The sequence below is a fragment of the Armigeres subalbatus genome, chromosome 2 (genome assembly GCF_024139115.2).
Source record: "Armigeres subalbatus isolate Guangzhou_Male chromosome 2, GZ_Asu_2, whole genome shotgun sequence".
Classification (NCBI taxonomy): domain Eukaryota; kingdom Metazoa; phylum Arthropoda; class Insecta; order Diptera; family Culicidae; genus Armigeres; species Armigeres subalbatus.
This window is the reverse complement of record NC_085140.1, coordinates 18749140-18821228: the sequence shown is the minus strand read 5'-3', so window position 1 is coordinate 18821228 and position 72089 is coordinate 18749140. Positions and strand designations below refer to the sequence as shown.

The 72089-nt window shown below is 39.0% G+C and overlaps 1 protein-coding gene across 3 annotated transcripts; it reads right to left on the bottom strand.

Annotated features, from left to right (window-relative positions):
* Positions 1-11859: 11859 nt before the first annotated feature.
* LOC134214092 (calcyphosin-like protein) lies at positions 11860-71862 on the bottom strand. Of its 3 annotated transcripts, none has more exons than XM_062693533.1 (4): positions 71712-71862; positions 13006-13283; positions 12791-12943; positions 11860-12473 (listed from the first exon to the last, which is right to left on the bottom strand). In XM_062693533.1, the coding sequence occupies exons 2-4, from the start codon at positions 13281-13283 to the stop codon at positions 12257-12259; spliced, it is 648 nt and encodes a 215-aa protein (XP_062549517.1). In that variant the 5' UTR covers positions 71712-71862; the 3' UTR covers positions 11860-12256. The 3 variants fall into 3 exon arrangements, with proteins under 3 accessions (XP_062549517.1, XP_062549516.1, XP_062549515.1); XM_062693532.1 differs by lacking the exon at positions 71712-71862 and adding an exon at positions 48679-48996; XM_062693531.1 differs by lacking the exon at positions 71712-71862 and adding an exon at positions 25075-25391.
* Between the last annotated feature and the right edge of the window lie 227 nt (positions 71863-72089).

Below are 72089 nucleotides of genomic sequence, written 5' to 3'. Positions count from 1 at the left end.
CCACTACCTCGTCGAGTATGTCTGCGCTCAAAACTCTCGACGGTGATCAACACGCGTCGAAGTCGTCCGCCGCGGCTTAACATTGGGCGGCTACAAGACGGTAGACTAGCCCAAGACTACGCGCAGCAGCTGGAAGTGGCACTCCCAACGGAAGAGCAGCTAGGCGCAGCATCTCTTGAAGATGGCTGGAGAGATATTCGATCCGCCATTGAAGTACCGCAACCGCTGCACTAGGCACGGTGGCTCCGGATCAGAGAAACGACTGGTATGACGGCGAATGTGAGCAGTTAGTTGAGGAGAAGAATGCAGCATGGGCGAGATTGCTGCAACACCGCACGAGGGCGAACGAGGCACGATACAAACGGGCGTGGAACAGACAAAACTCGATTTTCCGGAGGAAAAAGCGCCAGCAGGAAGATCGAGACCGTGAAGAGACGGAGGAACTGTACCGCGCTAATAACGCACGAAAGTTCTATGAGAAGTTGAACCGTTCACGTAAGGGCCACGTGCCACAGCCCGATATGTGTAAGGACATAAACGGGAACCTTCTTACGAACGAGCGTGAGGTGATCCAAAGGTGGCGGCAGCACTACGAAGAGCACCTGAATGGCGATATGGCAGACAACGGTGGCGGTATGGTAATGAACCTAGGAGCACGCGCGCAGGACATGCGACTTCCGGCTCCGAATCTCCAGGAAATCCAAAGCCCCTGGAGTTGACCAACTACCAGGAGAGCTGTTTAAACACGGTGGTGAAGCACTGGCTAGGTACTCTCCCAAATTTTATGCCGTCGACTAACACCAATTGCAAGAGAGTTCGTGGGGCAGTACCAGGCGGGATTTATGGGTGAACGCTCTACCACAGACCAGGTGTTCGCCATACGTCAGGTATTGCAGAAATGCCGCGAATACAACGTGCCCACACATCATCTATTTATCGACTTCAAAGCCGCATATGATACAATCGATCGGGAACAGCTATGGCAGCTAATGCACGAAAACGGATTTCCGGATAAACTGATACGGTTGATCAAGGCGACGATGGATCGGGTGATGTGCGTAGTTCGAGTTTCAGGGCATTCTCGAGTCCCTTCGAAACCCGTAGAGGGTTACGGCAAGGTGATGGTCTTTCGTGTCTGCTATTCAACATCGCTTTGGAGGAGGAAATACGAAGGGCAGGGATAGACACGAGTGGTACGATTTTCACGAAGTCCGTCCAGTTATTTGGTTTCGCCGACGACATTGATATCATGGCACGTAACTTTGAGAGGATGGAGGAAGCCTACATCAGACTGAAAAGCGAAGCTAAACGGATTGGACTAGTCATCAACACGTCGAAGACGAAGTACATGATAGGAAGAGGCTCAAGAGAGGTCAATGTGAGCCACCCACCACGAGTTTATATCGGTGGTGACGAAATCGAGGTGGTTGAAGAATTCGTGTACTTGGGCTCACTGGTGACCGCCGATAACGATACCAGCAGAGAAATTCGGAGACGCATAGTGGCTGGAAATCGTACGTACTTTGGACTTCGCAAGACGCTCCGATCGAATAGAGTTCGCCGCCGTACCAAACTGACTATCTACAAAACGCTTATAAGACCGGTAGTTCTCTACGGACACGAGGAGGACCAACGCGCACTGGGAGTTTTCGAAAGGAAAGTGTTGCGTACCATCTATGGTGGGTTGCAGATGGCGGACGGTACGTGGAGGAGGCGAATGAACCACGAGTTGCATCAGCTGTTGGGAGAACCATCCATCGTTCACATCGCGAAAATCGGAAGACTGCGGTGGGCCGGGCACGTAGCCAGAATGTCGGACAGTAATCCGGTGAAAATGGTTCTCGACAACGATCCGACGGGAACAAGAAGGCGAGGTGCACAGCGGGCAAGGTGGATCGATCAGGTGGAGGACGACTTGCGGACCCTCCGCAGACTGCGTGGTTGGCGAAGTGCAGCCATGAACCGAGCTGAATGGAGAAGTCTTTTATGTGCAGCACAGGCTACTCCGGCCTTAGTCTGATGATAAAATAAAAAATTTCGAGTTGAATTGAACTTTTAGTTTTTCAATCAACACACACCAAAAGAGCTGGCACGCACGACCCAACAAATAGCGATAAGCTACAAATAAGCATCTAAGTTGAATTATTGCTTATTTGTAATCTTCATAGGGGAAGTGTACCGGTTTTGGCCACCTTAGTGCCTAATTTGGCCAACCCTGAAAAATGCACATTTTCAAAAAACTGTCGATCATTTTCCACAGCGAAGAAGCGTAAGGGATGTATCTCCTGTTACAGCTAATAAAACCCTCAGAAATTGCTTAATATTTGGATAAATGCGAAAAATTGGCCAAATTAGGAACATGGCCAAAACTGGTACAGTTACCCTAGCTGAATAAAATAGATGCTGAATAATTCGCTAGACAGATTTTATCTCAGCATTTGATCCAACTAATATTCGGCTTGGCCTACTTATTTGTTTACCACCGAACTAACGTTTTAGTTTTATCACATTTCAGCACATTGGGGAAGTTTATCAATGTGCTGAACTAATGATTCTCAAAATTCTCTGTTCGACTATGATGTGATGCTCTAAAAGGGTGGTCGAATTGTGTTTGAATAGTAGATAAATAAGCAAGCATGAGGCATCCTTCTTAACATTTGTCCTTCTATACCATTGGATTTAACTTTTACCGGATCTATCGCACTGTGGAAAAAAACATCATAATAACAAATAGTAGTTTATGCTTTTCCGTTTGAAAGAAAATCGCGATGGCTGATATTTAGATAGGAAAATAATAATTTATTTTCAAGACATTGTTGGATTCATTGTCAAGAACATTCAGGCTTTTTTATATTCGTGGGGCAATACATATTTTTTTCGTGATACATAATTAATTCGTGATCTATAAAGCTGTTGGAGATTATGTATAACGAACAAAATTGCTGGAGCAATGAAGAAAATTCATGCAGTTGTTGTAAAGTTGTGCGGAAACGAACACAAACAAATTCATAAAAAATCGGTCATTTTGCATGTCTGTTATAGATTTCCTATGTACTAAATGTTTTTCTATTTGTAAATAAATGTCGATATGTGTAATTATTGACTCGCTGCATTTATGGTATTGATGGCACAATCATATCGCAACCAGTTATTCAGAGATTCCGAGCAAGGTCGAACATGAATTCATTAAATTTTCATAAACCCCATCATTGGAGACGAATTTTATTTTATCGTTTTGACATTATTTTCTTAAATTTTTTTCCCAGTGTTCAATGGTTATGACTGGCTGAACAATGGCTGTACAGTTATTAACAAACTGTAGTTTGACAGATTGACTTGTTGATTAAGAGTCCAATTATGATTCATATTCAGCTATACGATTATTTATGTTTTGCAGAAGACATGTTTTCAATTTGAAGTCATTTGAATCTCTGTGAAGACATTTATTTCGTGAAGACATTTTGAAGACTTTTCAAAATATTTGAAGACTTATCTACTTATTTGAAGATACCTGAAGACAATCAATAAGCCAGCGAGTGGAAAATACAATTTTATTTTTACTTATAAATTCTGCGACCTATATGTAAATTATACAAAAACAATTACAAAAGTTATAAAAGTCTTTGTCTCGGGCCTTGAATCCCAAACATAAAAATACCTTCACACTAGCGGGCTGATAACTGCAACGCATTTCAGACTTCATACGCAATTAACTTTGAGTTTTGCGATGGCAGAATTTGTTTAAATTTTCCTTGGCGGCGGCGTTTTTGACGTGTATGTAAAAAGGTATTTCGATTATTACATCGGAACGCAAAAGTTGATTGAATTCTTCTATGACTTGATTTAATCTATTCAACCGTTGAGCTAGAACCTGAATTATATCTTAATTCCCTTTGAATTCATTTGATCTTTTCGGCATTTCCATGTGACTTCCCTCTAAATATCCGTCAGGGAACTCTTTTAATTTTCCGTGAATTTTTAAAAGAATTTTCTGTGAAAATTTCAAAGAATTTTTCGTGTAAGGAATAAGGAATTTCTTGTCTAAACTCAAGAGAATTGAAATTGGGAATTCAGTTCAAAATTTATATCTAATAATTTGCTTAAAAAAATATAAAGGAAATCCTCCAAAATTTAAATTGAAAATTCTCCTTAATGGGGGAGGTTCCCTCATCAGTGCTGCCACCTGGAAAAGTTTAGAGAAAAAGTAGAACCATGGAAATTTGACATGGCATGATATAGAAAATGAGAATTAAAATGTCTCTAGAAAGTTATAGAATGTTTTTTGCCGAACAGTTTTTAGTTTGTGGGGTTAGAAATTCAACAATCTTAAGCATTAACTGCTTATTCAAAAAAAATAAAATCGAGATATCATGTCTATTTTGTTCTACTACCAAGATTTTTCCGAGAATGTCCTTAATTTTGTTTTATAACAAAAATATACTTCATTTCCTATACCACATCGTGTGAAATTCCAATGATTCTACTTTTTCTCTCGATGACAGCTGGTGGTCTTCTCCTCCCCTATTTCCACAAGTTCAATGGTAAATTTCTACGTGAAAATCTTCATAAAAAATTTCAGAGAAATTCCATAAAAAATTAAGGGATTTTCAATTAAATACTAAGTAGCAAAATCAGAGGAAACTTGTTACACACTTTCGTTAAATTCTTCCTTGAATTCCTTTGGTAATTCTTCTAGAAATATCTAGTATTTTCTCTGAGAATTCCTCTAAGAATTTCTTGAAACATACGTTCTGGCATTCTTTCCGAAATTCATCCAGGAAATTATCCGGAAGTTTCAGGGATTTTTTTGAAAAATCCTCCAGGAATTTGGAAGATCCTCCAAAAGTTCCTCCAGAACTCCTTCGGTAGTTCCTTTATGAATTCCTCCAATAGTTCTTCTAGGAATTCCTCTAAAAGTTTTCCCCGGGATTTCTGCGGAAGCTATTCCAGGGATCCTTCCGGATGTTCCTCCTCTGGAAGATCCTTCAAGGTTGGCGAATTACTCTCCAAGAATGCCTCCAAAAGTATACTTCTATTTTCTCCAGGATGTCTTTCGGAATTTTCTGCAGCAATACCTCAAGAAGCTTCTCCTACTACCTCCAAGAATTTCTCCAGAAGTTTCTTTTGGAATTCCACCAGAAATTGCTTCAATAATTCCTCAGGAATATCCTTCAGAAATTCATCAGGAAAATCCTTCAGGTATTCCTCCAGAAAATCCCTCCGGAATTCATCTTGAAAATTCTACAGGAATTCCTTCTTAAGTTCTTCCAAGTTCTTCCTTCAGAACTTTCTCCAGAAGCTCCTTTAGTAAATCATTTGGATGTTCCAACAGGAATTCCTCAGGAATTTTTTTCAGGAGAGTTTCAGAAATAATAGAAGCTCCATCCAGAAGAAAGTTATAAGAAGCTCCATCGGAAATTTATCCGGAAGTTGATCTAGATATTTATCCGGACGTTCCTTTAGAAAGTTCTCTGGATGTTTTTCAAGTATTTCACAGTAAATTTTGAATCCCAACAGGGTATTCTTTAAAAAGAAATTTGGAAGAGTTCCACGTGAAAATTCAGTTTAAAAATCCGACTCAGTAATCCAAGGTGATTATTGAATTTACACACCTATTGAGGTCTCCAGTAGCCTTGCGAGCAAAGGCGTAGGATTGCCAATCCGGAGATGGTGAGTTCGATTCTCGGTCCAGTGTAGGATGTTTTCGGGTTGGAAACATTCTCGGCCTGGGCATAGTGTATCCATTGTACTTGCCACACAAGATACATACTCATGCAATGGCAAGCATATAGAAAAACTTTCAATTAATAACAGAGGAAATGCTAATTTAATACTAAATTGAAAAGCAGGCCAAGTTCCAATTGGAATATAGAGCCATTGAAGAAGAAGAAGACCTATAGGATTTTGTAATTTTTCGCTGATAATCATATAATCTTAATATTGAAGACATTTTTGAACGACTGTGAAGACATTGGAAAATATCATTTGGCATCCCATCATTTTTTTTTAAGAATTTGCTTTTTATTCAACCAAAATAATGGCTACCCAACAAACATTTACTGCGCTGTGTTGAATTATGTAACAACTTCTGTTCAAGCTTTGTTCACACAATTTTGACGAAGTTATACAGCTAGAGCATCTCATTTGAAAAACAACTTTATTAACTGATTCGTTAAACCTTTAATAAGGATTTTACTAAGCCTTAATTCAGCTTCATGTAAATTCTTCGAAAATAATAACGCATTGAAAAGAACATCATCAAGATTTCTAATGAACTGGTGAAGAAATTGTAATTTTCATATAACCATTTTAAAAAATTTCCAAATCGGGTCTCGAATTGCTGACATTTGCTCATCCACCGGTAACGATGTCATCCGCGCCATCCTTGATTTGTTAGATATGGAATATATTCAATCAATCGAAAAGACTGAAACTATGAACCTCTAAATATGATTCACGCCAAAAATTAAAGAAGTTTTGTTGAAAATCGGCATCCCCAACAAACATTCACTAGTTTAACTAACATCAGTGTGATGATTCAGTTCAGCACTGTGTTGAATTATGTACTATTTCTTATCGCAACTTATGTTCAGGCTTTGTTCACACAATTTTGGAGAAGTTATACAGCTATAACATCTCATTTTGAAAAACAACTTTATTACCTGATTCGTTAAACCTTTAATAAGCATTTTATTCAACTACATGTAAATTTTTCGAAAATAATAACGCATGGAGAGTAACATTCAAGATCTCCATTGAACACGTATTGCAATTGCTATTTTCATATAATCATTTTAAAATTTTCCTAAATCGGGTCTCGAACTGTTGACATTTGATCATCCGCCGGTAATGTTGCCATCCGCGCCATCCTTGATTTGTAAGTTATGGCTTACTCAATAGCGGCCTCATTTGCCCTCTCTTTAAGAAAGGGCACATACTGGAGTGCGTCAATTACCGAGGAATAACCCTCCTTAATTCGGCGTACAAAATTATGTCCCGTATTCTGTTCAACAGATTTAGACCGCTTGAAGAGTCCTTCGTCGGCGAGGCGAATACCAAGCAGGTTTTCGTGAGGGCCGAACAAAGACGGATCAAATGTTTACCCTGAGACAAATCCTTGATACATTTCGGGAGTACAACTTGCAGACACATCATCTGTTTATTGATTTCAAGGCGGCGTACGATTTAGTGAAACGGAATGAATTATGGCAAATTATGCTAGAACATGTTTTTTCGGCGAAACTGATACGGCTGATTCGTATAACGTTGGACGTATCGAAATCAAGTGTAAGGGTTGCGGATGAAATATCATCATCATTTGTTACCTTAGATAGATTGAAGCAGGGTTATGCACTCTCGAATCTACTGTTCAATATAGTGCTCGAGGGAGCGATTAGGAGAGCTGGTGTGCAAAGAAGCGATACCATTATCACAAGATCGCATATGCTCCTGGGATTTGCGGACGATATCGATATTATCTGGATTGATCGCCGTGCCGTGGAAGAGGCTTTTGCGCCTTTTAAGAGGGAGACAGCGAGGATTGGACTAACGATCAATACCAGCAAAACGAGTCGCTAGCAATCAACGTGGGTTCATTCCCAAGTAACCAAAAGTTCCTTTAAGAGTACGTTTTTCGCTTATTCAGCTCCACTGAGCTACTTAAGCGAAAAACGTACTCTTAAAGGAACTTTTGATTGCTTGGGTAGTGGTGGTGGTAGCGAAATGGTGCTGGATGGTGAAAAAATTGAAGTGGTAGTAGAATTTGTGTATCTTGGAACATTAGTGACGTGCGATAATGATGTTACCCGCGAGATGAAAAGGCGTATTACGGTTGCAAATAGGGCTTATTACGGACTTCGTAACCAGCTTAAGTCCCGTAGTCTGCAAACGAAGACGAAATTCGCGCTGCATACTACTTTGATTCTTCCGGTGGCTTTATTCGGCCATGAAACATGGAAAGCTTTCAGAGTGTTTGAACATAAGGTGCTGCGGACAATACTCGACGGTAAACAGGAGAACGGTATCTGGCGGCGTCGCATGAATCACGAGTTGTACCAGGTGTATAAAGGGCTGAATATTATTAAGCTTATATAACACGGCAGACTACGGTGAGCTGGACAAGTTTTTCATGCGCCGGAAGATCGTCAAGCAAAAATTATATTTAATAGAGGATCCGGAAGGGGCCGCAGACTTCGTGGAAGGCCGCGTACACGATGGCTTTTTGCAGTTGAAGAGGACCTGAGGGCGCTCAATGTTCAGGGCGACTTGAAGCGATTGGCCCATGATAGTCCTGTGGAGAAGGATACTCCACTTCGCGTAGGTTCATCGAAGAGCTGTGGCCCATCAAGTATCAAGAAGGTTTGTTACGGCCATCACAAACACGGTATACATAAGGGCCAGCCAGTTAGTACCGGATGCTGGAACCAAGATCAACATTAGAGCTCGGACCAAAAATACTGAGGCTGCTTTTGCGAGTTTAGAGTCAACGCACCAAATTCCGAAAATTCAACTCTCACGTGAAATCTGTGTTGTTATACGTCAGTGAAACCTGGTTTGTATTAGCAGAGATCACGCAGAAACTGCAAGTATTCATCAACCGATGTCTACATTTTATAACTCGGGCCTGGTGGCCTCACAACTGGATCTTAAATGCTGAGCTCCATCAACGATATCATAAAAAATCGAAATCAACAGAAGTTCGAGAGCACAAATGGGAGTAGAACATTACGAACGAGCTGAGACGAAATCTGCAAGCAAGCGCTAGACTGAAATCCGGCAGGATATCGCAGCAGAAGCAGACCCAGGGGCGACGTAGCCTCAACAAAGAAATAAAAGAAGTCGACAGGAATCTGATCCGGACCCGGGTCAAGGTTAAAGCGAGCAGCCACCAATTATGGATAGCTTTTACGTTGTGCCCTTATGGGTGCTCAGGATACATGAGTTCTAACTTTAGGAAATGTCTACATTATCCAGTATTTTGCGTGGCTACCAAGTGAGTGCCATTCAAGAGATAGAAAATAATTACTTCCTATTTTAATTTAATTTCGGTCTCGATTCTAGGCACTCATAATAATAACTTAGACAATAAATCAACAATTTTGTTACTCAAATGTCATTCGTTGATTTAATAGTTTCTTATATTCGTTACATTTTACCAGTAGAAGCATAAGTACTAGAACGCTAGTGGGGCTGCAGTCATTTTAATTGCTTTGCTAAATTATGCTTCAACAAGCTTAGGCCATAAATTATACATCATGTTGTAGTGCATGTTTAGTTTCATCACCAACATCGATTTGGCACATGGCTGCCAGGTCGAAGTAACCTAGATGTTGATTACGCGAACAGGAACGACATTAGCAATCTTATACTTTTGAATCAACTATTTTACCCTTTCTTTCAAATTTACGCTTAGGCTTTCTGGTGTCCCGACACTTCGTCCATCTAATCCTTCTGAGTATGCGCCAAGTGTAGTAGTGTTTGAATATTTATTGCAACCATCGTTCAACAAATCAGACCTTTTGTTTTTATTTCTAGATTTCTTGATCATCAGGTATAACAGATCTTGCGTAGCAGAATTTACATGTGATTTTGTTTGCTTTTGGTTTTCATATTTTTTAGCTGGAAAACAAAGATAAATAGGCATAAGACAAGATTGTAGCGAATAAAAAAAACAAATTCACAAGAAATATTTTTTGACTTTCGATAAACAAAACTGTTGGTTCAACGAATAGAAGCATAAGTGCTAGAACGCTAGTAGCGCTTTAGTCAATAAAAGCATTTTGCCAAAATATGCTTCCACAAGGCTCATGCTGCAGTACATGTTTTATTTCATCATCAACATTGGCTTGACACTTGTAGTACCGGTACTTTGGCTGCCAGATCAAAGTGACCTAGATGCTAGTCACGTGAACAGGAACGACATTAGCGATCTAATACTTATGCATCTACTGTTTAACGCAGAGCTGATAAGTGCCAATACTCTTCATGAATTCAAAGCCTACATTGATTAAAATGTGTAAATATTTTTTATATCATGCATATTAGGGTGGTTCAAAAAATCGATTTTGCTCCACAGTGCTTATCTGATTCTTTATCATGTTCTGAGTGTCCCCTGAAAATTTGAGCACATTTGGATTAAAACTGATTTAGCACAAGCCGTTTCAAGTTTGCATGCAAATTAGCATTGGGAAATTTATTTTTTCATTATACTGTTAATGACGCTTCCCCATTGAGCGCAGGTTAAAAGAAAACCTACATAGCTAAAAGGAATACTCAACAGCTTTCACCCAACGGAAACCGCATGTTAATTAATTGCCCCAATAATTAGTAATCGATTTTAAGACAGGATGCGAATCTTTAGTCATGATCGTTAAACTGCTTTGAGGGCATCACTGAAATGTGCAGTGCAACATAGTAGCCTGAATTTGTGTGTGCTATCTTTCGCGCCACGAGCAGCAATGTTGCCTGTTGAGGAGTTATGCAATTATCTCCAGAAAACCACGGTATAAATTAAATTCGATTACTAATTATTGGAAAGATTAATTAAGACGCGGTTTTCACTGGGTGAAAGCTGTTGAGTATTCCTTTCAGCTATGTAGGTTTTCTTTTAACCTGCCCCTAATGGGGAAGCGTCATTAACAGTACAATGAAAAAATAAATTTCCCCATACTAATTTGCATGCAAACTTGAAACGGCTTGTGCTAAATCAGTTTAAATCCAAATGAGCTCAAATTTTCAGAGGACACTCAGAACATGATAAAGAATCAGATAAGCACTGTGGAGCAAAATCGATTTTTTGAACCACCCTAATGCATATCAAAAAGAAACTCTCTTGGATGCCATTCCCAAGCAAAATACTGGACAGGAGATCCGGATCGTGGCCAATATGATCGGAATGATCCGGAGTAGCCATGAAGCTTCATTGAGCAGAATTTGATCCGCCACATGACTTGTTTAGACCTCTTTTGGGATATATTAACGCCTGTTTAAAAACTGGATGTGCCTATGTACAGTAGGTATGTGGAGAGTTGATTCAAAAAATGTATTGCTCTTTTCACAATTGTTTAGCTTACTGTGATAATACTTCTCAGCCCGTTTTGGAATACGCACTGTCAAACGATTTGAGGCGATGATGAAAACAAACTATTTTTATTGTTGACTATCGAATTTGCTGACTGTCAGATGCAAGGTCAATCAAAATAAAGTATTTCAAAGTAAATATTGTATGGAAAAATTAGATAACCATACTGTGCAGTAACCTTGACGCACTGCGAAATCGTGTTCGAGATTCGACTGTGATAATCATTTATTCGAGGGGCCCTCCTTAGCCGTGCGGTAAGACGAGCGGCTACAAAGCAAGACCATGCTGAGGGTGGCTGGGTTCGATTCCCGGTGCCGGTCTAGGCAATTTTCGGGTTGGAAATTGTCTCGGCTTCCCTGGGCATAAAAGTATCATCGTGTTAGCCTCATGATATACAAATGCAAAAATGGTAACTTGGCTTAGAAACCTCGCAGTTAATAACTGTGGAAGTGCTCTATGAACACTAAGCTGCGAGGCGGCTCTGTCCCAGTGTGGGGATGTAATGCCAATAAGAAGAAGAAGAATCATTTATTCAGGGTAAGTCTAAATAGGAGTAAATGTCGCAATATTGAAGGTAGCTACTTTCCGTCGATGGGATTCGAACTGAGGTTGAGGTTTGTGGATTCAAACCCCGTCGAAGAAAATACATTCCCCTTTTTAGTTTTTCGAATCAAATTTTAACTGCCATACGACATGTTTAGACCTCTTATTCGGAAATGTTTGGTGCTTATAACTATAAAGATCGCTTTGTTGGCTGAATGCGAGAAAGACAGTATATCTATTATATACGTAATAATTTGGTTTTATTTCTTTCAAATAGACTCAGCCCGCTTCTATATTTTTGAGAACATTTTTTTAATTCTTGCATTGTCACAGATCTCGCGTGGTTCAATTGTCACATTTTAAAAATCTTTTGTTTTCAATAGTAATCCTAGTGAACGATTAGTTATTATTTTTGAAACACTACTTGTTCAAATATGAGAAGGCAGTATGCAAAATTAGCAGAAAATGGAGCTCGGATTTGTCCCACGTCCATTTTAAATATTTTTTTTGAAACTTTTTGGTAATATGCTGCACATTCTACGTAACTTAACAAACATAATTAAATTAATAAATAGTAATATTTAATATTGTTGCATTTTGTAACGACTTGTGATACCACTTCCGGGAGCCATCTTATAGCTTGTAGGCCTGGCGAACCATCAAATCGAAATAGGCATCTGAATCGATCGAAGCGCTGAGACCAGCGTAATAGTTGAGGAACTCCTCTTTGGTGACGGTTCCATCGACGTTTCCGTTCTCCTCGAAATTGGCCAAGAATTTCCTTAGGATGACATCCTCCGTCTCCTCACCACTGATGTACAACGGATGGTTCTTGACCGAGTAGACGTTCCTGGTAAGTGAGTGAACGGACATTTAGGTTAATTGTTGAGTTGAATTTATTTCATGTCTTTGTCACTACGGTTCGTATACTCATCCAACCAGTGAACGCAAGATTTTATTACAAAAGCTTTACAAATTTGCAAGCTTTTTCAATAATACCTGCTGCATAAGAATCTTACATATTTTATATAGGATTTTTTTATATGCCAAAATTTTGTACCGATTTTGTAAGATTCCCATACAACATTGTAAGAAAATCTAGCATACGCTGGTTCGGTATTGTTATTCACAATGTATTAGAATAGTATGAGTTTTTAAAATCCTTACTTCAAGTCCTCGATGGTAATTGCCCCATCACCAGTTTTATCCAGCTTCGCAAATGCTTGGGTCACAATATTCTTCCTAGATTCGGACATATTTGGACGGATTGCTATCAAAAACTCGGTCATATTGATTGATCCGCTCCCGTCGGTATCGAACCTAGAATTGGAGAAGATTGCCTCAGTTCAAATGAACTCTCTGCACAACGTCAACCCCACTACTTGTTGAACATCTCGGTAGCTTCCTCGTTCGTGATGTCCAGTCCGGTGTCGAGCAAACCCTTGATGAACTCCTCCTGATTGAGAGCTTTGTTTCCGTCGTCGTCCATGCGGCGGAAGCACCGCCCAAGTCCAAGAATTCCCGAAGCACCGCGGGCAAGGCACATGTGACGTAGCTTCTCAATCGAATCCGTCAACGTACCGGACGACAGAGCCCGGCGGCTGCGGTTGATCATTTCAGATTCTTGACGCGACATTGCACTGACGGGACGATGGGTCATCTGGAAAATAGACGGCGAACCAGTGGTTAGCATTCTATGAAGTTAACTGTCTAATGTATTTTTAGGAAATTTCCCTGCTTTCTATGATTTTTTATGGGAGTTTTTAATTGCATTGAATTGGTAATATTTTCTAAGGTTTTGAACAATTTCCTCAAGCCTAAGAACTAATTTTTAATTATTTATACATTTGATAACTGCTTTCACCTTGATTTATTTGATGGAAGTTCCCCAATTTTTTTTTATAGAAAATCTTTTCATCAAATCTATACAATTTAGATCAGAATTGATGTGATATTAAAGCATTACATAGAGTATTTTACATTAGCTTCTTGAGAAAAATTATATTAAGGCTCTTTTAGTGGAATGTCTTCAACTGTCTAAGACGAGCTAAGTACTTTCCATTTAATTCCACTACGTCTTGTCCGCCAACACCTACTCTTAAAGAAGGGATCATATCAACTATCGGCATAATCCGAACAAACGCCAACCTTTTACGCAAGAATCATATTCCCCACTACTTTATTCCTGGCAAACTCCTACCTCTTAAAAAGGAAATTCATTTATCGTTAGGCCGATACAAATATTTAAAAACAATTATGTCTCCCCCCTCGGATTTTTTTGCCCAAAAATTATATTTTGAGGGGGCAACAACAAAAAATTTTGATGATTTTGAGGATTTTCGAGGAGTTTTATTGTTTTTTTTTTCATTTTAATATTTATTTTTTATTATCCCCCCCCCCTTTACCTTTCGGGGACCTGTAGGACATAATTTGAATTAAATATTTGTAACGGCCTTACTTTATTTTGGTCAATTGGAAACACATAAATTATTGCTTTTGACGTAGAACTACGTCTGTCTTCTCTATATTGGGGTACACTTTACGATTGCAAAAAATCGAAAAACGTTACGAAAATATGATAGACTTTGATCGTTAATATCTCAGCCGTTCCTCGATGGATTTTCAGTTTTCTTGGACTATTCGATCAAGCAAGAGTCAACGCTTCATGCACGATGTACACTGGAGGCGTTTCTTACGCGGGTTTTTTTTACACTTTTTGTGCGATTTTTTTCACTTGTATTTCGGGATTTCCGTGGTTCATTGAGATATATTTTGGGATTTACGCAGTTTTGTAGATTAAATACAGCTACGTAGTTCAGCTTTGCGTACAACCCGATTGGGTTGCACCTTTGAGTTTTTACAGGACGAATCCAAATGAAAGATAACAATTATCATCGCTTTGTACCTGGCTTTCCACGAAAGGATTATGTCTTTTCAATATTATTATTGACCGATGTTATATGCACTATCCTGTTTTTTTTCAGTACGAACAATATTATAACATATGTCCGTTATGCCAAATAACCCTCACTTTTGACCCTATTTTAAATTATGCCAAATGGCCTTTATGCCGAATGGCCTTATGCCAAATGACCGGCCCCTACTTATATCAATCACGTCCATTTATGACTTGAAATAATCTATTTCAGATTTGATGTATTGAGCTAATTTTGTATACTTAAGTAGGCCCAGATTAAGGAAATGGTGCATGTGATTCCTTCTTTAAAAGTAGGCATTTGCCTAGGATACGACAATGATGAATGTGATCTCTTCTTTGGAAGTTTGTCCAGTTTGTCCGGAATAACTCACTTGTAGACATAATTCCTTCAATGAAAGAAAACATTTGTCCAATATGAGTTAAAGTTCTATAATCCTTTCGCAGAAAGCAAGCATTTGCTTGGTACAAGGGAAGAATTAAATCATCGGAATGTGGCAAAGAAATATGATATTTGTAAACAGTTTGTTTGGTATTAGGAAAATATGAAGGTATGTTTTTGATAAACAGTATCCATCTTTCCATCAGTTATCTATTATGCTAAATAATCCCTTTTATGAAGATCCCTTCATTACCAAATCATGTCGAAAGCCCGTTATCCAAAATTAAGCTCCTTTTTGTCGCAGTTCGAAGTTATGCCTTATGTACCATGAAATAACCTTCATACCAAATGGCCATAATATATTAATAATGGAAATGATAAAAAAGATGTGAGAAATGAGTTTACCAGAATTCACCATTCCACAAAAAAAGTAAAATTAAAAAATTCTAATTATTATTGGTGGGTTGATACCATATTCTGTTATGAACTAGCCTTGCATAAGAGGTAAAATTCCATTGCTGTTATCGAGAGTAGACAATTTTTGTTTGTCTGTCTTTCCGAAAAAAAAAATTAGACCTACTTTATCAATGTGAAAAAATATATCAAATAACTTTTTCTCTTTCACAGTTACAAACTATGCCAGATGTCCGTTACGCCAAATGACCCACTCTTGTGCAGTAGTTCAAAATTATGTAAAATGTTATGCCAAATGGACTTTATGCCAAATGAGCTTATGCCAAATGGTGTTATGCCAAATGACCCAGACCCGAAATCTGTATATATAAAAATGAAATGGCCTGTGTTCGTATCCGCATAACTCAGAAACTGCTGGATGGATTTTTTCCATTCCTTCAGCAAATATGTTCGTTATCATTTCCGACGGGCTTATATGATTTTTCCTAATGCAAAAATCGCGACTAAGGTTAGGTAAATCGTGAAAAACTTAAATTTAGAATCGTATGGAAATTTCGCATGGGCAGTTCAAAACGCGCATTTTTGCCTACTATGCAGGACAACGCTGCCGGGTCGACTAGTAAGAGGTAAAATATCAGATGACAATATCAATATTTTGCACTAAAATATCACAATGAGATCACGTTAATCTATTGGTATGAAGTGATCAATGTCATGTGTTACTGGGTTGACTGACTAAATGACATTATGCAAAACAGCATTATGCCAAATAACCCGCTCCCCGTGAGCATCATGCGTACTTCCTAAAATAATTATTTCCATTTTTCCTATTTAACGATCCTATTTCCTTCGCGCTGAGAACGAACTATTCAGAATAGAGTCGAATGCGACTCATTTTCATAAAAAACTGGCCTACTCAAAATTTGAGTAAAATATACTACTTCAATAAAATGATGTTTGCGCTTAAACTTAAAATCTGTGTGCGGTAAAATGCATATGTCCATATAGTTAATAAAGTGAACAGGCATTTGGCGTTTGAATCTTTTCCAGTTGGTTTATGACAGTATTATTGATAGCAATAAGAGCGCCAATAAGACTAAGGAATTAGTTATGGTGATTGTTGTCCTAAATCCGCAATATGAATAAAATAATTCTAAGAAGCATGGAAATTGTTACTTCGGATGTCGTTTTATAGAAGATCTTTCTAGATGCGTTAAATAAAAAAAGGTGTAAAAAATAAAAAATAAATCGTGGTTGTATAGTTTAGTTTAAATTCTCTGGTTTTGAATTCATGGGGAAGGGTCATTTGGCCGAAACCCATTCGGCCGAAAGCCATTTGGCCGAATGCCACTAGGGTGAAAAAGCCATTAGGCCGAAAGGGTCGTTTGAGCGAAATGGTCATTTGGCCGAAAGGGTCACTTGGCTGAAGGGGTCATTTGGCCGAAAGGGTCGTTTGGCTGAAAGGGTCATTTGGCTGAATAGGACTTTCGAAAAGTGAGAAATTAGGAGTGAGAAGAGAGACGTCTCAATTCTAATTCATTTCTCATTTCTCACTGTAAAAAGTGAGAAGCATGATGTCTCACTACCCACTACGCACTATTCACTTTTCACAGTGAGAAGTGAGGAATGTGGAGTGAGAAGTGAGACATCTCACTTCTCACTCCTCATTTCTCATTACTCACTACATCTCACTATTCACTTCGCGCATCTCATTTTTCACAGTGAGACGTCTCTCTTCTCACTCATCATTTCTCACTTCTCACTGTGAAAAGTGAGTAGTGCGAAGTGGGTATAGAGCTGTGCGCCGGTCCGAAAATCAGTGGCGGTGGCGTTTGTCAGAGTTTTGGTCGGCGGCGGCTGCGTGAATCGGCGAGGAGATTTTTTTACGTTCGTTTTTTGTATTTTTCCAGGATGATTTCAAAATTTCAACGGAAGAAACTTTTGAATTTCGTCGAAAAAAGCTGATGAACTTCTCCCGAAAATCCTCTGAGCTTCTCCAAAATATTCATTTGAAAATTATTTTCGGATTTTACATGTAAACTACATTAAAATTTTGTTTTTTTGAATTTCCAAAATAAATTGGTTGGTATTTCCGTGGGAAATTGTTTGGAATTTACATGAAAAATTCTTCATAACTTTAACGAACAATTGTTTCAAGTTTCTACAGGAGAATTATCAGAAAATACACGGAAAGTTTTTGTTGAGTATTCTTCGAAAGTTACACAGAGAATTCTTCAGATTTTCCGCGTGAGATTGTTCAAAATGTAAACAATGTGAAAACATTGGATTTCATCTACAAATTATTTGAAATTTTCATAGAAAATTCATTGTAATTTGCACGGGATTTTCTAAAATTTCTTGGGAATTTCCACGAATTTTACGAAATTTTAACTTTTTTTTTAGAATTTCTACGTGTTTTTTTTTATTTTTACGGAAAACTGTTCGGTTTTTTTTATTCGTATATTTATTTGGTAGTCACTCTGTGTTCTTAACCGCTACTGTGCCGTGATCTACTGTGGTACTCTGCTCTACAGAATCTACACAGAATCTATTTTTAGATGTCCATAATTCGTTATCGTTGTCGTTACCAGTCCATATCATAGTGTGTCCATTGTGTTCATTTGTCCATGTGGTGAATCCAGTGATCGTTGTTTTGTTCGGTTGCCATTAATCGAATTACGTTGGAGGAGTGCCTCCAAGAAGAACAGTTTTGTCAGTCGTCATCAGGCAGCCGTGTCGGTGAGGCGCGTTCCCCAAAACGCCACCGTACGGACTGCGCTTCTGGTGATTGACGAAGGTTTGGTGGAGGGGCTGGGAATCGAACCCATGACCATTCGCTTATAAGGCGAAAGTGTAGCCAACTACGCTACGGGATTTGTTAAAGATTTGATAAAGAATGTTTTGAACATTCACAAAATTATCCGAATTTTATTTTGTTGCCCCCTCAAAATATTATTTTTGGGCAAAATCTGAGGAGGGGAGAGACATAATGGTTTTTAAATATTTGTATCGGTCTTTCTTCAGAGCATAAAAACTGAACTTAGTTATTATCTCTCACTTTTCTGTCAACGGTCAGTTTGTTTCACTAGCTGTGGTGAAAATATTGTGGATGAGGTGAAGATCGTTGTAGGTACAATGGTTGTTTTTTATGGCTATTGGTTTATATGTGTGTTGACTATTGGTTTTATAGTTATTGGTTAACATGTGTGTTTGTTGGCTTTTGATTTTTGTTTTAAGGAGTGTGTAATATGCCTACATACATAGAAAGGAGATTGTCCACATCAGATCTCTCATTCACTGTGTTCAATGTGTTAATAATGCTACAAAGTTCCAGAAAGGGTAAGGCAGATTGTCTTCTATTATGATCTAAAAAATTTTCCTCCAGGTCGAAATGGTGATCTTCCTCTACACTTTGCTTCAAAACAACCGTCTTCTCCTTCAATCTTTCGAGCTTGTACGTCGTCGATGAATCATGGTTGTTTATGGGGAAGGGCTCACATAACGCTTAAGGAAATCTTTCGGTGATGATTTACCCAATGTCGTACTTGCTCCACGATACGGAGACACCACCAAAAAGATTTTCCCAATTCCCAATATTTTCTACTGAATACCAAGCAATGACTGAGGAGCAAGCTATGTCGGGTTGACAACAACCTTGCAGAAGCAAAGCTGAACAACCATTATTCAACAATCAACTTGATAAACTCGGCAACAGAAATCCCTGAAGAAGATGTATTATAACATCGAAATGTCGGTAAATGGGTAATAAGTAGTTGTTTAATTGCATAGAGACTGCAAGCCGAAAAATATCCCTAGGAAATCATTGGTCTTTCAACGAAAAAAAAATCTAAGGATTAATTGGAAAAATCTGCGGAAATCTCACTGAATCTTCAAAATTTCCACGGAAAATTCTGCGGACTTCTTCGAATTTGAATCAGCGTGGAAAATTATAGACCACCGGGGACCAAATTTTAAACAACGGCGCGCCGATCCAGTAACGTCGGCGGCGGCGGTCCACACCTCTAAGTGGGTAGTGAGACGTCTCACTTTTAATAGTGAGAAGTGAGAAATGAGGAACGAGAATTGAGACTTCTTTCTTCTCATTCCTAATTTGTCACTTTTCAAATGACCTATTCGTCCAAATGACCCTTTCGGCCAAATGACCTTTTCGGCCAAACGAACCTTTCGGTTAAATGACCCTTTTGGACTAATGACCATTTCGGCCAAACGACCCTTTCGGCCAAATGGTATATTCGGCCGGGATACGAGCAACCTTAGGGAAGATCGGGTAACCAACCCCGGTGGGAACTATGGTCGTATGCTGACAGGGAAGGGGGGGTTTGCTCCTCTCCGGAGGTGCAAATCTTATTGAGCGTCTGTTCTCCATGTCAGGATCGGCTCACAACAGCGTCTGTTCTCCATGTTAGGGGCGGCTGATCATCGTCCGAGTGCCAGCGAGGGACTCTAAGTGAAACTGTGCACCATGGTCCACCGGAAATTAGGAGGAATGGTCCTCCGGAAATTTAGGGGGTTTGGTGTCAGGCCCTGAAAGCCAGCCTTAAAAAAACATACGCAACGAACAACCAACAAGAGAGTACGGACAGGAACCATCGGCGAAGACCACCGCGACGAAAAGAGACTGGCGATTAGAAACTCGGTTCGTGGAACTGAAAATCTCTCAATTTCATCGGGAGCACACGCATACTCGCCGATGTGCTCAAGGACCGTGGATTCGGCATCGTAGCGCTGCAGGAGGTTTGTTGGAAGGGATCAATGGTGCGAACGTTTAGAGGTAATCATACCATCTACCAGAGCTGCAGCAACACACACGAGCTGGGAACAGCTTTCATAGTGATGGGCGATATGCAAAGGCGCGTGATCGGGTGGTGGCCGATCAATGAAAGAATGTGCAGGTTGAGGATCAAAGGCCGGTTCTTCAACTTCAGCATAATCAACGTCCATAGCCCACACTCCGGAAGCACTGATGATGATAAGGACGCATTCTACGCGCAGCTGGAACGTGAGTACGACAGCTGCCCAAGCCACGACGTCAAAATCATCATAGGAGATTTGAACGCTCAGGTTGGCCAAGAGGAGGAGTTTAGACCGACTATTGGAAAGTTAAGCGCTCACCGGCTGACGAACGAAAACGGCCTACGACTAATTGATTTCGCCGCCTCCAAGAATATGGCCATTCGCAGCACGTACTTCCAACACAGCCTCCCGTATCGGTACACCTGGAGATCACCACTGCAGACAGAATCACAAATCGACCACGTTCTGATTGATGGGCGGCACTTCTCCGACATTATCGACGTCAGGACATATCGTGGCGCTAACATCGACTCTGAACACTATCTGGTGATGGTTAAACTGCGCCCAAAACTATCCGTCATCAACAATGTTCGGTACCGACGACCGCCGCGGTACGACCTAGAGCGACTGAAGCAACCTGATGTCGCCACTGCATACGCGCAGCATCTCGAGGCAGCGTTGCCGGAAGAGGGTGAGCTCGATGGGGCCCCTCTTGAGGACTGCTGGAATACATTCAAAGCAGCCATTAACGACGCAGCGGAGAACAACGTCGGGTATATGGGTCGAAGTCGACGGAACGATTGGTTCGACGAAGAGTGCAGACAGATTCTGGAGGAGAAGGACGCAGCGCGGGCGGTCGCGCTGCAGCAAGGTACCCGGCAGAACGTGGAACGTTATAGACGGAAGCGGAGACAGCAGACCCGCCTTTTTCAGGAGAAGAAACGCCGCCCGGAAGAAGCGGAGTGCGAGGAGATGGAACAGCTGTGCCGTTCTCAAGAAACACGCAAGTTCTATCAGAAGCTCAACGCATCCCGCAAAGGCTTCGTGCCGCGAGCCGAAATGTGCCGGGATAAGGATGGGAGCATCTTGACGGACGAACGTGTGGTGATCGAAAGGTGGAAGCAGCACTACGAGGAACATCTGAATGGCGCAGAGATACAGGCAGTGAAAGTCAAGGCAGCGGAGGAGATGACTATGTCAGTTCAGCGGACGATGGAAGCCAACCAGCCCCCACCTTGAGGGAATTTAAGGATGCCATTCAACAGCTAAAGACCAATAAAGCAGCTGGTAAGGATGGTATCGGAGCTGAGCTCATCAAGATGAGCCCGGAAAAGCTGGCCACTTGCCTGCACAAACTGATAGTCAGAATCTGGGAAACCGAACAACTACCGGAGGAGTGGAAGGAAGGGGTTATATGCCCCATCTACAAGAAAGGCGACAAACTGGAGTGTGAGAACTTTCGAGCGATCACCATCCTTAATGCCGCCTACAAAGTGATATCCCAGATCATCTTCCGTCGTCTGTCACCATTGGTGAACGAGTTCGTGGGAAGTTATCAAGCCGGCTTCGTTGACGGCCGCTCGACAACGGACCAGATCTTTACTGTACGGCAAATCCTTCAAAAATGCCGTGAATACCAGGTCCCAACGCACCATCTATTCGTTGATTTCAAGGCGGCATACGACAGTATAGACCGCGTAGAGCTATGGAAAATTATGGACGAGAACAGCTTCCCTGGGAAGCTTACCAGACTGATCAAAGCAACGGTGGATGGTGTGCAAAACTGTGTGAAGATTTCGAACGAACACTCCAGTTCGTTCGAATCGCGCCGGGGACTAAGTCAAGGTGATGGACTTTCGTGCCTGTTGTTCAACATTGCGCTAGAAGGTGTCATGCGGAGAGCCGGGTGTAACAGCCGGGGTACGATTTTCAACAGATCCAGTCAATTTATTTGCTTCGCGGATGACATGGACATTGTCGGCCGAACATTTGCAAAGGTGGCAGAAATGTACACCCGTCTGAAACGTGAAGCAACAAAAGTTGGACTGGTGGTGAATGCGTCAAAGACAAAGTACATGCTTGTGGGTGGAAGCGAGCGTGACAGGGCCCGCTTGGGAAGCAGTGTTACGATATACGGGGATACCTTCGAGGTGGTCGAGGAATTCGTCTACCTCGGATCCTTGCTAACGGCTCACAACAACGTTAATCGTGAAATACGAAGGCGCATCATCTGTGGAAGTCGGGCCTACTACGGGCTCCAAAAGAAACTGCGGTCGAAAAAGATTCGCCACCGCACCAAATGTTTCATGTACAAGACGCTTATAAGACCGGTTGTCCTCTACGGACATGAAACATAGACAATGCTCGAGGAGGACTTGCAAGCCCTCGGAGTATTCAAGAGACAGGTGCTTAGGACCATCTTTGGCGGTGTGCAAGAAGACGGTGTGTGGCGGCGAAGAATGAACCATGAGCTCGCCCAACTCTACGGCGAACCCAGTATCCAGAAGGTAGCTAAAGCCGGAAGGGTACGATGGGCAGGACATGTTGCAAGAATGCCGGACAGCAACCCTGCAAAGATGGTGTTCGCTTCCGATCCGGCAGGTACGAGACGGCGTGGAGCGCAGCGAGCGAGATGGGCAGACCAGGTGCAGAACGACTTGGCGAGCGTGGGGCGTATCCGAGGATGGAGAGATGCGGCCTCGAACCGTGCATTGTGGCGTCAAATTGTTGATTCAGTGTTATCTGTTTAGATGTTAACTAAATAAATGAAATGAATATTCGGCCAAACAACTTTCGGCCTAGTGGCATTCGACTAAACAGCCCTTTCTTGTCTTACGAAAGAAAATGCTCACGCAAATCTACTAATAAAAATAACATCATAATTATAATTTAATAGCCTTGAATTCCTTTATCTCCTGACCGTAGCATTTGCCTCGAATTAATCAAGAATACTTCCAGTTATCTAACCTAACATAAATGCAAAATCCCTGACTTAATGTAGAGCCAATGAAGAAAAAAATAGATAACGAGTTTTTCATATACCATATGGACCAGTTTTTCATATACCATGTCCATATACCACGTGGACAGGTTTTGGTCAGTTTAATATACCCTTCCTCCCCCAGCGTGGACAACTGCTCATATAAATTCTCAAAAAATTGTATGAACCGTGGGTATTTGCCATATACCCCCTCCCCCTAAGCTGCAAAACAGTCGCGAAGATTAAGTGTATGTTTGTGCGCGATCAATCGAAATAATTTCTGCTTTGTAAATAAATATTGAATGCGCGTTTGGTCGTGTTAAGGTTAGCACTCCGGTTCGATAGGGAGGAGCGCGAGTAGAATATTTTCAATGCTATAACTATTTCTCATCCCTCGCATCGCTTACCAAAAAGTTTTCATATAAAATATCCTTTGTAACTAGCACATCCTATCCCAAGAATATCATACTAGTCAATGACGGAGTAGGTAGCAGCTCCGAGTTGTACGACTAGAATGCTCCAGCTTATGCTCATTTCAAAAGCAAAAATGACATTTTATGTCAACCCACGACTATCCTTGTGTCTAAATATTGACGCAGGTTAAGAAGACTTTCCACATTTCGACGAATGATCTAACGTTTTGGTGAGGAAACATTCTCTAGCGGCATTAACCTACAATGTACCACGCTCCTCCACAAACATCCACGCGCTGTAATTGTGCTCGATTCACCACTTCGACCAACGGAAAGTGGACAAAAATATGTTTAATGCTGGGCGTCACGTGTTTCCAAACAACTCGGATATAACGAATAATCTAATGCCCTTATCCTATAAATAACTTCACAAGCTAAAAAAAAGTAGGAGGCTCGTTAGTTCAGTAAACTTGTGAAGAGTTTAACACCAACGCCTTTAACAACAAGACATCCCAAGTCACAACAAGTACACATTATTGTTTCAGATATCCTCCGGTGTCTGGTCAAGAATCGCAAGAATTAAATAAATTTCCAGGGCTATGCATACACACTTTGTTTTCCAGCAGTAAGGAAACACCTTACCTTTCGACTTTCAATATGCAGCAGGTCAAGGCCCACCTTTCTGTATTTCCAATCAGCTCTGATTATTTATTAAGGACAAACATCAGCTTTGTTGAATGACTACTACTCTCGCCCACAAGCTTTCCGTTTTTCTTCGGAAAGGTACATAGGTGCCATTCGAGCGTGCCAAATAATAGACTCGGGAAACGTTGACCCGCAATGTCCCAATTAGGTTATTCATGATTCTGATAGAGTTGGACACCTAATTGAAGGACACGAATAGACTTTCCCTTTTCATTCAAATATAAATGATGGGGCTTGAATCGATATCGCTTTCATATAGGTGTTTGAACTTTCAATTGGTTCTGCACGAGCATGTAACAAAAAGCCAAAATTGCACGCAGCTTTTTTTCACATTTTCACAAAGTCATGGTATTAATCTTTTTTTTTTCTTCATAGGGTAACGACTGGTGTTCTCGGTATGCTTCCACTCTCGACACAGACCCAAAAACTGAAGATATAATTTTGCCATAACTCGTTAGCACTTTACGAGGCATATAATAGTTAAAACAGAACTTGAAGGTGAATTTTTTCATTTGCCTCAATAGCTGTCGTCCTATCAGTAGATATGCGGAATCGTGCAGTCTTTACTGCCATTGCGATTGTAACTATTATTGTGTTGACCTCGATTCTTTAACCCCACCCATGGTACTTCTCAGCATAGAGCAACATTCAAGGCGCTTCACTGCACGGTATTTGGGAGAATTAATTTCTAATGCGGACCCTGAGTAGTGTCGGCACTGCCCCCGCGATGTGTTTCGAACCGGAGAATCGTTGACTGCCATCGATTGGTCAAGCACTCTTTTAGCATACCTAAATGGAAAGATTTACCTTCAGTGTGATTCTATGGTTGAACCTATTGGCTGGTCTCATTTTGAAATATAGAAGACGATATCCGATAGTTTAGGTCGTAATGTGAGTAAAAATGTGTGCTGAATTCCTTCTTGTAGATTGAGGTAGTTAAGAAGTGCGACAATGGGCACTGGTTTTACTATGCGAAGCACTTTCACTTGAAGTCTCCAGTTGAAGAATTTTTAAACCACGCTTCTTTTTCACTCATATTCCGTTCTGGTCGGATGTAGAATACACCAAGTTAATAGACAGGAAAGCTAGGAAAATTGGAATCCTTAAACGAAATTCCGACGGATTTGCTTCCTCGACTAAGGCACAACACTAACTGATCCTGGCGACGAGAGCGAGTGTTGGCGAATGGTTTGAACACGAAAAGAGCGCCTTTGGTCGGTAGTGAACCTTTCTATGGAGGAAATGTAGCAGAGGTTCCCTAACACTTATGCAATTTGACTCAAAATTACATGGCTCTGTAATGCGGGGTTAGATTGTGCGGTGGAGTGAAGCTGATTCGATTAAATGTTACATTGTAACTCGTAATTGTCAATAGAATTCCAGGTTCACTATATTCCCCATATTGTGGCGAATAATGGGATGGTATGCATAAACACATAATGTGATGGAATCTATGGACACAATTTATGGTTTTTTGGCATAGCAAGTTTTTAATTAACCGCTGTAGAAGTACATCTAGAATACAGTCGGGTTGAAGCCGGCCAACTACATATAAGAAAGTTCCATGAGTAATAGGTTTGCAAATTCCCAGGATAAATAAAAAGATGAAGAACATTATCTTTAAATATAATTCTATAGGTTTAAGGTTAGCACCAATGCATGCTGGTACTGTATCCTGTATTAGCTTCATTGCCATATATATTATTCGGACATATGAATATTTTTTCATTAAACCTGATATCATTGTCATGATAGAGCCAAAAACTACACGATTTAAAACATTCATATGGATCAATTTCATCTAGCGGCAATGTGCAGTTCCAAAACTGATGTATATTTTGAGTCTGAAGGTTTGGATCTTGTTTAAACTGAATCAGTGATAGTTTCTAAATCGATTATTTGACAAAGAAAGCAAAAAACAAGGTAAAATTGCAAATTATATATAATGAATATCGGAATGACTTTATTAAGTTCATCAAGAAGTTATTATTTTAAATATTTGTTCATGTGTTGGGAAAATGTATTTTGACCTGGACACTATCCTTGCAATGTTATAATAACCAGTTTATACATCATTTTGACAAAAAAATTGTCTTCCTAGTCGTTTGAGAACCTCGATTATGTAGGGTGATATGTACTTAGTAGATGAGAGGTGAATGATTCAGAAGAGGAAAACCCAGCAGAGGAAAGAGTATAAGAGAACGAGCTGAGAGGTTAGCTAATTATTAATGAGTTGATACCTTTGGATAGTGCGAACAAGGACCGTGCGTAGGCTTCTGACGAGGTGATAAAATCTACATAGTGTAGTCACTTAACGTCAAGTTCCACGTCATGGCAGCTGACAGTATCTAAACAATTCGTTAAATTGATTGCACCTAGTTTTATGAAAAAAGAATGCATATTTACTTGCATTGTGAACAATGTTTGGCAACAAACATGCGTGTTACTTTTTTTCTGACACGTTGTCTAGCCCATGCAATAAATTGGAATTCTCAATCATGAGCTAGAATCTCCCTACACGAGCTCCCCAACGTGGGTCAATCAATCGATCGATCGTCCCAAATTCCTCACTCCATAAATGTTATGCTGAATAATAGAAGCCACCGACCGCTGCACGAACCGAGCAAATTTGGCGTTATCAAATTAGTATCAGACGAGAGAAAAAGCGTCAACCGTTGAATTAATAATGGAATTTTGACACTCAAGCTCGCTCTCCCGACACGGCAGCTTTTCCGGTCATGCAGTATAGGCATTTGTTTTGATTGTTTGCGAAAAAGCTTCTGCTTGAAGGAAATCTTTACCGGCGAATGCCTAAACGACCTCCTTTTGATTAATGGCTAGCTACGTATTTACCCACATTTCATCGAACGAATGCAGCTAACAGAAGTACCAACGCTGGGCGATACGGGATTTGTTTATACCGGTGAACACCAAGGAAACCGGTTGATTTCGCATTGAGCTTGCCTATGTGTTGTGGAAAACTCAATTTTTATTTCTGGTTTGCTCTTTTCTCCCAGTTTGCAGCCCACCAGCTGAATGAGATGTATGGTGAAAAGAACCAAAAATGCTCTACAATCTAAATTACTCTATACAGTATGCAGTAATAAAAAAATTAAAAAAAAATTCAAGGTTAAATTTTAAGATTAAAAAGAACAGAAGGTTTATGCATAAGACACGACCACCAGTAGAATCATAAGTACTAGAACGCTAGTGGCGCTGTAGTTAATTAAAATATTTTGCCGAATAGTGCTCAACAAGCTTGACTTGGTCATAATTCATGCATCATGTTGTAGTGCATGTTTTGTTTCATCACCAACATCAGTTTGACACTTATAGGTACCGGTACTTTGGCTGGCAAGTCGAAGTAACCTACATTTTAGTCACGCGAACAGTAACGACATTAGCAATCTTATACTTTTGAATCAACTCGACCACCCGACGTAAACTACGTAAAATAGTTTTGGTGCGCTGTGGAATATAGTGCCATCATGCATGAATATTAAAAGATAATTGTTTTGATTTTTTAATGGCGTAACTCAAAATATGATAATCGTAGGATTTTTTTAAATTTACACCTTCAAAAGTAACATATATTTTTGTTATGTTTTTATGCCGAATTAAATTGACCCTTGATTGGGTTCAATTCCAGGCTCGTCCATTTCCTACTTTGTATTTCTATCTTAGTTCTTTCTGTGTTTCACGTTCTACCAAAACGATTCCCACTGTTATATATAACCTTCCACACAATCCCAAAACCTCCCGTGGCACCTATGAGAGGGCGTAGAGTTCTCTGCATCTTTCTCAAGTAGTTGTCCAACTAATCATCCTTCCCCTTCCTCAGCATTCGCAAGGACGTGGCCAGGACAGATCTCGACTATTGGATAGTGCAATGCTTCCATCTAAGAGATAGTGATTAGTCCCAAATCAATATCTGAGGTAACGTATGAAAATAATGCTACTCTCATACAATAGTCTTGGCTAATTTGTGCGAATACTGCGAATTGCTCAATGCTAATGCTAATGCTAATGCTAATGCTAATTTAATTGACCCTTGATTTTTGGATATGAACAGGGAATCAATATTCGAGCAACGCCTAACAATATACCCTTTGTCGTCAACAGAGTTTGTTACAGACAAACGCACCTAGCGACAAACCTTTATCAGAACCCGAACACAATATGACAAGAATTATTTGCCTTGCATGCTCTGATATTTCCGAGAATACGATGCTAATATTGTAATCATTGTTCGATTCTCGAATATTTCCATAAAAACAGAAACTATGATAGCAAAAAACCGAAATTCGCTCTAGAAATAATGCAAAATAACGGGATGAAAAGTTAGCAACAAGATTGTCTTCTTTTTTGTTGCTGACAAAAATTTTCGGATCTTTGTCATTATTATCTCTGATAAAAACAAAGCTTTGTCGTTGGTTCTCTTTTGTCGCTTGTTTCGCAAGCGCATTTCAGAAAAATTGATTCCCTGGATATGAATGATTTAGTTTTCCTTGTTTGATAATTGCGGAAAATTATTAGGCTTTTTTAGTGGAACGTCTTCACCTGTCACCTAACACAAGACGAGTTTAGTACTATTTTATTTAACTCCAACACGATGTAACTTTTACATATACGTATTTTTACTTGGCATAACTCTTTTCAAGTACGATATATTGGATACTACCTTACAATTGAGGTCGAAATACGTATCTGGGAAAATTACAACGTGGTGGGGCTAAATGGAATAGTACTAAACTCGTCTTATGAAAGGTATTTCAATCAGTTTATTACTAGAAAAGCTTATTTAAATTCCGTATAACGTGAATTATTTGTTTCTAAGTACCATAACAGAGAAACAGCCGCCTCACTCAGTCAGACCAGTCGTGCTGTGCGGATTTTTTCTCTCTTTGCTGAAGGATGTTTTTTAATACTACCCGTAGCTATTTAATTTCAACAGTGCTTCTCAGCGCCATTTGTACCTACTGATCCCGTTACGATCTTTGCTTGGACCCGTGCCTTCGTTTTACGTTAGACCCGTTTGTGGAGTAAAATTCCGACAAGCGTTGGTAATCCTGCAAGGACACCGTTCTGGAAAAAAAAACCTCTTAGAAGGTCACGTCTCCACGCTCAGTAATGATCATTAATAAAAAACAAGAGCTTCCTGAGTCTCTGAATTCTCAACTTCCTTCTAAGAAACAAGGTTTCAAGATCGTCCTGCTAAAGGGCGGAAAAATAGAAGGAAGCTGGAGAATTCAAATATTCCTTCTAACTATCTATCTAACTAACTATAACTCCTGATTCGATCCATGTGAAAAAGAAAAGGATTCCGCCAATTGTGGTATCTGTTGCCGAGTTTTCTGGCTTCAGGAATGAGATTTTAAATAACCTCCAGGGGATAAAGGTTTCATTTAAGATTGCCAGGAAGCGTGGCTGCCACGTTTTGCCGGGATCCTTTGACGAACGCAAACGTCTTCTTCAGTATTTAACTGAGAAGCGGCATACATTTTTCACATACAACGACAAAACTGAGCGATTGTTCAAAGTCGTCTTGAAAGGTCTCTCCAGTGTTGATAAATCACTGGATGAGATTAAAATGTCTCAATAACTTGGATTTTCACCAGTCCAAGTAATCGCTCTGGTACTTCCCAGAGGAGTATTTCTCAAAATTATTATTTAGTTCACTTTAACAAAAGTAAACTAAATAATATGAAAAGTTTGGAAAAGGCCTGTATTATGTCCCATGTCTGTGTTACTTGGGAACAATTCCGCAGGCCTGGAGGAAATTTCCAAAACCCCACTAAGTGCCGTAAGTGCCAAAGGTGGAGTCACGGAACTAAACATTGCCACTTGGATGCTAACTACATGATTTGTGGTGGAACCTCTCACGGCAAGGACGCCTGTCCTGTAAGTGAAGATTCCAATAAATTTAAATGTGCTGATTGTGGGGGCAATCATAAATCAAATTTCTGGGAATGCCCTTCACGCAAAAAAGTTTAAAATTCCAGTGTAAAACTGATGAAGGGAATTTCTAATAGGATCCCAGATTCGCCGGGTAAACAACAACATTTTTGCTCCTACCTCTCACAGGGTAACGAACAATTCGTCGAATTCTAATTTGTCAAACACGCCCACCTATGCAAGCATCGCTACAGGCAGGCAAAATTTCATTTCTGAAAATTTACCGACGATGAATGATTTTCATCCCCGTTCTTCAACGGAAAATAACGTTCGTTCTGACGGCTCAGGTAGCATGTCTGCTTCCGACTTTGATTTTCTAAATGCAAATTTCAAAGCAAATACCAAAACTGAAGCTGTTCAGGTTGGTATCAAATTTACTCAAAAAAATGTTATTAGACTTCGTTTCAATGGATCCAAATAATTCTTTAAAAAAAACAAATTGGAACGCCCGCCCTTTAAAGGGTAAGGAAGATGAATTATTCAACTTCCGATCAGTTCATAATGTGTACATTGCCATCCACGTTTATGGCCGTGGGTAGGACAAACAGGCGAAATGCTGATTTGGATGATAGTCCTGGTATTGAGGAATCGATGCCCATTTTACATATAAACAATTCTAAATATAACAAATCTGGTTAATGGTCAATGTACGATGGTGAGAAAAATTAATTCATCAATCTTTGCTACAAGAGGGATGGTAATGTTCAAGCCTTGGAAAGCGACTAAATCTCGGGTACTTATTCAAAAGGACGTATGTGATTTTGTAAACAAAGATTCAAACGTCGATTTGTCCAATCTGACGGCACTCTCACGCAAACCAACACCACCAATAGGTAGCCGAAGGCTTCCCCTACCTGCTTGTGGTGATGGTTTGCATGGGAGTGCCATCAGATTGGACAAATCGACGTTTGAATTTTTGTTTACAAAGTCATATACGTCCTTTTGTATAAGTACCCGAGGAATATTTCATTTTACGATGCTACTTTAAGACATAGAAACGAAAACAATTGAGGGGGTCAAACGCAAAGGGTGTAAGTGACAAAAACTTAGTTTTGAGAAAAATGGGTGCAAAGTTTTTCTATATTTTTTTGTTTCATACAATTTGTATAGAACTTCAAAAAAACACTTTTTTTTGTGAATTTTCACATTTTTTACAAACAACGTACAAACTATATCAACATATTGCCGCAAAGCTCTAAAACCAAAGCATTTTTTGCTGTAGTCAACTCAAATTTGACCAAAATGTCACTTACACCCCTCAATTTTTACTCAAACGCGCTCTCAATGCGTATTAAACACGATAACGCGTGCACATTCTTGGTTTATTGGTTACAGAACTGTCCGTGTAATAAAACAGGAGAGACTCTGTGAAGCTACATATTTCTCTAGAAATATATTTCTAAAATTATTGTTGTAAATATCATGTATATAAAATCGGAGATTTTTAAATTTTGTTCAATTGAAATGTTGTCCTTTCTACCTCAGAAACTTTTAGAAACCTCTATGGATCCACTTCCAGGAAATCTAATGATCGTCAATTAATCCTTTGGCTAACAGAACCAGAACCCCTTGCGGACTAGATTTGTGATGTCCTAGATTAATCCTTTCAGGTTTCTACAAATCCATTTCATCGAATAAAGCGTTAAACTCCCAAAAATTTGATTATATTTTTGTAGAACTAGTAATCAGACCTACCAGACAGTGTTGCAACTAAAATAATTACTTAAATGATATGTTCTCATCAGAATCATGGGTAGGACAATGCCTTGACTGTCCCACCCAGGAAAATTCGTGCGTAGAACATGTCCTACTTGTCCTACCCACTCCTGGCGCCACTGATTGCCATTATAACTGAAACATATTTAAAACCTGAACTCTTCATAAAAAACTAATTATTTTGTTAACCGAAATGATCAGAAATGGCCAGATCGGACTTCGGGCTCGGAAGTTATAGCAAAAATACAATTTTCATCGTAAAAATCGCGTAAAAAATGTCACTCATTTTTAAACACTTATCCTTAACCGATTTGCTCGCAGCAAGTTGCTTTCGGAATCCTGTCTTATTGTTTTCTATTGAGAATTAGCCAGATCGGACTATGGGATAAGAATGTATGACCAAAATACAATTTTTATCTTAAAAATCGCGTTAAACAATGTTACTCATTTTTAAGGCACTTATCCTCCATTTTTAAGTCAAGTATAAGACACTGAAGACGGCCTTACTGTTGAGGTCGAAATACGTATCTGTCAAGATACAATTAAGTAGTTGAATTCAATGGGATTGTACAAACTCGTCTTATGACGATATTATTGCTTTTTAACAATTTTTTTGTGTATGCTTATTTTCTTTTTACGTAACAGGACATGGAATTGTTGGCCTTTTTTTCCAATTCTCGCCGCATGTTGATTTCACAATCGGTGGTCGAATTTTGCAAGCAGATAATGAAGATCAACAATTTCTTTTTACTGATTTTATTCTTGATAAGAGTTGCTCACACCGATATGTACTTCTGAAGGAAAAAAATATCTAACAAAAGATGTGTCTTTCTGAAATTTAGATTTCAGCTCGTTGTTGAATTGGAGGTCAATTACCTCCATTTGAAACACTGCACATTATAGGGTAAAAGACCCAATAGTGGAGGAACTAAGCACGATCCACCACTATTTGTTGGTTTACACCAAGCATATACTCCATTTCACCTACCTCAAGTATGCAAAACGAATAGTCACTAATTATGCTTCAAAAATAAGTTTCTCAGTTGTAGCAGCATCCATCGTTGTTGCCTAAACTGATACTTCCAATTATTGGTGCAGTGTTCCAATAGTTGCGATATTTTTTCACTTCGTGTTCCTATAGTTGCGAATCCCATTGTTTTCTTATGGGACTCGCAACTATGGGAACACTACCGCAACTATTTGTGCAAAGACGAAAAAAGATACTATATTTTAGTGATAATTTACCGATTTTGAGGGGAATCCAAACTGTTTTCCGTTATATCATTCAATGACAGGACTACACTTTGATTGACTATATGGGTTGCTGCGTTAAATTCATAGTTTTTCTAAAAACAACACTACCGCAACTATAGGAACACCCACGACTATCGGATCAATTACCCTATACATCAGTAAACGGTGTTGAGGAACTGTGTTCTAAAAAATTAGCGAATAAGATCGAAAACTTCTGTCGAAAGGCTTCAAGTTTAAAAGCATATTTAACAGATTTGCATGAACTGTTTTCTACCAAATTAGAGAAATGTACCAGTTTTCGACAATCATTTTTCCCAAATTGTTTCAATAGTTTGCATGTTGGATAATAAAAGTTCGACGTGGCAGCTTTATTTTCAAGTAGGGGAAACTGGACACACATGATCCCCACTTTTTATTTCGGATGTTTCTCGATGTAAAATGCTTATATTTATACGATTTAAGATGGACTTGATGAACAATTTAATTAGTTATTCAAAAACATCATCGGAAGAAATTATTTTTTCATGAAAGTTATCGAAAAATTGATTTTTCTAAAAGAAAGAAAATTTGGCATTTTCAAAACTTGCGGGAGACTTGATCCCCATATCGGGGGGAAATGATCCCTTTATGAGCTGAACATATTTAGGCTCTTTCAAGCCTGATAAAAGACCAAATTGGTTTGTTTTCAAATCCTAAAAACTATTTATAGTTTAACGTAAAAACAGTATGGCGAAAAATAAAAATATTGTTGGTGTTAAGTAAGGCAAGTATTTTGGTTCTCCAATAGAGTAACAGTGACAATTTCCAACATAGTTGACATGCTGATGATTATTTATGCAATCAATCCACGCCACTGAAAGGCAGGGGTCGTATTACGACAACAATGATGTTTCCAAGAGAATCTCTGTGTGGCTGATACAGTTATGATACCAAAACTGGTTGAACGATACATAAATATTAAATATATCTTTTTTGTTTTTAAATCTAATTATACTGTTTATAATTTTAAAAATTAGCCGCGCTTAAAAACCTTTCCCGCACTTAAAAACATATCCCAGTGTGCCTATTTCGAAATAAACCAAAAATGTCTTTGATGCATCGCGGTCGCCAGCCTACTACCAATACCACGATCGTGATCCTACCAGGCTGGTGATTCCATAAATCAATGTGGTACTGTCACTCATGCTTGAAGCATTGTATTTACGTGTATATTATTAATACATGAATGCGATTTCTTTTAAAATACTGAATAGCGATAGGATTAACCTATTGTTAAAACGTTTTAAAAGAAGACAAACAGGAAGACTTGCGATAAAATACGATGAAAATAGTATTTCTAAATAAACTTAACCCATTTATAAAAGAAAGTACTATTGAACAGTAGATCTAACAGTACTGATTTTACACCCGGTTATTTCTTAAGTGTTTTCAAAACTTCAGTTAATTTTAGATTGAATATTATGCTATTTAATTTACTCGCATTTAATAAAACTAATCAAAGCATGTTTAACTAAACTTTGTTCTAGGTAATGAGATAAGGCTATTGGCAAATTCAAAATACGCGTGTGCTTGAATAATAAAATTGTAGGAAGTACCTAAATAAATCTATTTTAACTTTTAATAACGGAAACGAATCATAACAGATCAATAAGTTGCATGTAATACAATAATATACAAATGCAATGGAATACAACAAACGCCTTAATGTAGGCAATATCGGGATCAAGTGTGTCCATACTGTGGGGGATCAAGTGTGTCCATGTTGAGTATTTATCTTGGTCTATTTATCCACTCAATTTGAAATGAGCAATAATCAATTTAATAAGCTTATTCAATTCTGCAATAATAAAACTGCGTCCAGTAAAAATTTGACACGTTTTGGTTGGATATATTCAAAGTTATTAAACTTTCTACCTTTGCAGAAAAAAAGAATTGAGAACGCTAAAATATTAAAACCTTTCTAAAACCCATATACATAAAGGAACTAACATCAAATGTAACTCAGATTCAATTATTTGTTTAACGGATCTTTTTACACAAATCAGTGGTATAAAAATTTTATTAGGTTTCGAGAAAACAGGGGGGGATCATGTGTCCCCAGGGATCACGTGTGTCCAGTTTCCCCTACTATAAGGCTTTCACCCATTCAGGATCATGCAGCATGGGCATTGGTTTTGCTTTATCTTTGTAAAAATAGTGTGATTTCCTTTCTCTCTCTCAAGCAACCAACGTTAGTTAGTTAGACAACGAACTAGCACAATGAATTTCTGTATTCTGCTTTCATTTTCGTCAACATAATTTGGAATTAGTGGTGGTTGAGTTTCCTCGCGTAGGTAAAGTTGACTCCCGTCATTACCGGAGCTTCATCAGATGTTAGGACTTAGGTTTCCAATATAAACTGGAAGTACCAATATAAACACCAGAGGTGAGTACCTGTTACAGTTTCTCTCTTCCAAGAACATTGACATTTGTAATGTTGGTGACAAGCCCACGTTTGAAAACTCCATTCGTCAGGAAGTTTTGGACTTGACTCTATGTAGTCGGTCTATCTCTGATAAAATAAAAAACTGGCATGTTTCTGAAGAAATATCAATGTCAGACCATAAACACATCATCTTCGAATGGGAAGGGGTCTAACGATGGAAAAACGTTTAAAGATCCTAAGAAAACTGATTGGGAATCCTACTCAGCTATCCTACGATCCGAAGAGTACATCATAGAAAGTCACATCAAGTCCATAACACAATTGGAAGATGCGTCCAAATCCATTAAAAACAAAATCCTTAACGCCTACCAAGAGAGCTGTCCAACTAAATCAACTAGTTCGAGTAGAGACGTTCCATGGTGGAATAAAACTCTTGAGAAGCTTAGGAAAACTGCGCGTAGGGAGTTCAATCGTGCTAAGCGAACCGGCGATTGGAGCCTATACAGAAAGGCCCTGACGAACTACAACAAAGAAATAAGGTCAGCCAAACGGAAATCGTGGATTCTAATGTGTGAAAGCATAGAGAATACACCCGTAGTGGCCAGACTCCAAAAACTCTTTCAAAAGACCACTCCAATGGTGTGGGTAGCCTCCGAAAGACGGATGGTTCGCTCACTGTAGAGCCTAGCGATACACTGAGCGAATTGTTAAAGATCCACTTCCTGATTCAATCCCTGAGTCGAGCATCGGCGACCAAGGCACTGGAATTGTTGTCTCAGATCCACAAGAGATCCAATCATGTGTTTCTGGGTCTAAAAGACGCAATAAAGGTTGCAAAGGAAGCTTTCACTCAGGCCAGGGTTGAGAGGGCTGTGAGATCTTTCGAGCCATTAAGTCTCCTGGCATGGATGGAACATTTCCAGCGTTGATCCAAAAAGAGGAGAAACACTGGTTCCACCCTTGGTTGAGATTTTTAAGGCGAGTCTGATTTTGGGGCACATACCTAACGATTGGCGTCAAATCCGGGCTGTCTTCATTCCGAAGGCAGGCAAGAGAGATAAAACCAACCCCAAAGCATTCAGGCCGATAAGTTTATCCTCTGTAATGCTCAAAATTATGGAAAAGGTACTATGCGAGTACATAAATCACAAATTTATGAAAGCAATGCCTTTGTCAAAAACCAATTCGCTTATCAAAGTGGAAAATCTACGATCTCGGCACTACATACGGTAGTTCAAAAATCGAAAAAACACTTAATGCAAAAGAAATTGCTCTTGTAGCATTTCTTGATATTGAGGGCGCATTCGATAACGCTTCTTATTTGTCTATAGGGTCAGCAATGTTGAGGAGAAAATTCGACCCATGCATTGTTACCTGGGTACATGCTATGCTAGCTAATCGGAAAATCTCCTCTGAGCTTAGCGGTTCATACATCACTGTTAAAGCAACAAGGGGGTGTCCGCAAGGCGGAGTGCTTTCTCCTTTGTTGTGGTCACTGGTGGTGGATGAGCTTCTAGACAGCTTAGAGAGAAGAGGCTTCGAAGTGGTTGGATATGCTGATGACGTTGTCATTATTGTACGAGGCAAATTCGAAAGTGTTATCGTGGAAAAAAAGCAATCTGCCCTAATTCACACTTTTCCTGGTGTCAAAAGTATCAACTAGGCATAAATCCTACAAAAACTTGCATTATCCCTTTCACCAAACGGAGAAAGGTACAACTGAAACCCCTTTTCTTGAATCAAACACAATTAGTTTATTCAAGTGAAGTAAAATATCTAGGTGTCATACTCGACGCAAAGCTTAATTGGAACTCTCATCTCCAATCAGTTGTGCAGAAAGGTCTCAATACACTTTGGGTATGTTCAAAAACCCTTGGTAAAAGATGGGGCCTAAAACCAAGTATGATCATGTGGATATATAAAACCATTGTCCGTCCCAGGACAACTTACGCTTCCCTTGTCTGGTGGCCTAAAACTAATGAGGCTGCTGCAAGGGCTAAGCTCAACAAAATCCAACGCACCGCTTGCATAGCCATCACTGGTGCAGTTCGTAGTACACCCACTTTGGCCCTAGACGCAATGCTTCACCTGCCCCGGTTAGATCAATTCATAAAGCTGGAAGCGGAAAAAAGTGCTCTAAGGTTAAAGAGAACAAAAACACTGCTGTCGGGAGACCTTACAGGTCACCTCAGCATATTAAATGAATTTGCCATAAATCCCGCAATAGGAATTTGTAGTGACTGGATGGAAACGGTAGTCAATTATGACTTACCTTACGATGTGTTCATTCCTTCCCGCCAGGAGTGGGAAGGAGGTGGACCCAGCGTTCCAACAGGCTCTATAAATTTCTTCACAGATGGTTCGAAAATGAATAATCTGACAGGATCCGGAATCTATGGCCCTACAACAAAATTTCTGTCCACTTAGGACAGTGGCCCTGATATTTCAGGCGGAAATATATGCAATATTAGAATGCGTGTTATTATGCCTGAGGAGAAAGTATAGATTTGCAAAAATATGTATTTTCTCTGACAGCCAAGCAACACTTAAGTCGCTTAATAACTACACTTGTAACTCAAAGCTAGTGTGGGAATGCATTCTGGCTTTGAAAAACTTATCCATACGCAATCGAGTCTACCTATATTGGATCCCAGGACATACGGGTCTAGAGGGAAACGAGATTGCTGATGAGCTAGCCAGGAATGGATCTAATGAAAGGTTCATTGGCCCTGAGCCCTTCTGCGGGATCTCAGACTGCTCTGTAAAAATGGAACTGAACAAATATATGGTCAGTCAAATCACATCAAACTGGAATGCACTTCCCCATACGAGCCAATCCAAAAGGCTCGTAACGATTAACCCCAAGAAAACCCAACAACTATTAGGTCTCAACAAAGGGATCTCAACATCTACACCGGTCTAATAACTGGACACTGCCCTGCAGATACCATCTACAAAAGATCGGAGCAATCCAAACCTCAAATTGCCGCTTCTGTGACGAGGAGAGAGAAACATCAGAACACATCCTCTGCTATTGCAGTGCACTCACCCAACGTAGGTTCAAAGTTCTCAGCAAGCCCTTTTTAGGGCCTGCTGACATATGGATCTTATCCCCCAAGGACGTGGTTGGCTTCATAAAGCTAGTCTCGCCAGAATGGGGGAGTCACATACTGTAACTCAGGATCTCTATTCATCAATAATAGATGGTCTTGAGTTCAGTCGATACCAAGGTATCTCAGTGACAAACATGTTACTGAGATAACTTGCGTATTTCACAGTAAAAGGATATATCACAATAGTCCTAAAATCTGGACGCAGTGATCTTCACCCGACAAACGAGGAGGAGGTTTCCAAAGAAGAGTCCAAGCTTCTTCATACAAGTCTTAATAGCTTATCCCCAGGTCTATACCGGTAGTCATTTCCTTCATTGGGATCAAAGCTGTTAATTTCTTTGTTATTTGAAGATGATTACAAATTCCACTTATGAAGACAGAGCTACATGTGCCTTGTTTTTTTTACATTAAGTATTTTCATCGATTGCGAGCAGGTAGAATAAGAAGCAGGCGGCTTTTTCACGTAACGTAGTTCTACTGAGAACTTTAACTCTTCGCCGTGGATTACGAGGAACTAATACTAGTGAAGGAGACTTTTTATTTAGAGCACACGATATCACCAATAGCCGATGAGCATTTCATAACAAGTTCTCCGCCCTGGAAAGGTTTCATCCGTACTGCCAAAATCTTATTAACAGCACAACTGGTCCGTGCTGTATGATTCGACTCCCTGCTTGCCAGATTTAATTTTTTAATCAGTAATAACCTTCTGTATTTATTAATAAATGATAAGAAGAAGCTTCTTGAGCCACATAAAAAAGTTATAGAGCCGGTTATGAAGTATTTTTTCTTACACACCGCGATCCATATAAAATGAAGCCAAGGCCCGCATCCGGCCCGCGGGCCGTACGTTGGGCAGCCCTGGCTCTAGATTCCCACTGGAATTTGACCTGCTTTTCAACATAGTATTCTATTAGTTCTATTAGGGGCCCTCCTTAGCCATGCGGTAAGACGCTCGGCTACAAAGCAAGACCATGCTGAGGGTGGCTGGTTCGATTCCCGGTGCCGGTCTAGGCAATTTTCGGATTGGAAATTGTCTCGACTACCTTGGGCACAAAAGTATCATCGTGTTAGCCTCATGATATACGAATGCAAAAATGGTAACCTGGCTTAGAAACCTCGCAGTTAATAACTGTGGTAGTGCTTAATGAACACTAAGCTGCGAGGCGGCTCGGTCCCAGTGTGGGGATGTAATGTCAATAAGAAGAAGAAGAAGAAGAAGAAGAAGAAGAAGAAGAAGATTCTATTAGTATTTCCCCAGTTATTTATTGATTCTCCGGATTGGCAATCCTACGCTTTAGCTCGCAAGGCAAGGTTTAAACCAATATTCTAGCATGATAGGAAAATAGAATATATGCAATTAATGCCTTCTTCGCCCAACAAAAAAAAGTCTTATTTTTTTGTTTCAAGATGACGTGAATTTCTTACAGTAAGATGGAAATGGGAACAGTTTCGCTATATACTTTATATCAAAATCAGTGGTCGATCACACGCTGATGTTAACTGACGCCGTATACGGTAATATATCGAAATGTGCAGTGAAGTGACGATCAAAAATAGGGAATGGTGCACAATTCACCCATGAGACATGAGACACATTGGCCCAACACATAAAACCAACACATTTTTTTTAACGGGGAATGCCGCCCTAGCTGATATGACCCGCTTAGTTAAAGCACTAGACGGTTATAAATACGTCGCTTTTTGAATTTCTGATCAAAATCCAGTGTTCTTTTTAGTTTAAAACCAAAAAATGTTCTCCCTGAATCCTTTCACCTAATAATGACAGGAAAGTCAAGGCACATACAGTATCGTGGTGGTACTAAACTCATCTTATGACAGGTGAAGACATTCCGCTGAAAGAGCTTAATAATTTTCTTGTAATTCATTGTACGCTTTCAAAGGAAAAATCAATGATCTTTTTTTAAAGTCTTTTTAGGCGAATTTTGATAAAAGCAGCAATGATAAATATATCGAATAATATTGAAAGTGCGCATTTCCTACCACCATTCCCCGATATAAGCGCTGAACTTTTTGTTCTACACTGGACTACAGGAGGATGTAAATGTAGATTACTGATTAGCTTGCTTTCGATTTGCTTTACCATGTCCAATGTCGAAATGTGGTCGTAAATAGCCGTAAGGGAACTGACGATGAAGGCACTAGTCAGGGTGAAGTCTAGTCAACGCTAGATGGCAGGATCTCACCTAGTGTTAGGGTTTTAGCTTATCGCAACAACCAAAGCGAAGTGCCTATGAAGACATTGGATCAGCGAAATTGTTATCTATGTTTTCCGGCCCAATGGAGGAATTGTGTTTATACTTGAATAGGTATATAAATTGTTGCTTTTTACAATACCGTTTTCAGACGGAATGCAGTTTTAGAATTTTTGTATATTTTAATAAAATAAAATTCTAACAGTTCTTTTTTCCCTTGTCATAAGACGAGTTTGTACAATCCCATTGAATTACACCACTTAATTGTATCTTGACAGATACGTATTTCGACCTCAACAGTAAGGCCGTCTTCAGTGTCTCGTACTTGACTTCGACTTCGAAGTCGAGTCAAGTACGAGACACTGAAGAGACGAGTGAAGACATTCCACTAAAAAGCTCAAAATAATTTTCGTAACAGTTCTTTTTTGTATAATTTTATGATTTTATTTTGTATATTTTATACCAGTTAAACTTTTTCATTCACATAACAAGTTTCAATGAATTACTGGCAGTGGCTGATTTTCTACTCGCCGCAGCCACATCCGGGAACTATAGTATATGCACAAAATAGCCAAATATTGTTTCGATTAAAGTGCTTAATTTTGAGAAATCGTACCTTAGATGCCTTTCGCTATATTGATTTCAGAAATTTAACTCCTTGTGTGCCGCTGTAAGCACGCTCAAAGCAGTCGATTCATTGTGGCTTGTGTTAGGAAAGAATTTGGTGTATATGTGCATAGGATTACGATGCGGTGCATAATCTCCATCCAAGCCTTTCTTAGCTATTTTCAAAGAATTACATAAATTTATCGAGTTCGGCTTTTTTATGCTCTTTGATGCTTGAGCTCCAATAAATAAGTTATTAAGACTATAACTTGGTAATAATCGATTCCCCTTAATTTTTAAGTATATGATGATTGAAAAAAAATCAGGAATCTCATTTAATAGGGTTCGTAGTAAATAATCGATGGTTTTCCAACTAAAAAGTTCCATTTCAGGGAGAAAAAAAAAGTTTTTCGGGACTTTCGTAGACTTTTCCGAAACTACCCCCCCCCCTATGAAGTATACGTAGACTTTTATAAATTTCACAAAATATCATGCTATTGGAAAAATATGGGAATCAACCCCGTTATAAGCAATTCAGCCATTCAAATCCATTCCAGTATGTAAACATTACAGTAAAATTTGAATTTTACAGATAACAAAATCAAACTGAACAAAATCCAACAAAACAAAAATCAATTTAAAATGAAATCAAATTTAATCCTTTGTGTACAGCTTCTGAACCCAAATCTCAAAACCAACTAATTTGATTCCTGTTGAACTCGATTTCTTCTAGAGGTGTGCCGCCACCAACACTTTTGCATCGGCGCGCCACTGCTTAAAATCTGTCACTCTGTCTATTCTATACGCCGGTTCAAATTTGTAGAAAAATGAAGAATTTTCAGAATTTCGAAAATTTTCGGGTTGGAATTCCGATAAGTTTTTCGTAAAAATTTCGTAGAGTTTCGCGATTGATAAATTTCCCGGTAATACTCTGGAGAACTCTCCGTGAAAATTTCGATGCTTTTCTGGAAAATTCCATGCAATGTCCCGTTGAATAATCATCCTTTGAAATCCCAAGAATTTCCTTCTAAATTCCAAAAGTTTTCCCCTTAACATTCCGGAAATATTTCCCGTTTTCTACTTATTTTTAAATTTGCTTTTCAAATTTGGTACAATTTCCTGAGGAAATTTATAAATATGTCCATAAATTGTACAGAATATTCCGAGTAATTTTCGGTGGATATTATGGAGAATTTTCATTTGAATTTTGGTGAATTTCTCGTAAAAAATTCTTATAAATTTTAATAAAAAATACAAAGTCTTTCTCACAAAAATTGCAAAAAGAGTTGTTGGTGGGAAATTCAAATAATTTTTCGTGGAAGTCAAAAATTTCTTTAGACAATCCAAAAGATTTTCCATCGATAATTCCAAAGAATTTGCATTAGAAATCCCGACGAAATCGCCGTGAAATTTACGAAGAATTTCCCATGAAATTTCGAAGAATATCGCTTATACGTCCAAAAAATTCCTCGCGAAAATTCCGAAGAATTTCCGAAATTAAGAAAAGTTTCGCCTTTCTGCAGTGGAAATTCTGAAGGTTTTCTCGCGGAATTTCGGGAAAACTCCCTGTCAAGTTTCAAAGAATATCTTTTGGAGACTTTTTCTTGGATATTCCAAACTGCTTCCTTTGTAAATTCCACAGAATTTTCCGTTGAAGTACGACATAATTTCCCGTGAATCACTTGTAGCTTCCAAAAAAGTTCCTGCTAAGAATCAAAAGATATTCTAGTAGAATCTGCAAAAAAAAATCTAAACGGAAATTTTGTAAAATTTTAGAATTTATTTTTAGAATACTTCGGAGAATTTCACTGCTCAACATAGTTTCCTGGTGAAATCCATGATGGTTTTAAGCCGTAGTTAGACTATTACTTGAGTGAAATTCATAAGATTTTTTGGGAAAAATTCAAGAAATTATTTCGGTAAAGTCTTGCAAAAAAAAATCCTGGGAAATCCTAAAAAATCAAACAAGTAAACTTTCGCCATAGCTGCTGTATAAATTGTTTTCAAAAAAAAAAAATTAAAACAAAAAGTCTACGTAGACTTTTGGTATACCCCCCCCGTCACACATCGTAGACTAACGTAGACTTTTTCGAAACCCCTCCCCTGGTCCACTTTTTTGACCCGGGAGTTTGATCCTGGATCTAATTCCAAAAGGTCAAGTCTTATTCGAACTGATGTTATTTTCATTGTATTTTATTAAAATTGAGAGGCCACTTGCCTAACTTTGTTCAATGTTATCTTTTGACCCCTACTCCAGTCTTTTTGGCTAACTACGTTTTGGTCAACTACGAATTGATTAACTGTTCAAATTAGAATGCTTACCAAATAAATGATATAGTTGAAATAGTTTACTGGCCTTAAAAGTCACCTGAGTAAGTTGGTCATCTATAGATTAGCTAATTTGAATTAAAACAGCTTGAATTCAACAATGTTACTATTACGTAATTTGATGGAATTTGACAATTGACCGACAAAATGAATTAGAAGAATGAGTGGACTGATAACGGTCGAATTGTTGAACCTCTAACCGAGTTGATTATCTAATTCAAAAATTCGTTGGACTCATATAGTTAACATAAAAATGATTTTGAGCTTGATTGACTGCTCGTAGTTGCTACTCCATTATACTGCCGCTAACCACAAGTCGAGCACATCTGTATATGGACGCCATATACAGATGTGCTCGACTTGCGGTTAGCGGTAGTATAGTTAACATAAAAATGTTTTTTTTCATTAAGTCAACGAAACAATAGAAAATAGACTTTCAAAGAGAGCACTTTTCGTATAGCGTTCTTTGTACCTTCTTCATCAATATAGAGCGAACTATTTTAGCGAAGGCTTGATTGTTATGAGAACAACCTGAGGTATGTTTTAGTAAATTCCGTAAGAATTTTTTTTCTAAATTTCTCCACAATGTGTTTCGAAAGATCTTCAGTAACCTTGCGAGCAAAGGCGTGGGCGATCACTTCCGGAACTTTCGAATCTACGAAAAAAATACTAACGAAATATTTAAAGGATTTCCTAAAGAGAATTCAGAAGAAATTCAATTAAGAAAACTTTCTGAGGAATTTTCAATGTAATATCTGAAGAAATTTTCGAAGGAATATTCAAATAAATTCGAAAACGAAATCCCAGAAATTTTATCGAAGGAATTCTTAAATAAGAAGAGCTCCTGGAGGAATTACCGGTGGAAGTTCGGAAATAATTTTTGGTTGAAAGTCTAAAAGAATTGCTGAGAAAGATTTCGAAAAAAAAATTCAGAGCTACTTAAATTTCATTTTAGAGTTAAAAAAAAAATGCTGGAGAAATTTCAAACGAATACCTGGAGGAACTTCTTTTAGAAATTTCTGAAAGAACCGCCAAATGAAATTCCGTCGGAGTTCCTCAAGCAATTTCCGAAGGAGTTCTCAGAGAAATTTGCGGAAAATCTATTAAAAAGTTGGAAATAATTCTTAAATAAATTTCCAAATGAATTCATAAAACAATTTCTCTAGGTGTTCCTAAATAAATTTACGAAAGAGTTCCTAAAAATATATCCGAAGAAATTTATAGAGGAATTTCGAAAAAATCCTTAAAGTAGTTTCTTAAAAAATCCTCAAAGGAATTTACAAATGAGTTCCTTGAGGAATTTCTAAAGGAATCTCTGGAGATTTATAAAGAAATTCGCAAAGTAATTTTTAAAGAGATGTTGAACAAAATCTTAGAGAATCCAGAAGGAATTTTTGCAGAAATTTCGGAAGAAATTTCCGAAGAAACCCAAATACATTTTTGGAAGAATTCTTAAGGAATTTTGAACGGTTTGTCTAGAGGAATTACTAAAAAAAATCCTGAGGAGAATTTCGAAGGGATTCTTAGAATTGCTTATTTAAAAGTTGGAAGGAATATCTGTAGAAATTTTCAAAGAAATCTCTAGAATAATTTCTAAAGTAATTTGCGAAGGATTACCTGAATAAATTTTTGAAGGAATATCCAAAGCAATTCATAAAATTTGAGAAAGTTTCAAATTGGAATTCGATTGAACATTCTTAAGGAATTACGAAGGATTCCGTGCTACAATTTTGGTAGAATATCTGAAAGTATTCCTAAAGAACTAAAGTATTCCTAAAGGAGGAAATCTTGGAGGAATTCCTTAAAGAATTTCTTGAGAAATAACCGGAATTAATCCTGAGAGAATTCTGAAAGTTTTTTCTAAAAGTAATTCGGAAAGAATTCGTGAAGGAAGCTCCGTGGGAATTCCTGAAAAGAGCTCAGAAGAAATTCCTGACGGAATTTTAAACCTAATTCCTGGATTCATTTCCAGTGATTTTTTTAAAAAGAAATTTCTGGAAAATGATCAAAGATTTGGAAATAGTTGAGGAATTTTCTAAGAAATATCTGAAGAAGTTTTTAGATTACTTTCCGCGGGAGTTCTTAAAGATATTTGCTTAAGAATTATGTAAGGTATTAACAAAAATGTCTCGAGGATTCACCAAAAGAATTTCTGGAAATAGTTTTGAAATAAAACCAGGATGAATATTCCTAAGAATATCCGAAGAAGTATGATGTGATGACCCAGTCAACATTTTTAGTACCTATAACTCTCGATATAGGTTATTATATAAAAACCAATTTAATCGTATATAATGCACAGGTTGGCTATATACGTACCAAAGTAGAGGCGATATAGGTACATACGTGTTTTATTTCAGGATTTTTTCCGACATTATGCGAACAGTATTACGATTAAACATTAAAATATTTTTAAAAAAATACCAGTACCTCTCGCCATGTGATCTTTGGACCTGCAGGCGGATACTCTACCACCGCACAATACTGTACATCTTAAAGTGAATCGGATTTTTGTCCAACATGAATTACACAACAATTGTTTATATCTTTACAACGGCTTGAAACTTCTTTGGACTGAAGTGGTTTCGATTGTATTACGATTTGCATAGACATTCATTTGCACTGATATAGGATATTGCAAGGAAAATAAGTCATTACGAATTTTTATTAACACAATTACGACTGATTATGATTAATTAACTTACTATGGTTAAAATTATCTTATACGATGCATTCAATACAATATTTTTTGACAACAATATGACAAAAGTTTGATGTGCAGTGCGATTTAGATTTTTGATGGATGCAATTGCTACTTTATTTGCTTTTTGGTATACGATATGTGGTTTACTGGAATAAATCGAATGTAATCTCGATGTTTTGGGTGTTTTTATTAGCATACTAACCTAATTCCAAAGTAACAATTGGGCTTTGTTTTACTGCTGCTCTGGACATTAGTAAAATTTAGATATTAGTAGTCAAAATAGACTCTAGAATTCAGACTGCATGCCAAGAAAAACACCCAAAATATCGAGGTTAAAGTCGTTTCATCATCACATCATACTTCTTCGTATATTGCCAGGAATTGCAGGAAGTTTTTGGAGAAACATTTTGAAGAATCTCTGGACACATTTCCAATAAATTACTAAACAATTTCAAGACACAATTAAATTTTCGCAATATTGGATTGGATAACACTGATGTATGTCACCACGCCGCCCGGCGCCGACCTAACGTTGTACCGTTGTAAAAAGTACAACGCCTTCGAAAAAGCACACTTCAAGTCACAAGAGTGACGGAACTCCGTGACGGGAAGTTTAACAGCTATTTCGAATTTACGGCTAGTGTTACAACAAAAACATTTTTTTAATCAGGAGAAATTTATTAAAACCGTGTTGAAAATACTTGAATAAAATTGTTGGATTCTTGACTTGATTGAAAAATAATGTTTAATTATATGAAATTAGTCGCCGGTGTGCTAAAATTATGAAAATTGTAGGCGGCGGCGCGAGTAAAATCGCCGAAGGCGGTGCATAGCTCTAATTAAGATACTTCCAACCAAACCTTATTCAGCGATTGATTATTTTGTGCTGCGTACTATTCTACAAACATGATCTTCGACTGGAATACTTCCTACCGCACTGAATCTTCGTACGATGTTGATTCACAGCCTCGTAATAACAATACAAAGGCTAGAGTCGGCCAAGCGCGAAATAAAAAAATTGCTCCATCAACCGAACCGAATCGCTGCTGTTTAGCTATGAATCTTATACGCTGCGTTTGCCATGATGGAAAAACCTTGAAAAAACTTACGTCTTCAGTACACTCTAGAACTTTGATCTGATTATTGTTCAGTTTAATTAACCGATCACATTCGTTTGGTTTTGGAACCAATAAATCGATTAGGTTTAGTTTATGACCATTATTTATAGCCGACGAGCATCATTTGCAGTTGATATTGTAAGGAACAAAATTATCTTTGGTTGCACGATCAGTGCCCAGTGGAGCAAATCTCAGACGTAGTTCGAACTACTCATCGGACCAAAAAATTTGAAAATGGAATATAAAAGTCTCCATTCACAATCACTATTTTTCGCTTGCCACGAACGATGCATGTAATAGCGCACTTGATGTCATACCATGCCGTGATTCATTTCGCATTTATTAAGGTTACCAGGCTTGGTAACATACCGATTTTTTTTATTTATAAGAGAAATAAATTCGGCTTGATTTGGCTAACCTTGCCACCTCGATATCTTTTGTTCAAGATCCACTCTTTCTGTGTCGAGGCATCCAATTTCAAAAGATCACTTGACTTGTTCGAACAGAAGTAATCGTAATTTTATTGATCAACGGTAGCGTACTAGATACAAAACTTTAGATTTAGACATTCCTGTTGAGAAATATTAAATTTAGGAAAAGACATTTGTTTTTGATTGGAATAATCTTTGTGGTAAATCGGTACATACGGCGAACCCAACTAAGGAATTAGTACACGTTTTTTGTCTACTCATAAAATACGAATGGCGCCGCGTTGACTAGGATTGAGTCCAGACCAACTACGGTAAAGGGTAGTTTTTCGCTAGTGTAGTATATCGGTACATACGGCGATCCTAACTAAAAAAAAGTGCCAGTCTTCAAATGATCATGAAAGCCAAATTTGCACCAGATGTTTAAATCAAGCCTGCTTCCGACTACTTAAGCGATATTTAGATGAACCGATGACTTGCAACGAGCAGATACGAGAAATTCCGCTACTTAATAAAACTAGTTTCATGAGTAATGCTAAAATATTTACACAATGGTACGCCCCACAGATGAAAAATTGGTCGGCTCCCCTTCTGGTTCAGAGAAAACGAATGATCGGTTTTCTAAATTATCACCACCAACAGCAGAAACGAACACCTGTGGCTTCAAATGGCACTTAATTGACACCGTTCAAACACTTCCGAAGGAACTGTACTCCAGCTAAATGTGACGCGTTTACAAAAGCACAAAATAGGGAAACTGGACCGAACCGACGAAGGGGTAGATCGCGAATGAGAACAAGTTTCCTCAGACAAGGTGGTTCGCGGTACACGTGAGTAAGTATCGGTTGGTTAGCCGGCTAGCAAGCACGCCGGGCGGAACACACTTCAACAGCAACAACAAAAGTAGCTGGATGTGCTGGATGTATCTGTTTTTTACCCTTCTTTGGATGGTATATCTCTTCCGCTCTCAGGCTCTCTATTTTCATTAAATTACTTGCAATGAATCACGTTAATGCAATATTGCGCACAGATATGGTTCAGATGGGATACTAGTTTCAATGGTCTGTAAAAAAAATCAAATGTGAAATGTGCAAAAATATTGTTTTTGAGAACTAAAAAGTATTAATTGGTAGAAGCATCTGTTTGAACTGTCAAGCTTTCTCCAATAATTTTGCGACAGACCTGGCGTCAAGACAGATGCACTGGAAAAGATTTTCGTATTCAGTTGGTTTTGGTAAGACAAAGACATCGTTTCGAACCAAGTTACACAATTAGCATGTTATGGAAATCCACGGTATAGGAATCTTGCAGCTTTGTGCTATAAGATTTCATATTAGATATATTGTTTGTTGATGTTTCGTTGAAGTGTATCAGTGAAATTCTGCTAGGTAGTAAAATTGGAGCTCAATTTAAATTGTTACATATACGCGGGGCTCTAGAGCAGCGGTTCTCAACCTTTTTCTGGGAAGGTACCCCTTCGAACTTTTGCATTTATTGAGGTACCCCCTATTTTTTCGATGTAAATACAAAAACGGACCGGAGAGCTAGTCTGAAATTTCCATTTCTTTTTAATTTTCTCTTCAGACTTTGTGGACTTTTGAAGCTTTTGGAGAGCCTTTTTGAAATGAGGCTTCCGAGCCTCGTAAAAGAAGGCTTCTGAACATCTAGATAGAACGCTTCGCAGTCTAGCGAAAGGAGGCTTTCAAGCCTCCTAAAAAGAATTACGAGCCTGTTAAAAGAAAGAATCTGAGCGTCTCAAAAAAAACACTTTTAGCTTCTTGTAAGCTTCCAAACCTCCCGAAAGAAGGCTTCTGAGGAGGCTTTCTAGCCTCTTGAAAGGAAGCTTCCGAGTCTTTTAAAAGGAGGCTTCTGAGCGTTCTTGAAAGGATGTTTCTTAGCATTTGGAAAGGGGGCTTCTGAGCCTTTTGAAACGATCTCCCGATTCTCTTGAAAGGAAACTTCAGAGCGTTTTTAAAGGGGGTTTCCGACCCTTTGGAAAGGAGGCTTCCGAGCCTTTTTTAAAGAGGCTCCCGAACGTCCTAAATGTAGGCCTCTTTTACCTCTTGAAAGAACGCTCTCAGCCTCTTGAAAGACGAATTCCAAGCCTTTTGGAGGGAGACTTTTGATCCTCTTAAGAGTAAGGTTCCGAGCCTCGTGTAAGGAGACCTCCGAGCTTTGTGTAAGGAAGGGTTCTGAGCGTCTTAGAAAGACGCATTTCGGCCTCTTGAATAATGCTTCTCAGCCTCTTGAAATACAAATTCCGAGCTACTTAAAGGGAGGCTTCCGATCCTCTTAGGCAGTGTTGTGCTGAATGATTATTAGACGATAATGATTGCAATTTTTATGTGAAAACAGTAGGCGAGTTGTCACCGGTGACAACTTCTCAAATTTTGTACTCAAACGATAATAAACACAGATGTTTCATTCAAACATTAATCTTTACTAATATTAGCTGATTGTCAACAGTCCCGTTATATCTTCTTTTTGGCGTTATGGTGTTATGGTAGTAAGGAAAAAGAGTTCAAAATGTAACAGTAAATGCTTCAAATAAAGATACGATTTTCAAACGATTCTTAATCGCTGGCGAATTTTTATCACTTGATTATTTAAAAGTAAGATCGCGGGTGAGATTGATCATCCTCAATTTTTTGAAAATTTGATTTTCCCATCCCTGCTCTTAGGAGGAGGATTCCAAGCCTCTTAAGAAGGATTCCGAGCGTCTTGAAAAAACGCATTTTAGCCTCTTAAAAGGAGGCTTCCAAGCCTCTTTGAACGAGTTCTCTTTTGAGCCTCTTGAAAGTAGGTCACCGAGCTTCTTAAAAGAAGGCCTCTGAGCGTCTTTATAGGACGCTTTTCAGCCTTTTGACCCTACGGAGCCTAATTAAAAGAGGCTTCGGAGCCTTTTGAAAAAAGGCTCTTGGAAGATGGCTTTGAGATCTCTTTTTTCCGGTGGTTCTAATAATCACATAAAAGTGTGTTTGGATTTTTCTTCACTTCACAGCGAACTCTGGGAATGTCACCGATGGGCGGCGAGGTACGAAGGCGGTGATTTTATTGCCGTTTTTGATGACCTGCAGTCGGACACACTTACGGATGGAGAAGCTCGGCTGCTTGCCTTCGACGCCAACCTTTCCGAACACGATTCCCATGCACTATGGGGAAAAGAGTGGCCATTAATCGAAAAATTTACTATTTCAATTTGTCTAATTTATATATCATTTGAAAGTATATACCCTAGATAAGAGAATCAGAAAATATTGAAGCGCTATGTTTATTCAGTAAAAAGATATGGGCTGGCAAAGTGAAAAAAGCTGATAAAAATAAAAAATCGTTCCTTGCTTTGATTTGTATGTCATGATGTCAATTTTTCTCCAAATATAAGGTTTTATATACCATAAGCTTTTTGATAGATTGATTTGTTTTGCACGCAAAGATTGATTTAAAAAAGTTGTAGAAGAAAAACTTTAATTAATATTATTCTTTGCTATAAAATGGTCCCGCATACCTAATGTCCCCAAATGTCCCCTCATCTATAAATGGGGGATTGAAATATAACCCTAGAACCACCTTTTAGTAAGTGATTCACTTGCGAATATTTGCGCTTTTACGAGAATGTTGAAATCAAAGTTTTCTTGAAAATTGTGGTTTTTATTCTCTTTACCTCGTAATGATTAGAAAATGAACAACATTATTACTAGAAATATGATTGTTTGCTATTTTATACATGTTGTATTGGAAACAAAAAAATCGCCCCAAAAAAATATTTTTTTTTTCGCGTGCGACATTTTTTGAAGGGTTAACGATGACCCTTAAAGGGTTAAAAAGGTTTTTAAATATTCCTCCACATAATATATGTTGCATAGAAACAGTTTTCATTGAAAAAAAAATTTTGGTCGCCCATTTGTATGAGAATTCCCCATAGTGCCTTGGCGTGAAAGGCTCTGGCGCACGAGTTTGACTTCCAGCGACTTCCATATAAGCCTTCGTGTAGTCCTTGTCGGCCCATCGCTGGCCTCGGCGGTAACGGATGTGCTTCCGAGCGGTACGGATTCCACGTGGTTCACCGATACTGTGTAGAGGCGTCTGAACCGAACGAACACTTGAATAGAAAAAAAGTCCTCTTGGAAGGAGGCTTACGAGCTACTTAGAAGAAGGCTTCCGAGACACATAGAATGAGCATTTCAAGACTCTTGCAGTGAAGCTACCAAACTTCTCGGAAATAGGCTTTTATATCTCTCGAATGGAGGCTTTCGAATCTCAAGATTCTAGATTGTAGTTCAAAAGCATATTCTTAACATATTATTTAACATATTATTTAACATATTATTTAACATATTATTTAACATTTGTTTAACATTTTTAGGTAGATTACATTGAAGATTTTAAAACTCTATCCATAAGACGTTTTCTCTTTTTGATCTTTTGTTACTATGCTGGTCACTAGACTTTGATTTACTGATCGCCATGCATATTGTGTACAATGCAAAGTTTTAGAATATCAAATTATTCAAACTTCATCAGTAAATTTTCTTTGGAATTGTAATACATCCGCCATTACGCATTCTTGTCCGAGGTACCCCCTGGGGCCAGCAAAGGTACCCCTAGGGGTACATGTACCCCAGGTTGAGAACCGCTGCTCTAGAGAGTTGTATGGGCATGACTGGTTGTTGTCGGCTTTATGTTCAGGCACAGTTGTCCTTGAAGATCAATTGATCCATACTCCAGTGCTGTTTGGAGAACCTAGAACATCTGATTTGGTATAACCGGGTTGCATATCAATCGCGTGAGCGGTAGGGAATAGCGTGGCCATGGCGGGTTTCCATTGGCATGGGTTTCTGTAGATTTCTTCGTCAGAATTTGCAAATCATCTTTCATCAGTATAGACACCTAGGAGACCATCTTTTCTATATCTCGATATCTCTCCCTATGTCAGTGGTCCCCAGCATGCTCACTATTGAGGGCCGCATTGCAATTTCGAATTGGTGAAGCGGGCCGCAGTATATTTACAATATTTGTTTTTTAATTAAAAACTTAATTTTAGTGCAACATGATTTTTGTAAATAAAATAAAATTTTAACAAAATATTTTATTCCCGTAAATCTTTTTCGACTAACATACTTGGAAGGACATTCAATTATGCAGGTTTTCTCGCCGTAGCTGACTGACCGTTTCTGCTCATTCAGACTTGATATACGAGAAAATTCTTTTGCAACACCATCTTTTCGGTTCAGTTAGCAGAAAATATTCTGAGCTGTTTGTTTCCAAATGATTATATGACCTTATGTATTTATTTTTAAGGATATATTGTTCACTATAAATAAAATCCCTAAAAAAATTGAAATTTTTCATAAAAAAAAGATAATTACCTATGAAGAAATCAGTGTATGAGCAATAAATAAATATACAATTTCCACAAATAATTGAGAATTTTCCATTAAAAAAAATAATATAGCGCTTTTAAAAGCAAAAATTGCAATTATGAAAGAAGAGTTTTCCATTAAAAAAATCTAAATATTCCACAATTCCAAAATGTTACATAAAATAAATATTTTGTCAATTTCCTATTGTATTTAAGGAAAATTCTTTATGGACATTTTATTTTTCTGCCAATAACGACTAACATGTTTTAAAACAGTTTTTGAAGCCAGATAATCATGCCAGCAGTGTTGAATAGAAATCGAATAAATCTGCAATCCGAGATTTGCTTTCGTGCAAATTGCTTGAACAATGCCTGAAACCTTTTCATCAACAATATCGGAGATTGGAAAAAAATAAAAAAAAGTTCTACATTTTCCGTAGCTTAAAGTACGTTGGTGTGTCAAGTGATAGTCAGCGTGTTTTCTGAAGTTAGTAATCCAGCAATTTTCCTGTTGAATTTTACCGAACCATAACTTATTTTTATGAGTAAAAGCATTCTTCTTACGGAGCAGTGTAAGGCAACAATAATCTTACATGAAGTTCAACACAAAGCTTGTTTTAATGCGCGAAGAAAAACACACATTTGCTATTTTTATAGCCCGGGACAATAATAATGAAGCATATTTGCTGTCGGGCTTGGCCCAGAGCGTTAATGAATAATTAAATTTGTTATGATTAAATCATTCAACTCTATGATTAAAGATTATGATTAAGGATTTATTCATTTTGACAATGATTAATGATTATGATTAACGATTAAATTAATTTTTGACAATGATTAACGACTATGAGTAATGAATAAAAGGTTTGAAGTATGATTAACGATTACCGATCGTGATTAAATGTTGACACAATATGTGTATGATTAATGAATAATGATTATGAATAATCAAATTGAATGATTTGCATAGTGATCAATAGTAAAGTTCCCTTTCTTCCAAATTATGTTTCTTTACCTTCAAAATTGTATGATTTTAATTAAAGATTAATGAATAAAAGCGAGCATACAGCAATGATTAAAATTGATGATTAATGAATAAATTCAAAACAATCATGAATATGATTAGTGATTAATGAATGAATCGTATTTTTTGTATCATACAATGAATAATGATTAAATGACCCATTATTCATAAATCATGATTAAATCTATTATTATTCACTAATGCTCTGGCTTGGCCTACATAATATTGATGTAGTGATCAATTTAATAAATCATGATAATAACACGATTCATGCTTTATTTAGCAACAATGGTGCAATCTTGACAGAATACTCGAATGCAACGAAAAAAAAAGCGCAATGAAAAGCTTCTTTGGTCATATAACGTCTAACAATGGGCCAAATGTAGTGTATTCTCTGAAATCCTTCGCGGGCCGCAGGAAAAGGCTTGGAGGGCCGCATGCGGCCCGCGGGCCGCACTTTGGGGATCACTGCCCTATGTCAATAATTTCTTGAGTCCCTTCAATCTACTTACATTTGGTCTCGATATCTCGCTATCTCGATGTGCTCTGATCATATTTCTCAGAATTCAGTCTCCTTATGTCGATATGTTTAAATTTTTAGGCTACTAGTCCATCTTTCGACAATAACAAACACATCAACAACAGGAAACGACAATTGTATTAGTGTCGTTTATCATACAACGAGCTTTTTTGGATGTAGTACGCATTAAATTTTCTTTCCATTCCTCGATATCTCCCTATCTCGATGGTCCCTTCAATATCTAGATGTGGGAAGGCGACTATATAAGACTTCTTTTGAACCTGTAAATGTTGCTCACTGGAACATCAATAATCTCTCAACTTCATCAACATCAACATCATACACGCATACTCGCCGATGTGCTCAAAGACCGTGGATTCGGCATCGTAGCGCTGCAGGAGGTTTGTTGGAAGGGATCACTATGGGGAATCAGGTGGGCGAAAATAAAAATATCGACTTTCTTCGATTCGTAAATCAAGTTGACTTACTAAATGCTAATGTTTTGGAGCATTAAACTCCAGAATATCAGCACTCTAAGCCATATGGTTATTAAGACATAGGCATCAGAACCAGACACTTTTTAGTTCTTGAAAAATCAATGCATTGTGGTAAAATAGGAAGTAAAACATCCAAAAACAAGCCGACGAAAAAAAAATCGTACAAAAAGTTCCATACAAAAAAAGTTTCTCAAAGTTTCGCTTAGTGACTACCCCTACGTCTTTCTTTGATCCTCCCAGAAGGCATTAAAACAAAATAGAGCTACTTATGGCTGTAAATCTGCGATTCCGATCACTTTTTCGAAAAAAGTCATTAATTTTGAAACATTCAATATGGGTATTCCTAAAATAAACGACAGACTGCGATGGGCTGGATACCAATTTAATACGTATGCCAGAAGAGCATCAAGAACAGTTAAAAAAGAGAGAGTAGATAACACGGAAAGTGTCATGGGCTTCGTGGAAGGCCGTGTACACGATAGCTCATGCAGCTATATGATACTCCATTAGACGCAGAGGACCAAGAGGATGCAACTCATTATCTATCAAGTATCCAGTTAAAAAGTATGAAAAAAGGACTCTTGAAGATTACGTAAATCTTCTGGGCTTCATTTAATTTTTTTTTTCATAATGTGTGGAATTTTGATATTAATTTGAAAACAATATGTACAAGCAAGAAACGAAAATGTCTGTACCAAGGAAAATCTTCCGAAAAATATTGGTATGTACCTAGGTGAAATAAATAAACAGCATTTATGAATTTCTATCTGAGTGAATCGTGAGTCGTGATTGCGAAAGTAATTCGCGTGAAGAGTTTGTACTTAGTATTTGGTGACGCATGAATTATAGGCAATCATTGAATTATTTGGAGCTCACGAGGGACGTCAGGTAGATCGTGTTGAAAAAGGAATATATCTGCCAAAGCTTCGCTGTAAATAAACGAAAAAAGAGTCAACGCCATACAAAATTGAAAAATCTGCATTTGAAATATGAAAAAAATGGTCCAAAACTTACTTTGACTCATATAATGACACAGAATTTGAATTAGAAGAATTTTATCAGAGCCAGAGCCAAAGATATAGAACGAAGCGTACTTGGAAAGAAAACAACTTATACAGAAAAGGCTTTATGATAACTTTGGTGTGAGGGTCGATCAGCCAAGGCAAGGCGGAGCAGGATGAAGTACAACTGGAAACAATTGTCGACGAGCGTTTTCGAATCCAAATTAGGTAAAGGTAAGGTGTTAAGTAAAGCATTAGATGTCAACGAATAGCTAATACACCGGTTCTGGAACATTTTGATCGCGATAAACTGCAAAGAGCCAATCAATCCTGAAAAGCTAGACAGCTATTGTAAAGCAACCTACCGGTTATATTTGCAGCTGTATGATTGGTATAAAATTCCTGCTACGGTGGATGAAGTCCTTGCCCATGCTGGGGATATAATAATTCATTCACCAGCACCACATGGAATGTTGGCTGAAGAAGCAGCTGAGTGTCAACATAAGCACTTAAAAAAAGTCGGACTCATCATGCCAGGAAAGCTTTAAGAGAGTATAATTTACATGACGTTTTCATTCGTACTATGAACTCGTTGGATCCTTTGATAAGCTCCCTCAACTTAGGTAACCGACTTCAAAATAAATCTAATCTGGACTATCCAGAAAATGTTCAAAGTGTTTTAGTGACTGAAAGTTCCTGCAGTACAACAGATTCGAGTACAGAGAAAAATGCCCTTGCAGATATTTTAATCGATCTTGAAGAAATAAATGATGATTTTGTTGAGGATGTACATAATGATTAAATAAATGTTGTTGCAGAATACTTGTACATTATGCTTTTATTACATGGAGTTCGTATAGCTTTCATAGAGCTTTATATTGTATTCCCTTTACTTTTACTTGATTCGAGGGTTAAGAGTCTGATCCGATTTGAAAAATCCTTCAAAGACAACCTGTTGCGCTTGTAGATGCAAAGGCCTGTTTTCCGCGGAGTCCTTGGGCAACTCAGAACATATGTACAACTCAATACACACCAAAACAATATACAATTTTCTAGTTCAAACTCTACAGGTCTGGGTTTTAATTAAATACATATCTATAGACTGTTGTGTACATGTTACGTTCGTAGATAAAAAGGATATATTCCATAGAGATTAAAGTGCTGTTGCAGGTTGAGAATCAATGGCCGGATCTTCAACTTCAGCATAATCAACGTCCAGAGCCCACACTCCGGAAGCACTGATGATGATAAGGACGCATTCTACGCGCAGCTGGAACGTGAGTACGACAGCTGCCCAAGTCACGGCGTCAAAATCATCATAGGAGATTTGAACGCTAAGGTTGACCAAGAGGAGGAGTTGAGACCGACTATTGAAAAGTTCAGCTCTCATCGGCTGGCGAACGAAAACGGTCTACGACTAATTGATTTCACCGCCTCCAAGGCGATTCGCAGCACCTATTTCCAACACAGCCTTCCGTATCGGCACACCTGGAGATCACCACTGCAGACAGAATCACAAATCGACCACGTTCTGATTGATGGACTGCACTTCTCCGACATTATCGACGTCAGGACATATCGTGGCGCTAACATAGACTCTGACCACTATATGGTGATGGTTAAACTGCGCCCAAAACTATCCGTCATCAACAATTTTCGTTAACGACGACCGGCGCGGTACGACCTAGAGTGACTAAAGCAACTTGATGTCGCCACTGCATACGCGCAGCATCTCAAGGCAGCGTTGCCGAAGAGGGTGAGGTCGATGGGGTCCCTCTTGAGGGCTGGAATACAGTTAAAGCAGCAATTAGCGACGCAGTGGAGAATAACGTCAGGTATGTGGAACGAAGGCAACGGAACGATTGGTTTGTCAAAGATTGCAGACAGATTCTGGAGGAGAAGGACGCAACGCAGGCGGTCGCGCTGCAGCACGGTCCCCGGCAGAACGTGGAACGTTATAGACGGAAGCGGAGACAGCAGACCCGCTTTTTACAGGAATAGAAACGCCGCCAGGAAGAAGCGGAGTGCGAGGAGATGGAGCAACTGTGCCGTTCTCAAGAAACACGCAAGTTCTATCAGAAGCTCAACGCATCCCGCAAAAGTTTCGTGCCGCGAGCCGAAATGTGCAAGGATAAGGATGGGAACATCATGACGGACGAACGTGTGGTGATCGAAAGGTGGAAGCAGTACTACGATGAACATTTAAATGGCGCTGAGAGTACAGGCAGTGAAAATCAAGGCCGCGGAGGAGAAGACTACGTCAGTTTAGCGAACGATGGAAGCCAACCAGCCCCCACCTTGAGGGAAGTTAAGGATGCTATCCAACAAAAGACCAATAAATCAGCTGGTAAGGATGGTATCGGAGCTGAGCACATCAAGATGGCCACTTACCTACACAAACTGATAGTCAGAATCTGGGATACTGAACAGCTACCGGGAGGAGTGGAAGGAAGGGGTTATAAGCCCCCTCTACAAGAAAGGCGGCAAGCTGGAGTGTGAGACCCTTGTGGGACCCTTGGGAAAAAACAATGATTTTCAATAATTCCGAAATGCAATGTCCGATTGGGCCAATTTTTAATAGCAAACAATGGGACCGCATTCCTCGTCGAATCCAACTTGTTGCGAGTAAATCGGGTAATGCTAAGTTCCAAAAAGTGTGTCTACAAAATTTGTACACATACACACATACACACACACATTCATACGCACATACAGACATCACCTCGATTCGTCGAACTGAGTCGATCGGTATATAACACTATGGGTCTCCGGGCCTTCTATCAAAAGTTGTTTTTCGGAGTAGTCGTATAGCCTTTCGGTACAACTTTGTTGTACGAGAAAGGCAAAAATATGAAAACACAAGACATACAACAATTTACAAAAGGACTGCAGACAATTAACTTAGCAAGGACATATAACGACGAACGAAGCTTATGAATTAACCCTTAAAGATGGTACTAATCAGTGCTGAAAAGTTGCAGTTATGTATGCAGTTCGATGCAAAACTCGATTTTTCAAAGACAGATATTATATACGAGTGCCGAGAAACCATGTTTTGCATCGAATTGTGTCCTAAAATGAAGAATCGATATTCGATTTTTCTCCAGGGTACGATGAAGGTAATCAACATGAAATCGTATGTTTTTTTTTCAACTCAAAAGTCGAAAGGAACATTGTTTAATTTGAAATTTAAAAATAGATGGAAAATGCTTCCTCGACATTTTCGGTCTTGATTGACGTACGGAATAATATGATTCAAACGCACTAGCAAAACACCACAGGGCACTTGACTCAACCTTTGGCAGTTAATATATGGGCCTGACGTTTTGGGCTGATAGTTCATTCGTTCTGATAAATATGTTGCCTGTTCAGCAACAGACGTTACTCAGCTCAAAATATGTTCTAAAAGGTCTCAAACACAAAAATTTAAATTTTCCTGCCTTAGACTATTATTAGAATTTATATAACATCGGTTCATGTATTCTTGACCGATGAACTATCGTTTGCAACCATAAACGATGTAGGGCTTTTAAGGTATAATTCATAAGCTTCGTTCATTCCTCGTTATATATACACGGCTAAAGAAAATATCTTTTTGCAATTCCTGATCATAATATCTGGTTTACAGTTCGTCTTTGAGTGATAAAACGGCCTACTTTTCAATACGAACGAAATGGGTGCTTTAATGAACATTATGCAACTCAAATGGGTTGCATAATATTCATTATAATACTCATTTCGGTGCTATAATGAAAAACCAACATCAGAACAGTAGTTACATGACTATATTTTGCTGAATTAGCTTGGGTAAGCGCTCAAATAGTGTATCCTATGTGCTTCATAATAAATTAAATAGTTTGGTGGGCATGACATCAAAAATTTCCTAAGGCAAGTACATCTATCGCTCCACGGCTTATCGAACTATGCAATGTGGCACGGTAACATGGAATTTGATTGTTCTCCGCAGTAACATAATTGATTGACAAGAATGATAATGTGGAGTAAATTTTGGTGTACAATTGTGTACAATTTTGGTACAGATTTATCAAATTAAAGTCCATTTTTCGTCATTGCAAAAAATAGCGTGTGCAACTCGTTGCAAAACTCGATTTTTTCAGCACTCATAGTAATTATCCAACTCGGCAAGCCTCGTTGGATAAACGTACAACTCGTGCTGAAAAAATCATCTTTTTGCAACTTGTTGCACAAACTACTAGTTTGCAACTAGTTGCATAAATAACTAATATTTATATGACTCATTAAAATAATATAATGCTATCATACAAATTTATTAAACTATGGACTTCAACGACATATATTATGGTTCTCAATTGCAAAATAATATTCCGTACCTATATAATTAGGTAGGGGAAATGACGGCTTCGGCAGGTTTTGTTCTATTAGTGTCAGGGGGGTTTTCTATAACTTATGCTCAAAATTGGCCCAAATATTGTTTGCATATCAAAGAATATTGTTGACAAATTTCATAAAATTTGGTCAACTGTACTCCCCTGGCAGTAATAGAACCAAGGATGTTATCGACCATTTAGTAATCTGCCTTCGATCATTTAGTAGTTCTTCAATAACTCATTCCAGAGGCTAAATTTCAAAATGTGTTGTACGGTGGACTTCTAGTGCAAAGGTTTATCTACAACTCTGCTAACAGTTCGTTGTTTGAATTTCACTAATAACAAAGCTATAACGCTAGTAGCAGTAACTTAGACTAAATGATTGCATATTTTGTTATCATTTAGTATAAGTATAGCAACTATCACCGTAACTCCTTTAATAGTGGAATTCGAACATCGACCTAACAGGAGAGTTGTAGAAAAACCTTCGCACTAAAAGTCCACCATACAATACATTTTGAAATTAGGCCTCTGGAATGAGTTATTGACAAACTAGTAAACATGATCGAACGCAGATTACTAAATGATCGATAACATTTATGAATAGATCAATTGTGGTAAAATAAAGCCAGTCTTAGATTCATTGTAATTATTAGGTATATGTATGTCACATTGACATCATGATACAGTTCATGAATTTCACTACAAATTGTAATTTCAGGGAAGCGATTTCACAATAACATGAAAATCGGTGTTGCAACGAAACAGTCACCAAATGATAACGATCGAATAATTCAATGTCCGGTAGTGTCCTTGTGGTGACATGGCGACTACGGCATGCGTGGTAATGTTCCGTTCAATGCCGCAATCATACATTACACAAAGAGCTATTGCTCTAATAGTAATCTATTATTGATAATGGCGGTCTGCAGGTACCTAATAATTGCAGACAGACGAGTGATTTCACTTTCATCGATTTTTCCTTCCGTATTATAACTATCGGAAAAGCATAAGTGTATTTCATATGTGTCTAAGCCTATACATCAATCTGCATTTCATTGGAGACAGGAATGATGACCTTGCTTCTAAAATATTGATATAAAGCTGGTCATCTACAAACAAGCTAAGAATGCAAAGGATAGCGTGACCAATGCCATAATATCATTAATGACAAAGGATCCTGGCAGACGCGGGACTAATTAATTGAAATTTGTTGCCCTTTTGTTGTTTTGTTATTTTGTTCACTTCGGCAATGAGTGCATATCGCTCATTGCAGGATATTCACATCAAGCGGGGAAATACAGCATTGGAACAATGGATATTTTGACCCTATACAAAAACATAACGTTGACAACGACCCTGACGGTGGAATTCAAATTGGGAGAACGGCACCATTTGCTACCGCACGGACACAAGTTCATCTTCTCCCGAAAAAGGAGAATTAAGCACCGTTTGTCGGTTGATTTTCTGAAACATGCATCCAAAAAGCAAAAAAAAAATGAACAAAAAATACCTATAGGGGAACAGACGGCTTTGGCAGGTTTTGTTCTATTATTGGCAGGGGGGTTTTTGTCGACCGAATTTTATGAAATTTGGCCACAATATTCTTTGATATGCAAAGAATGTTTGAGCCAAATTTGAGCATAATCAGTCATAAAAAACCCCCCTGCCAATAATAGAACAAAACCTGCCAAAGCCGTCATTACCCCTATGTCTTTGTTTTTTTATGATGAATTTCATGGAAATTACCGTCAAATGGGATAACTTGCAACGCTTTGCCTTGATCTCATTCAGACGTTCAGATCAGAATATAATTCCGTATCGTTTTCAAGGTGCTTACAAAGTTTTTAGTTGATTTCAGCACAAAAATTAAGGCTGAAAAACTATCCCTTGCAATCGGTATAGATCCCGCACAAAATCAGGGTGATACGTCGCACCTACCTACTATCAGCACTACTATCATTGTTTCTTTGTTAATAACATGATTAGAAATTAATGATATTTGCACAAAGAACGATTTCGACTCAATCAGTGTCGTTTTTTGCCTTTCTCGTACAACAAAGTTGTACCGAAAGGCTATCATTTCACTCCAAAATCGAACTTGTTATAGAAGTCTAGGAGACCCATGATGTTATATACCAATCGACTCAGCTCGTCGAACTGAACAAATGTCTGTCTGTCCGTGTGTATGTGTGTGTGTGCACACGAAAACCGAAAAACATTAGCCAATTTTTCATATAGTAATTCTTAACCGATTTTCTCGCAACAAGTTGCATTCGACAGGGGACAAAGCCTTGTTGATCACTATTGAATTTGATAACGATCGACCATTGCGTTTAAAAGTTATTAAGAAAATGAAATCGAACTATATAAGCGCCATATAAGGTTGGTGTCTTGGCTAAATGCGAGAAAGGCAGTATCACCACTCGGTGAATTAAGTTGGGTTTTTTTATCGTTATCATGGGTGCTAACTACACCCAACCAGCAAATGGCAGATTTTAATAAAGTTCTGCATAAGAATCTTGCAGAAACTGTATAATAATTGGGCATATACAATTTCGGGAGATTTTAATACAACTGTTGTATTAAAATAATACAGATTTGTATTATTTTAATACAATATTTGTATAAAAAGCTTACATAATTGTTTATGCCCAGATTTTATACAATAATTGTCAGATTTGTTTTTTGGGTGTACTCAAAACGTCACAATAATGAGAAACAAATCAATTTTCGCCCCATTTCTTCTTTTTTGGTTGTTAATTATTATGAGCTAGAGTACATGTTACGAATTGCAAGAGCAGAAACCCCACGAAGGAAAAGCAGGCATGGAAGAGCATTGCAATGAAGAATATAATGCCATCTTGAAATGTCAAACAAGTTAAAAACCGTCGGGGATGTAGAAGAACGCTATATGTGCAATTTTTGACGATTTATGTAATTGATTGCTTGAGCAAAACGACAAAATAAATACATATTAATGACTAATAGCCCGGGCTATCTATTGTAATGTAGTGAAAAGAAATTGTTCACGCGAAGAAATTTGTTTGTTTTCCCGAGCAGGAGAAATTGGCTACATAATACTTAATACTGTTATTGATACCGTACTCTGTTATGAACTAGCCCTGCATAAGAGGTAAAATACCAAAGGAATAATACCAAAAACTAATATGTACAATACTTAAGTAATAACAAACTCAGTTATTAAATTAAATTTCAATACCAAATGCATAACCAATTATTATTCGTTTGGTATTGAAATACCTAAGCATGGTATGCCTCAAGTATTCTGCATATAAGTTTTTGGTATTATTTTTTGGTATTTTACCTCTTATACAAGGCTAAATCATACTAATTTCTGTTATCGAGGTCGTCGCTCCTGCTCGGGTTTGGATATATATATATATATATACATATATATTATACATATGTTTGTTTTTGGATATATATATATACGCGCAACAGCTGGAAGTGGCACTTCCAACGGAAGAGCAGCTAGGCGCAGCTTCTCTTGAAGATGGCTGGAGAGATATTCGATCAGCCATTGGTAGCACCGCATCCGTTGCACTTGGCACGGTGCCCCCGGATCAGAGAAACGACTGGTATGACGGCGAATGTGAGCAGTTAGTGGAAGAGAAGAATGCAGCATGGGCGAGATTGCTGCAACACCGCACGAGGGCGAACGAGGCACGATATAAACAGGCGCGGAACAGACAAAACTCGATTTTCCCGAGGAAAAAGCGCCAGCAGGAAGATCGAGACCGTGAAGAGACGGAGCAACTGTACCGCGCTAATATCACACGAAAGTTCTATGAGAAGTTAAACCGTTCACGTAAGGGTCACGTGCCACAGCCTGATATGTGCAAGGACATAAACGGGAACCTTCTTACGAACGAGCGTGAGGTGATCCAAAGATGGCGGCAGCACTACGAAGAACACCTGAATGGCGATGTGGCAGACGAAGATGGCGGTATGGTGATGGACCTGGGAGAACGCGCGCAGGACATAATTTTACCGGCTCCGGATCTCCAGAAAACCCAGGAGGAGATTGGCCGGCTGAAGAACAACAAAGCCCCTGGGGTTGACCAACTACCAGGAGAGCTATTTAAACACGGTGGTGAGGCACTGGCTAGAGCGCTGCACTGGGTCATTACCAAGATTTGGGAGGAGGAAGTTTTGCCGCAGGAGTGGATGGAAGGTGTCGTGTGTCCCATCTACAGAAAGGGCGATGAGCTAGATTGTAGCAACTACCGCGCAGTCACATTGCTGAACGCCGCCTACAAGGTACTCTCCCAAATTTTATGCCGTCGACTAGCACCAACTGCAAGGGAGTTCGTGGGGCAGTACTAGGCGGGTTTTATGGGCGAACGCTCCACCACGGACCAGGTGTTCGCCATTCGCCAAGTACTGCAGAAATGCCGCGAATACAACGTGCCCACACATCATCTATTCATCGACTTCAAAGCCGCATATGATACAATCGATCGGGACCAGCTATGGCAGCTAATGCACGAACACGGTTTTTCGGATAAACTGACACGGTTGATCAAAGCGACGATGGATCGGGTGATGTGCGTAGTTAGAGTCCCTTCGAAACCCGCAGAGGGTTACGGCAAGGTGATGGTCTTTCGTGTCTGCTATTCAACATCGCTTTGGAAGGGGTAATACGAAGAGCAGGGATTAACACGAGTGGTACAATTTTCAATAAGTCCGTCCAGCTATTTGGCTTCGCCGACGACATAGATATTATGGCTTAGTTTGAATAAATCAATAATAGAATCCACGTGTCTTGGTGTGACTCGAACCCACAACGCCCCAACGCGTTTTATGAAAAAGTGCATTTTTATAGGAAACATCGAAAAAAATTGCATATCGAAAGAAAAAAAAGATGGAACCCATCCTTTTGATATTTTTTACATTTAACTTGGGAGTTTAACTTTATGGTAAAATATTGATACGGCATGTTTTAGGTCTATATATTTTTATTGATTTCAGGGCATTTCAAAATTATGATTTTTTCTATATATTTTTCTATTAATACTACCAAAATGGGTATCCATAATAATGCCTTTGAAATTAAATACAAATAGAAAAATGGTGAATTTTATAAAAAACATTTTGTTAAAAATAGCAACCTTCTATCTCTATCCGTTTAAAAGTTATTCACAATTTACTGTAGATTAAGGTGGCTCAAAAAACACTTTCATTTTTTATGTGCCGCCGGGCCGTCCTTTTATTCGGTTCTATCTGATGCCCTGATGCTCTGGACAAAATTTCAGCCAATTCGGTCAACGTTTGGGCGGTGCTAAGCTCGTTGGAAGTTTATATGGAAAAATGCATGCAGAAACATCGAAAAACAGTCAATCGGCACCAGCAGTTACGGCGGAACTACCACCGAGTGAACTGGCAGCGTTTCCAGCAGTGCGTCGATAACACCGTCGACTACGAGGTGCGTCCGGAGACGCCGGAAAGTATCGACCGCCAGCTGTGCGCTATCGAGGAGGCGATCACGGCGGCCCGAGAGCAACACGTACCGACGGCTCGGCAGGTAAGCAACTCCTTAAACATCGATACACTCACCAAAGATTTGATCCGATTGCGGAATGTCACTCGCAGGCAGTTTCAGCGTACTGGACTGCCTGAGCTTAAGGCACGCTGCAATCGAATCACAAAAATTATCAAGGCCAGAATGGTGGACCTCAAAAATAACGACTTCTCGAATAAGATCCGTACTCTCCCAGATTATGCTAAGCCGTTCTTGAAAATGACTAAAATTCTAAAATCCAAGCCTCGGCCCATTCCACATTTGATCCCACTAGACAATAATGGCTCTAAAGATCGCTTGATAACTCCTGCAGAGAAGGTCGCTGAAATAGGTCGTCACTTCGTCAGCTCACACAATCTTGGGCAGAACATCGTCAGTCCACACGAAGCAGCCGTCAACGAGCATGCTAACAACATCCATTTGATTCCCAACGACTTCTCGGAGGAGTTGGAGATCTCAGCTGGCGAATTGACGGCCTATATCAAATCATCGAAGAATATGAAGGCCCCAGGCTTCGACAGCATCCTGAATCTCGAGCTCAAACACATGAGTGCGCCGTTCTTTGAGCACCTCTCGCTGATCTTCAATCAGTGTCTCCGGCTCAGCTACTTCCCATCGGCCTGGAAGTCAGCGAAAGTCATCCCCATCCGGAAGCCTGGGAAGGATCCTTCCTCACCCAAAAGCTATCGTCCCATCAGCCTTCTCTCAGGATTATCCTCAGGTCTGCCGAAAATCTCAACATCTTGCTCGAGGAACAGTTTAGTTTCTGACGCGGTCGGTCAACTGTACACCAACTGACCCGAGTTACCAACGTCCTCAGATGGAACAAGTTTGTCTCGAAAACATCCGCCATGGCCTTACTCGATGTCGAGAAGGCATTTGACAATGTATGGCATGATGGCCTGGTGTACAAACTACAACGCTACAATCTTCCCAGCTACCTGGTGAAAATCATCAACAATTACCTGTCGGCAAGGACATTCCGGGTCTCAATCAGCGGAGCGAGTTCCAATGCGCACAACATCGTCGCAGGCGTCCCCCAGGGCAGTATACTCGAGCCCCTGCTTTTCAATCTGTTCACCTCCGACATGCCAGAACGTCCAGAAGGCGGCATTCTGTCTCTGTTCGCAGATGACACATCCATCGTCTACAACGGTAGAGTGATCAGAGCGCTAGTGGCAAAACTCCAACGAGGCCTGGATGCCCTGACAGAGTACCTCACCAGCTGGAAGATCTGTATCAACGCGGCAAAGACCCAGGTCATCATTTTCCCCCACTCCAAATCCCCTAAACTTGTTCCGCCTGGGGACTGTAAAATCATCCTCAATGGCACGACTGTGGAATGGGCCAATGAGGCTACCTTGGCTTGACCCTCGACAGCAAGCTTATTTTCAAGCAACAGGTTGACAAAACGGTGACAAAGTGTAACGTCTTGTTGAAACTACTGTACCCTTTGATCAACCGCCGGTCGTCATTGTCCCTGAAAAATAAGCTTGCTGTCTACAAGCAAATCATCCTCCCTGTGATCGAATACGGCATGCCGGTCTGGGAGAGCTGCGCTAAAACCCACCACGTCAAACTTCAACGGGTCCAAAACAAATTCCTGAGGATGATCCTCAACACCCCTCCCAGGACAAGAACATCCGAGGTCCACCGTCTGGCCGGGATAAAAACCTTACATGAACGCTTTGGTGAGTGTAAAGAAAAGTTTAGGGCCCGTTGCTTTCATTCGGATCAGGCTCCAATTAGGGCGCTAGTTTCAATCTAGGATAACAAATTTTTATTGTAAATATTAGTGTACATAGTAGTTAGGTTATCAAATTATAAAAACACACTAGCGCCTCCTAAAGGCCGTCATGATATATCATTTACAATTTACGATCAAGAACTATGAACCACATTCAATTCTTGTAGAATTAAATAAATGCTATGCTAAAAACTGCGAGAAGATTAGAGTTTATTAGGCAAAAAAAATTGCAAAGATTTCTTGATGGAAACTTAAAAAAAAATTGGTGAGAAATTCTAATATTTTTTCGTGAAATTATTACCCAATTTTCTTTAGAAATTCCAAAGATTTTCATCAAAAATTCTAAAGAATTTTCATTGGCAATCCCAGAGAAATGGCCGTCAAGATTTCCAAGATTATCCCGTGGGTATCCAAAGAAAAATTTCAAGTGGAAACAACGAAAACAAATTCCAAAAGATTCTCAAGAAAAAATAGAAGAATTTCCTAGGAAAACCCAAGATGGTTTACACCTAAATTCAGACTATTTCTTCGCTGGAATTTTTTTTGCCTTTCTCGTATACTAAGTACACCCAGGTTTTCTTTTACACGGTTTGGTTTTGGTCGTTTAAGACCTGCAGCGTCAATGAAGCACGAACAAATTCACAAAAAATCAAAGAAAATTCAGGGGGTATTTAAAAAGCTGTGATAGTTCAGCTTAACCGAGAAATTAATGAATTCCAACCGCGTAAAAAAACCTTAGTGTATACTTAAAGACTATATATTTGCTCCAAAAACAAACTTTTTATAGGAGGCCGGAAGACCCATAGTGTTATATACCAATCGACTAAGTGCGACAAATTGATGTGATGTATGTGTGTTTTTTTTCTTCCTAAGCAATGGAGGGGTAATCTGCTCAAAAGACATCCTGGGTTAGACGTCCAGGAAGTGCGGGGTTAGGGACCCCCTCCGTCAGCAAACGAGGGAGGCAGGACTACATCCCCGACCCGCTAAACCGTTTCAATTGCCGCCAAGCCCATCGTCCCTTCGATACAACCTGAAAGTAATGCTTCAAAGCGAGGCCAGTGCACAATGCACCCTCGAAGTTAGCTGCGTGTCCTTGCAGCATCGAACATTTTGACTCGCTTTTTTAGAAGAACACCGTGGTATCGTGCCAGTGCATTGCTGGATTTCCAGGTGGCCTTACCACGCCCTATGTCCTCGAAAGGTGGGAAGGGTCGACTTCGCGCCTGCTTCCCTCTGCACGACTGGTATCAAGAATGATGATGCCGCGTGCACCCCAAATTGACCTCTCTGCGATAGGGACAATTCGCCAACACACAGAGAGACTTGCCGACGCAGTTCCTACGCCTGCCCCAGCCTTGACGAGGACCTCTTTCCGTTCTCGGGCTCGGAACCCGCCCGGTTGACCAACGCCGCGAAAGCGACGATACCATATAGTTCTTCGCGCGGCCACTTGTTCGATAAAAGGATCGAGTTCGACCACAGTCTCCCCTGTAACATTTTCCTTAGGTAAATAACGTTGCTGGATGCAACGCATGGAATAATAAAAATGACAGTTGTGTGTGGTTTCCACGAGGGCGAAACGCCTGTCATCCGCGGTACAATGGCGCTCTACTCAACATCGTTTTTGGTACCCGATTTCTGGATGGTATACCCTAATTCAGCTGATCATTTTGGGTGATAGGCTCGTACGTGGTTAGTGCTAATTATCGGCAATTAACTTTTCCTGGCGAAAACTTGTAATCAGGTTGCAGATTTAGCGAGCCTTTTGTGTTTGAATAGCTATTTTATGTCGAAAAATAGCACGTCGATAACTCCGAAGCTTTGTTATCATGAAATAAACGAAATAAAAACATAAAACATTGTACGTCATACTGAATTAATGGGTAGTAAAATTAGAATAGGGTGCATTTGAAAACGCCAATGCATTTAGTTTTGGATTCCGGGAGGCTTGTCCTTAAGATCAAGAGCAGATAGGGTTGTAGGCTACCATCGCAAACTATGGATTATTGGTTAGCAGTTAGGCGTAAATCAGAAGTCATAGTTTGGGTGCTCAGTACAAAAATATTTACTGGAAAAACTATTCCTTGGATGTATATGTATAATAAGCAATACCGAGTCATGTCTATTTAATTAGAAAAGCTTTAATTTTAAGATGCTATCAGCTGCTCTAAAACGGAGGTACCTCAGACTGCAATCTGAACGTTTTTTTTATTTGAATAGTTAGTTAAATTGTACAGCGTTCAGATAAAACAAATGAGATGAAGGATTTAAATAAAATTGTGAAACAAAACGCAGAATTACAACAAAATAACAATCAATTACATTACCCAGTGCTCAAAGTAGTATAACTTTATATCCAAGTGAGTTCGAGTTAAAAACGAATCCCGTTTAATATGAATGAGGTATTGATTGAATCACCAGACATAGATGGGAGCTATCAAATTTAGCAATAAACAAAACCTATATAAATCGCCAATTTTGTATATTCAAATTCATATTCATACCCTTATTCGAATCATAAAAATGATGATGATGATGAGAATTTCGTTAGTAGCAAACATGGTTGTTGGGATGACAATATAAATAATAAGCAATATTTTCGTTTCTATTTGTGTCCCAGCAATTTGGACATATCTGGGCTAATGCATACTCAGTCAAATTGTTTGGTCCACAAAATTGTTAGTCATTTATGATCATTCAACGCAGGTGATATACATAACGAATAGAAGTAAAATGCACAAGTTGAATTTATCTATAGGCCTTTAATTATTAGGGGACAGTATGAAACAAACACATTTCAAAGCATACTTGGGGAATTTTTCCGCTCTCCATCTTACTATAATAAATTCATCTCAACGCGAAATTAAAAAAAAAACGCTGGTTTCGTTGGATATTTTTGTAAATATTCGTGCGCACTTCGAAAAAAAAATTTAAAAAAAAAAACAAAAATCAAAACAATTTCATTGGTGTTTCTTAGGCCATAGGATGAACATATGAGTCATAGGACGAAGAACTGAAATAGTAACCTTATATAATCAATTTCCCGGTTAGAATGTTTAAATATGTATGGTATTCACCGGTCGAACTGTATTAGTACATGCTTCAAACACTGCTCAATGGGGTTTCAGGACGAGAATAACCTTAGAAACTAATGCAGATGCTGGAGGTTGATGGAAGGCTACGTCTACGTCTACGTATAAAATTTTTTTTTCCATATATCGATCGCTTCCCTATCCCATTCCATCGGGTCCAGTAAGGTTACCGCACCCGCTGCAACAGGTTGGAATTTATCGTTATCATCTGTCTTTCCGTTGCATGATATGTGAAATCGATTTTTCATTTAGCACCCCATAATAGTACAACACCATGGATATAATTTTGTCGCATGACACTATCTACTCAACCGACCGGAACCTTATGCGATACTATTGAACTGCACGACTCATAACTCGTTATCATCCAGAAACCCAGCCATATGTTGCTTTTCCCTGAATTCTCATCCGTGTAACCCATATTATTCCCCACCGATGAAGCACCTTGTTCCAATTAATCGTATGTGTCGGAAGTTGTCTTATGCAGGCACAAGAGATGCACGTGATGGCGATTTCTATCGTAGCACTAAAATTTTGGACGGGAAGCACCGAAATTCCGGACAATTCGAAGTACGCACGGACACGGTTGAACCTAAACTGACGGCAAGGACCAAGTTCGGAAACGAGTTTTTCTTCCTCTGTTGGACCCATCCCTTATTTTCCGATCCAGATGGATTTTTTTCGATGCTGCTAGACCAGGGTGCGGTCTAGGCCATACCTACTCATAGACGTACCGTACCGACTTTTGTATAGTGTGTCTATAGTTGAGGGTATCTACAGGCAATGCGCTCAACCATTCGGAAGCGGATAAATATCAAGAAA

What these genes read in the sequence shown, in the direction of transcription:
- LOC134214092 (XM_062693531.1), bottom strand. Translation starts at nt 25,116, where the DNA reads ATGAGACCAGCCAATAGGTTCAACCATAGAATCACACTGAAG. An exon ending in ACCATAGAATCACACTGAAG is followed by an intron (nt 13,284 to 25,074) that starts GTAAATCTTTCC and finishes TCTATTTTCCAG; the next exon opens with ATGACCCATCGTCCCGTCAG. An exon ending in GCTACCGAGATGTTCAACAA is followed by an intron (nt 12,944 to 13,005) that starts GTAGTGGGGTTG and finishes CTCCAATTCTAG; the next exon opens with GTTCGATACCGACGGGAGCG.